Here is a 50481-nt window from a genome sequence, read left to right on the forward strand (position 1 = left end):
GCTCCAGGCTGCACAAGAAAAAAAGCCCCCCCATTAAAAAAGAAAAAAAGTTAAAAAAAAGAGCCTGCAGTTTTAAATATTTGCTATTTACTTGGAGGTTAGGGAACACTCGTTAGCCTTTTCAATTATTTCTGCCGGTTTGCTGCTAGGTTAACTGGCTTGAAATTCTCTGTGAAGATATATGATGCATTTAAAGAGTCTCTGAAAAGCTCGTCTCCACTCCCTGGGGCGCTGGGGCGAGCGCGCTCCTCATTCATCCCAGCTGGTGATAGCGCTGCTCATTGTGCTCTCGCTTTCTCCCTGATTTTATAGGTTCAAATAACAACCCTTTACCTGCTGCCAATTTCTTGCTCTTCTGTTTGCTGTCAGCCTGGATGAGTTAAACTGGCACTTTCTGCTCAGCCACGTCCCTGATACCGACAGAGCTTGCAGAGCTCGCAGCGGGGGCGAGCGGGGTGACCTGGGACGAGGGGCTCTCCTGCTCCTGGCACTGGCTCTGCAGGGGCACCCAAGGGGCTGGTCCCAAGGGGCTGCAGCAAGCTCAGTGCCCCCCTCAGCCCATGGGGTGGGAGCAGGTCCCACAGCCCCGGCTGTGTTCACTTGGACCAGCCCCTCGGTGCAGCTGCAGTCAATGCTGCCCCGATTATCCCTCTTGCCCTGATGCTGCAGTGCTAAGGCCTCCTTGGAGACCCCCTTGTGGTGTCAAGGGTGGTGGTGCAGGGATGGGGGGGGCACCCGTATGGTGACCTTAGGACAGGCTCCTGCTGTGCTTCGGCTGCTCGGACATCCGGTCCACAGGCTGTCCCAGGACTCTGGGAAACAGCCCTGTCCCACGGAGCGTGGCTGTGCTGTCAGTGTGGTGCAGGGCAAACACAGTCCTGCTCCCCACGTTGGTGGCAGCTTCCCACGTCCCCCACCCACAAGCAATGGGCCACCCTGCAGCCCTCCAGAGCAGCACCCTTGGGCCACCCTGACTCCTTATCCCGGCTGCTCCCTTGTCCCGGGAACAGGCTGCAAGGCTGGAAACTGCCCAGCAGCAATCAATGTGCATCTGCCCGGCTGCTCCCGGGGCCCAGACCTGCTGGGACAAGCATTTAGCGAGACACTCATTAGTATAACCTGCATCTGCCCAGCTACTGCCCTTCTCCCCAGCTGGAGTCAGGCATTTCCCCAGCACCGTCACATCCCAGTGCTGGCTGCCTGTCCCCAGGGTTCCCACAGGCTGCAGGATCGCTGCTCAACTCCCATTCAGCCGCAGAATTTATATGGGAGTGTCGGGATCTCCTGCCAAGTTTCATTACTACATATGCTCTTTTTTAAGGCTGGTAATAAAACACAGCGGTCATAGTTTCCATCGATATGCAGGGGACATCCCCATCACACAGAACTGGGCTCCTGGGGAGGCTCTTCTCAGCTGTTTTATCTGTTCCTCCGTGCTGTTAATGAATAACTGCAGCTGGAGGCGCTGAGCCGGCGGGATTGCTTCGTCCCTGCAGGCTGCCGACACGTGCGGAGGGACGTGCAGCGTTTACACACTCAGCAGTGCGGCACTGGCTCCCCGGGCAGCCACTGAAACACTGTGCTCCCTTAGGGGAACGGGCCACGGGCACTCACGCCCCCCCCTCCCCAAGCCTTGGCGAAGAGTAGATGGGGCTTTAAAGTCTCATTGGAGTATTTACTATTGTTTTTAATTGGTGAAAATGGATGAGCCTAAATAGAGCTGTGATGGCGTTTATTGCAAGCCTGCTAACTACGCAGGGATGGCTAGGAGTCACTGGGACAGAGCCAGTGATTAAAGGATAATGAACACTTTCATGTTTATAAATTATGCCCTTGATATGGAAGAGGAATATTTTTAGGTTGGAAATTGGTGCTGCAAGCTCCGGTGCAGGAAGGGCACTGCTCCTCTGGAGCATCCTGCAGCAATTACCCCTCTACCAACGCACCGGGGGGGCTTGGAGCAGGCAGCCCACCCAGCGGCTGCTCCACGAGGTGCTGGTGGCTCCTGCCACGGCATCAGATGCTCAGGCTGCTCTCGTTGGACATCCGGGTGGCTCTGGAGTCATATATCCTGACCCTCAGGACATTCGCACAGGGTGAACCCCCCCAGTGCCAGCCCTGGACGTCTCGTCTGTGAGATGATGCTCTGGCACGCACGGCCGGTTTCCACCGCAGCCAACTGATTGCTCTCGGCTGCCTCCGCTGCATCGCCCGCATTACACCAGCACGTGCTGCGCCTTCCCCGGGCAGAGCGCGCAGCCCGTTAGCGCAGCCGCCGGAGGGGTTTCGCCCTGCGCAGGTTCCCGGCAGGACATGGGGCACGGCTCTGCCCGTCAGAGCAGAGTTTGGGTCCGGCACGGCGTGCTCTGCCTGGGGTGCATGGCCAGCCCCTCTCCTCGCTCCAGCCACGCAGGTCCTTTACTGTTTTGCTTTAAACTCAACCTGCCCAGCCCCGCAGGCGCCGGGACCTCGGTAAGAAACCTACTGAACACTCGCAACTGCTCTGCTCAGAAGGTGGTGGCGGCGTGCTGCCTTTTTTTCCTTTGCTTTTTTTTTTTCCCCCCCTTCTCTCTTCAAATCTTCCTTTGAAACCAAAACTTCCTGTAGTTTGAAATGGACAATCAGGCCGCTCCGGCAGCTGCAGCCCGAGAGCTTCAGCTCTTGGCAGGAGGATCAGAACTACAAAACTATTTCTTTGAGGCAAATTATGCATTCATCTAGCTCATTTGAAACAAAATATGATTTGCAATTTAACTTTCCGTAATGAGCTCCTGCTATTATACCGTTTCCATAATGGCTGGTTTCATTGGAACAGATTGTTGGTGCACATGGTTTACAAAACATTTTCAATGCAAGCCCCGTTTTTTCTTATTTTAAATAGCAACAGCTGCTAAGCATGATAATTATTGTATTTCATCAAAATAAACTTACCAAGTTGCTTCTTAATGCTACTCATTGCAGTTTTCCAATAGACCTATGGGTTATTAAAGCAGCTGAAACTTTAGTTGTGCAAAGAGGGAGTGGCACCGCAGACATTAACTCGGCACCCGAAGGGCCAGGGTAGGCAGAAGGCAAGTCCTCCCCTGGGAATGGCAGGCTCCTGCTTCCCGCCCTGTCCCTGGCGTGCCTCTGGTGGTCCCCCTGTCCCAGGCCAGCAGGGCCTGTCCCTGCAGCATCACCTGCAGCTCCAGACTGCAAATTACACAGCTCTGTCCCTGCACACCCACGCAGGCTGCTCAGGTCCACATCCATCACCACGCAGCGGGGCGGCCGTGCAGGCAGAGGTTTTGCAAAGCAGCTGCTGGGGCAGCACTCCTAAAAACACCCGTGACAGGCCCTCCAGATCCCCAGGCTCTTTCTAGAGACCTTACATCCCCTGGGGAGTTTTGCAACGAGGCAGACAGGGACGTGCATGCTCGCCCCCTCAGCATCTTGGCAGGTCGGTCCCCAGGCGAGGGGACATGCCGGGCTGGCGGCGGCCACCCCTGCGGGGTCTGGCTCTCCTGCTCACGGCTGCTGGCACCGCCTGAGACGCTGATGGTGCAGGAGGCAGCCAATGCTGTGACAGTGGTGTGAATGCTAATGAGGCTGGAAGGAATGAGAGTAGCTAAGGAAACCAAAGAGGATGGAAAGAAAGTTGCTTAATAAGAGAGCTAAACCCCACTGCAAATGGATAAAAAGAGAGCAGAAAGGTGCAGCCAGTTGGCCTTAGGGAGGAGGTTCATGCGAGCAAGGACACGGAGTCTTCCACTCACTTCAGTTATTGGTAAATTTGATCCTCCATTCATTTAGATACAAACTTTGCAAATAAATCATCTGTACTATGTGTAATGCAAATTCCTGTCCTTCCTGGCACCTACAGCTCAGTCTGTGGTTGCTTCAGGCTGATGCCCCTGGAAGCCGCCGAGCCTGGGGCCAGGAGGCTGCTGAACTGACAGAGACCGTCCAAGAACTGTAATGACAAACTCCCAAAAAGATGGAAAGGGAGGACGGTTTGTGCAATCCCAGCACTATTTGTTGTCAGCCTTGTCCTGCACTGGGCAGGGTGAGAGCAAGCCTGGAATAATTTATATCCTTGGCAGGCTCCTTCTGACTAGTGACAGAAACCAGCTTATCAAGAAAAAGAAAAGACTCTGATTTAAAAAAAATCTCAGTGGCATCTACGCAAGGTGGCACCTCAGGCAAGTGGCACATATAAATGCTCCTGTAAATCTGCTCATTGATGCTGTCTCAGGACTTGTCACCAACACCAGTAGCTCCAGTGTGTTTGTCACTGCTTTGCAGCATCACCAGTGCTGGAATCCCAGCAGGGTGAGACGGGGTTTGGCAAGTCCCCACTCACAGACACCATCTGACACATGGCTGGACCGTTTTCCCTCCCTAGGAGTGCACAGCCACGCTCACAGGACCCTGAAGGGGTTCCTGCAGCAGCTCTGGTGCCCACAGGCTGCCCAGCAGCATGCAATAGCCACAGGAGTTGGTGGTTTATTTGGGGCTGCTTCCTGAAAGATTCGACCTCCTGGAAGCTCCCAAGACCACAAATAAACTGCTCAAGGGACACAGCAGAGCGCAGCGAGAGCTCCATCGCAAGCCCTCAGCCCCGTGTTAGGCTTTGCCATAGCTGAGGACTTGCAGGTCTACAACAAACATCCACTGCACTGCCCAAGCACAGGGGGCTGCCAGCTCCCCCAAGGGCTGCAGCCACCACCAGGAGCAGGCAATAAGAACCAGCAATAATTAATTGCTAATTGCACTTACCTGCATCACTGTTGCCCATGACTTTCCCAAGGTACCCATCAGGAAGCATTGTGGGGGCTTCCCCTGGCTCTGCGGAAGTTCCAGAGATGCAGCCACAGGTACACAGCAAAGGACGTGTCCCCCACCCTCCTAAAACATCTCCAGCTCCTAATGACCTTCTCTAACACAAAATCAGGTGGGCCAAGGATACTTTTTTTCCACTGGTGACTAGAGGGAGGTTAATGACAGAGGGACAACAGTTTATTAACAAAGAGACTTTACTGTGCAAGCAGGTGAAAGTCTTATTTGTTGGAAATTTTCTGGGGAACTTCTAAGAGCTGAGTTTAGTGGCCGTGGTCAGCTGAAGATTTATGGGTGTGCAGGCACTCATGGTGGATGATAACAATGCCGGAGAAGCTATTCCAGCCCCTGAAAGAAAGGCTGCCCTTTAAAGCATCTCAGCATTTGGATTTAGATGACATATAGTAATGGCACCACAGAAGCCATTACTGTCCATCAAGTAAATAATAAACATACGATATAAATTGCTTGGACTTACCTAGGCTTTCATGAGCTACTGCAAACAGTAAAAAAACCCCAGCAAATCAAAGCAAGAAAGGGCAAAGGACAATGTCGAGAAAGGAACAGCCAAAGAGGCGGCTGCTCTGCAGGAACACGGACCGAGGGAGCGTCCCTTGCAGCAAACTGTGGTGAAGTCCGTATGTTCATCCTGACGCAGATTTGGACTTGGGAAAAAAGGGTGAAAAGAAAAGCTATCTGCTGCAGACATGACCCAGCTGACATCTCCCCTTCGCGGCTCTTTGTGCGAGTGCCAGCTTCTGCAGGCTGACAGCAGGCGCTTCGCCGTTGGGTTTGTCTATTGCAGCACCAAGACAGCAATTAAAAACCTCCCTTGAGAGGTAAACAGGAACGGAAGCCCATGATGACTAGCAAACAAAAGCCCCAGCAATGACTGGAAAGCCATCTCCAGTTCCCCTCGCTATAGCTGGGTCCCTCTGAACCCAGCACCCATCAGGGCTGCACCCAGCACCCAGCCATGCGTGCGTCCCCCGCGATGCAGAGTCCCGTTGTACCCATGGTGACAGCCGCTGTTATATCTGACATTGAAACACCAGGCACTGACCTTAGCGGACACGTTTGCTGGAGTACCATAACTGGATAGATGGTCTTTGTTTTGTCTGTCCAGTGAGATCGTTCCAAGGGCAATGACTAAATTACCTGAAGTCTTTTGCTCCGGCCAGACGAGCCTACAAGCTTGTGCTCATTTTGCAGTATTTACAGTGATCACACGATGATCTAAAACTACATAAAGGCATTGTAGGATAAATATAGAGCCGTTCCCGAGCACTGCAGCACCTTTAAATCAGGCTGCTCAGAAGCAAGTGTAGGATTGGGTTCATTTCTGTGATGTGGGTCCGCTGAGACAAGGAGGAGGGGGAGCGGGTGCATCTGCACGTGGCATCCAGCCCCTTCACCACCACCCTGGGCTGTCCTGCCTGCGATGGAAGCGGCTATGGGCACTGGTGTAGGGATCCATGCCCCGGCTTGTCCTCGCTTGTGGGTCGGTGCGGGATGGCACGGCTGGTGTCGGGAACGGTGCTGGTCAAGGCGCCGGGAGCCATGCGATGACAATGGGCTATCATACTGTTCATCAAGGTCTGGCAGAAAGAAAACAAGGTAATGGGGCATTTGCTGATTCAATTCATTGAATTTGAACAAATCTTTTTAATCTTCCTCCCCAAAGGATTGGAAAGGTCAGGAAATAGGCAGAATGTGCACTTTTAGGTATTGAAATTAAACTTGTTAAGAAATCCATATTGATTTGCACTTCTCTGAAAAATATTGAAGCCTCCAGATTTAGCTTGGATATTGATTTTCTCTTCCAGGGGAAAGACACCGGCACGAAGGAAAGATATTACACGTGGCAGTAAACACCTTCAATCACCGGCCGCCAGCTCTCCCTTCATAAACAAACGGCCCCGCTTTGCCCGGGGAGGCTGCAGACGCACCCCGGCACTGCGACACGAGGGTGCTCAGGCAGCTCTGCAGCTGCAGCCACCCAGGGGCCACGGAGCTGCCAGCCCCCCACTAACGGTGACCCTGCCGCTGCTCCCTCCCCTCTGCCCAAGCCGGCGTTTGACACTTTGCCCGGTTTGGTCGTGTGCTGTCGTGGAACAATTTGATGACGAGCGCCACAGTCCCGGCTGTGTATTGTCCAGTCGTTCCGTTCCCTCTCTCCGTGATAATTTTGCTGCCTTTTACTCTGCAGCACTCCTGCTCCGTGTGCCACAGCCCACAAGCGATGAGGTCCTCGTGCCCGCTCCGAGCCCGGGGAAGGAAGAGTCCTGCTGATGCCCTGGGGTGGGTGGCACTGTGCCCTGGTCCCTGCAGGAGCTCCTGAGGCTGGGAGAGACCCGGCACAGGCGGTGCCTCGCTTCGCAGCTCCCCTTGCTCCAGCTGCTGCACTGGGATGGGGACGGCGTCCTGCAGTGACAACCACATCCTTCTTCCGCCCGTCAGCTCTCCCGCTGCGGAGACTCATTTTTGGTCAAGAAGGGTGGTGTGGCAGGGCACGGGTGTGGCAGGGCACGGTCGTGCCACTCTGCTTCCCAGCCAGGTCCCCATCCTGTCCCCTTTGCTCTGAACATCCCCAGCATGTCCTTCCCCCCTGTGCTCCTGGGTCCGTTAAGCCCTTTTCCTCCCCGCAGGGCACTGGGGATGCCCAGGTGAGAGCTGGCTGTCAGTCCCGCTCAGTGCTTGCGGCACGACCTGGCCGGTGGCTGCCTCTTGCCACGCAGCCAGCAAGGACATCTCCTGCCATCACCACCAACACCCCCTTCCCCATGCAGACAGCTGGCATGATTGAAGGGGACGATTTACAGCCCCCCACAGTCGAACAGTTCCGTTCAGGAGCTCCTCACGCGGGTGCTGTACAGGTAGCCCGACACCAAAGGCACCGCTGAAGCAGCAGCTCTAGGGCTCTTCTCCCCACTTGTCTCACCGGCTCCGGAGGTGCTTTACGCCGCCAGCACCGCAGCAAGCCAGCTGCGGGACCGAGACGAGTCACGGAGGTTTAAACCACAGAGCACGGGCACTAGAAGGACCAGTGGCCGCAGTTACGCTGCCTCAGAAGCAACACCTTCAGGTCATAAATTTAGCCTCAAGTTGGAGCAAACAAACAGTTCGCTGTCTGACTCTCGGGCACCCGCCTGCCTCATGCACCCGGCACGACACAGGGGAAGGTGCCAGCCAGCACACGTCCTGGGGCACCTCCTGCTTCTTTTCAATTACTTCGGGGATAACTTGGTTAACTTCAGAAAATCAATCCTCTCTTTGAAATGAAGCAAAATCCTTTCCCAACTGATCTCCTGCCTGCCTGGCCCTCAAGAAAAACACTGGCATGACAAATTGCCCTGAATGTGACTTTAACGACACCTGAAGGCACCGAGTCTCCTGCGTGCGCACAGGAGGCAGCACAGCAGCATCCTGGCCCCTGGCAAATGGTTGCTCTGATTTACCACTGCAACGGCAATAACTATATAGTGACGGCAGCATTGATAACGATAACACCACTTTCAGCTATATTATTAACACTTGCCATGCTGCAGAAGTTAATTCATCTGCAGCTGGTCAGGCACCTTCCTGGGAACTACCATACCCTGATGTCAGGAGCCAGCCCTGCCCCAGGGACAACCGCTCCTCCTGCCAAAAAGGGCTCAAACCGCGCTGGGCGCCACGCTGCTCCAGGGCAAAGCCCACCGCCCAGAAAGGGGCCTCCCGCACGGCCGGGGCTTTGCTGCTGTTGTTGTGGGGTTTGGTTTTAATTAAGAAATGACCCTGTTCACATGCTTTGCTTTGCCTGATCAAGACAGACAGGGTTCCTTACCTGCAGCAGACGGTGACTCAGCCAGAGCCTACTTTCTGGAGATTTAATTCTGAAAAAAACACCCTTCCTTTAAGCCACAAAGTGTGCATGTGTATAAAATCTAGAGGTTAATGATGGCTCTGCGGCCGGGCAGGACCATTACATGGCCATGGCAGCCGGGCTCTGGGCAGGGGCTGCTCAGCACAGTGTTGGAGCAGCTGGAGCAAGGCTCCTGCCCGTGGCACCGTAACCCCTCCCGGGGTCAGCACCACTGTGGCTAACGCTGCCAGCACGGGGGGACAGTAAATGGAGGTCTCAGCGTGGCTTTCAACCCTTGTTTCCATGATCAGAGTCTCTCATGACCTGCCTAAAAGCGCTGCTCTGGCTGCATCGATCCCGGCAGTCAGCCCATCAGAGTGTCCCCCCCGAGCATCCCTCCTTCCCCTTGCCTGGTTGGGAACCGACACTCCCAGGCCAGGTTCCCACCGCTCCCCTCCCGGGAAGCTGCACGGCAGAGGGGCTCTGCCTGGGCATGCAGACCTCCCTAGCAAGATTGCTGGATTAATTATTGGTAAGGATTTAATTTCAGATCTTCATCAAGGACAGTCAGAGCTCTGGGGTGTGTTAATACGTTAATAAAGCAAACGTGCGTTTGCTCAGATGCTGTTTTCCCAGGGAAAGCCCCTGGTGAAAGTGGCTGTGGGGAAGGAGCTGGGCAGGAGCCCTGGCCAGACCAGTAGCCACATGCCAGGTAAGTTAAAATGCAGCTTATTCCACGTTTTACACAGCCAGTCCTTTCACTACTTTGTTTTTAAATATTTCCCTAAGATCAGAATGCTACACTTCCTCAACTGTTTTTAATACATGCAATCAGCGACTATGGCAATTAAGAGGCCTAATTAGCATCTGAATTGGTCTTCTCATACAAACCCCTTCGCAATGGTAGCAAATAAATGGTAATGGAGATGAAGAACCTGCACCCAGCCTGCAGCCCCGTGCAGCCCGGACCCGCCGAGGGGCAGACGGCCCTTGCTGGGGCTGTTGGAGCTGCCTGGGAAGGATTTTGCTCCAGCACAGCGCCTGTGCCCGGCTTCCCGCAGCTACCTGCCTGTTATTCCCAGGAAGGATTAGGATGTGCCCTGCAACCGGCCACGCCGCAGCTTCGGGCAGGACACCCAGGGCAAGGCTGCTCAAAGAAACAGACCAGGCACCAGATGTTTCCCTTCTGCAGAGAGCATGAGTAAATGAGCGCTCCGCTGGCCCCAAATTACCTGCGGCTGCCTAATGAGCCCCCCCCCCCCCCCAAGGGCCTCCGTGGGAATCCATCACTTTTGTTCAGAAGGTTAAATAAGATTTCAATTAAGTGACACGTCAAATTGTAAGACCAGCTGCTCCGAAACCACCTCCGTTTAGATAAGCTCTGCTTTGGGGGCTCAGTGCTGAAAGCCAAACCTCGGGCTGCACACGCATGCCTGGGCACTGAAAGACCAACCTCCTCCCCGCCAGCCCACGCCGTGCCCCGGCCGTCACACCGCGCGGGCAGCTGGCACGGCCCCCCCGAGCAGCCCGGAGGGGACGGGCACATGCTGGCACCCAGCCGGCAAACGCCGCAGAGCAAGCGCAGCCCAGAGAGGTGCTCCCCAAGGAGGTTTTGCAATTCGCTCCAAACTCGGCATTTCCTCAGGAGGGGGGGTCTCGCCGCGACTGCCCCAGGATGCCTGGCTGCCCGCGGGGAGGGGACGTCACCCCACCGTGGCACCTTTTGCTTTCCGAGCTGCTCTCCTTGCAGCGCTCACCCAGTCGGTGCCCGGGCTCGGGGGGCTGCGCGCACACACGCGCACCTCGCCCGCAGTGCCCCGTGCACCCCGCACCCCACCAGCCACCCCGCACCCCACCAGCCACCCCACTACATGAACCAGGGCAGCACTGCAAAGGGCAGGAGAGCAGGGCAGGGGCTGTGGGGTGGGGGGCTGCTCCCCCAGACCCCCTGCAGCTGGGGACCCCTGACCCCAGACACCCCACGCAGCCGTGGGAGAGGTCGAGGCTGCCGTGAAACACCCGTGGGACACAGCGCACGGTTTTCCAGCTGCCTGCAGCAAGGTCAGTGTGACCTATTCAGCCAAGTAATTTGCTTGCCAAACTGGACGATTTTATTGTTATTTTTCTCATCGATCTCCCAGCCATTATAGAATCATACACCATCCGCACGCAGCCCGCGGCCAGCGGCCCAGCCATCAACCCAGCTTCTCCTTCAGTACCACCAGGTCAAGCGTTGCCTCCTTGGTTGTGCCCAGACAGTAATTTGTGACTGCGTGTGTATTAATTTTAGGGAAGTAATTCATTTTCTTGCAACATTAGGGGTTAATTAAATGCTGGCTAATTGCTACCAGTCATTGGAGGAATTCTGCTCCTGAGTCCTTTCATGGCCTGAATGCACCAAAGGAAGAAAAAAGGAAAGAAAGAAGCCCTTTCAAGACCACAGAAAATTGCAAAAAGATGTTTCTTCCAACCCGACATGACAAAATTGAATTCCAAGCTATTTAATGCATGCACGAAACGCCATAGAGAAACCCAGCCCGAGCACTCCATCCATCACGACAGGGAAAGGGGTTTCGTAACACAAGCACTCACTACGGCACCGACTCAGTGCTTCAAACTCCGGACTTCCAGGCAATTTCGCTTAAATGTAGCTACCAGATTAAGGATTCTCACAGACAAATCGCCAGCATTTCCATGGGACATACAGCTAAGGTAACACTGCGATTATGATCAACATTAACGATGGAGACCTTGGGAAGCCACTGTCCCGGGTGGTGATGGAAGCCCCCCTCAGTCTGCAGGGGCACCACGGCCAGGGTCACAGCGCAGCCCCTCTCCGCACCCCGCCGGGGAGGGAGGGGTGCGGGGGTCCCGGTCCCACCGTGGGCGCAGTGGCCCGGCCCGGCCAGTGGCATTTTGGGAGTGAAAAACCAGCCCCGCGGGTAGGGGCACGGGGAGCCATCTGGGTTTGTCCTTAAAAACAGGATTTCACGGGTTACACCGTCACGAGGATGATGTCATGCAGCCTGACAAAATGCCCCTGCCCGCCTCAGACCGGCGTGGTTCGTCTGTTGGCCGGGTTGTTGTGCAAAGACTCCTTGAACTCTTTGGGGATGGAGTTATGGACCTGTAAAAAACCGTGGTCCCGCTCCGAGTTAAGCAGTGTCCCCATGGTGACCTTGGAGGGATCCCTGGAGAGGGTGAACATGGAGATGTCGGTGGAGGGGATGGTGCTGAACCCCTTGCTGACGGGCGACATGTCCCGGGACCGGGGCTCGGTGGAGCGGGAGCTGGACCGCCGGCGGAAGCGGTACCTGTAGGGAGGGAGGCGGGTGAAGGCCGACTTCTTCAGCAGCTCTGAGTGGGACTTGGCACGGATCTGGCGGTGCTTCTCGATGTACATGTGCACGGCGATCACCCCCACCATCTCTGCGATGATGAAGGACAGCGCTCCGAAGTAGAAGGACCAGCCGTAGGAGTAGCTCTTCTTGGAGTCGCTCTGCCCTGGATCCCCCGCGTTGGCCGAGATGTAGACTATAATCCCGATGATGTTGCTGAGACCTTTACGGGAGAACAAGAGGGAGAGGCGCTCGCTTGAGCAGCAGGAGAGGGACGGGGGACAGCAGCACCCCAATCCCCTCCTGGCAGCAGAGGGACAAGGCTGGAGGGGCCCGGCCCTTCTCCTGCCCACCACAACCTGTGGCAGGCGGGGAGGGCGTCAGGGGCCACGGCCGCATCCCCATGGGGCACCAACCCACCTGCCAGCACACCGGGGCCGAAACCCCTCACAGACCTCCGCTGCTGTCCCCGGTATACATCTGTGCTCACGTGCACCCGGCATATTTGTACGTTCACGTATACTGAGGGAGCAGGAGGAGCAACCACTGTTCTGTTTAGAAAAAGGGACGTTTCAAGAGCTGGTTTTGCTTTGCAGAGCTGCTCACTAAGCGATGGACTGCAGGAGCCCAGCCGGTGCCGGGGCTGTGGCCGGAGCAGAGCCAACCCACGGGGCACGGAGGGGATCCCTCTGGCATGAACACTGGCTTGCCACAGCCCTGGGAGCGCAGGAAAGCGGGAATGGCTCCATCTCTTCATTTGTGGTGGAGCCTGGAGGCTTTATTTGGGATCCGGGCAGTTTTTGCACCGCCAGCAACGCCGCGGGGCTGTGCCGCAGGGCTGGGAGCGGCTGATGTATTCCTGGATTTACTTAATGAATCGATTATGTTCTTTCTGTTGTTTTCTCATCTGCATCAGCAGCTCCTGCCAGCCGAAGGAGGGAGAGTAATTTGTCTCTTTGTGGGGAGAAGAAAAACACAAAATAGAGCGGTTCCTTGAGACAAAGACATTGTCATACGATAATCAGCAGAAGCGTTGGGGAACAGTGCACAGAGAAATGAGTAATCCAGAAGGAACGGCCTCTCAAGAGAGAGTGATTTTCCTCATAGGGCTGCGGCAGCCCCTCTGCCTGCTGCCTGCTCCCTGGTCCTGCCAGCACCTGCCCTTGCCCAGCCCTGTGACCCCGCTGCTTGGTGGTGATGGAGGGCAGAGCCCCCCAGACCTGCCCTGGGGCCGGGTGCTCCTCCCGTGAGATGGCTGTGCTCCGGCAGCCCCTCCTGGGGTGCAGTGCCTGCATGGAGACTGGTCATGGCAGAGCAGGGCAGACGCTTAAAAGTGCTGTCTAGCATGGCGACCAGTTGCCAGAAACCTCTGCTGGTTTCTTCTCTGCCATGAAGATTTTTCCACCAGGACGGGACAGCTCACAAACCCCAGAATCCCACGACACCAACAGCCTGGGAGGACCCACAACCTGTCTCCGTCTCCCCCGTGTCTTCCCACACTTCCAGCACGCTGGGAGAGCCACCCCGCTCCCGACCCTGCCAGGCAGCTCCTACCTGCAGAGACAAAGAAGATGCCGGCGCTGAGGATGACGTTGTGTTTGCTCTTGTAGAACTCGCTGGCTGCCACGCACAGGCCCCCGAAGAACAGCAGACCCACACTGAGGATGGGGAAGATGCTGGACGCTCTCACTGCGCCTGTGGGACAGGGAGCGGGACAGGGTCAGCTCCCGGCATCGCTCCCACAGCGGGGGCTGCCGGCATCTCCGGTGCCAACGCCAGTGCCCGGAAAGAATTGTTGCAACATGACGCTTGGTCGCTGCCATGAGAGATGGGGGGAGACCCAGCACCACCACCCCCACCCGTGCATCCTCTGCTTGTCCCCAAGCTGCTCTGCTCTGAGATTTCTCTGGAGCCCAGCATCAGCCCTGCAAACCCTGTGATTCAGGCCTGCCGTCACAAAAACAGTTTAAACCCTGAATGGTTTTTTTTCTCCGAGGCTATTTCAAGGAATTATTTCTTCCAGCCTTGTCACACACTCAGCACTAGCAATTTACCTTCCCATTACCAAACACACCACCCACGGGTTTAGGCTACGGGCGTGACTCTGGAGCCTGGGGACTGCAGAAACCCCCCAGACCTCACCAGGCTGGCAAGGAGCAGCACCGCCAACCATGAGCATCAGGAACGTGTCCCTTGGGTCCCCAAACTATCGCAGCTGCTTCGAAAGTCAAGAATTTACAAACTAACACACCTGAAGTTCAACAAAAAGCTTTTTTCTGATATAAGGGAGAAACATTATGAAAATGAACAAAAAGCCCAAGACCCCGAGCCCACCACGTGTGATGCCGTGACCCCGGCGCTGGGCTCCATCCCCCAGGGGATTAGCTCCACAGGACCGGTCTCTGCGTGCTCAGGAGTCACTGACCAAGAGCTACGCAAAGAAGGGTCTTCTCTACATGGCCTAGCAGAAGTTCAGCTTCCAAAATGACTGTAGAGAGTAATTAATGCAGCAAATCACTACCTGCTGCACCGAAAATACACTGTGCCTTGGTTTGGGCTCTCATCCCTCTATCGGGGCCTTTATTAAAAGCACAGAAATACAGAGGAGCCCCATTAAAATGCCATTCTGGGGGCTTTAAAATAGACTTTTTATTTTTAATGTGGGAGGGGGTGGGAGAAGAATTTAAACGCTAATCTACTAAAATTGCAAACCAATTCCATTAAACACCTTCCCCTCTTAGACGGGTAAGCAGAGCTGATGGCTCCCTGCAGAATTAGAAAATGGGGAGTTCGGAGCAACACCTGGACGAGCAGCAGCTGCATCAGGCAGGGGATCGGGGCTGAGCACAGGGGCGATGGGTGCTGGGGGGGGTCACTTCGCCCCCAGGGATTCCTCCCAGCCCCAGCAGCTCTGACCCTAGAGATGCCAACACCTCCGAGGCTGCCATATGCCCATGCTGCCTTATGTTCTTACTTGTCTGGAAATTTAGGTGTTCGAATGAACCTTTTGCAGGCTTTACAGTCTGTCACAGACGCGCGTACTTGCTGACGTGCCGGGCGGTGCACGTCCACGTTGCTTTGCGCGTCAGGGCGTGCGTCGTTTGTGTCCAGCCTCTGTCACCCTGCGCCTCAGTGCCCCAGCGCTCGCTCGTGCACGTGTCTGCAAAGCGCTCAGGGGACGGTGCCTCTTCTCCGCAGGCTCAGCCTCACCCCAGCATCAGGTCCCCCCACGTAAAAACCCTGTGGGTCCTGCCCAGAGGCTCTGCTGGCCCCCGAGACAGGAGGACCCCGCTTTTCCCAGGAGAGCCGCCAGCTCTATTTTCACTGTCTCCCTGCGCTCGGCTGCTGCTGGCAGAGCGTGCGGCAGACGCTCGTCGTGCTTTCCCGGTGAGTGCCAGCAAACCCAGCCTGGCTGCAAAGACTCAGGGAACACGGAGACCGGCACGAACATGGCACCCCTGTGGTGCCGCGCCAGGGACCTGCGGGGCCCCGGTCCCCGGTGGCCCTCACGCTCCAACAAGCTCAGGCTGCGCAGCAGCGAGGGGACAGCGAGTGCCAGACAAATGCACCATTAACACCGCTACTGCGGCGTGACGTGGCCACGCTCGGGTAACCCAGAGGGTCACCACCACTGCACAGGGAGCCTGGGGGGGGCTGTGACCCATCTGCCAGCTGTAGGGGGACCTGCTGGGTGAAGCTCCAGGTGCTGGGAGACAGAGAGGGGGTGCCAGGGCACCCGGGGGGCCCCCGGGGAACGCGCACAGCCCTGACGCACACAGGAAAACAGACTCACGGAGCAGATACTCGGCCGTGTCTTGCTCATAATCCGCATCTTCGGGGAAGTGGTCGATTTTCTTGCACACTCCTCGGAAGGTTCCTGGGGAGACACAAGCCAGGAAACCTTCAAATCCCTCTGCACTGGCAGGAGCGCTGCTGGATGTGCCGCACAGCGCTGGCACAGCAGCAGCCCCCGCCGCTCAGCCTGGGGCTGGCAGCAACCCCAAACGCTGCCCTTGGCCCCCGGGGATGGTTTGCTCCCTGGTTGCTCCTGCATCCTTTGAGCTTCCCCCCCTCCTCGGGTGCACCCATGCACACAGCAAGGCTCACTTGGCGCCCATTTTCTCCAGGGAAGGGGAGGTGAAGCGAAGCAGGGCAGGCACTTGCTGGCTCCCAGCACCCACCCACCCAGGCAAACCCCTCATCGGTTTGGACAGAGAATCGATGCAGCTGTAAATAAACCCTCCCAGCCTTCATGTCCAAGCAACACCTTATTCAGATGCACTAGGGAAAGCGCTCCATGGCTACAGCCCAGGGCTCATTCTGGGATGTTGGGGTCATCTGCTTTCACATCTAATTTCTGCTGGGGAAGATGACAACAGCACCAGGGTCAGAGCGGCTGCTTGAGCAAAGCCCCTGCCCCAGGTCTGTGCAGCACCGACACACCAGCCTGGTCCTCCCAGTTTGGCTCCTCTGCCCCGGCCCCTCGGCCGTATGAGAGAGCAGCTTTGATTTACCACTACAAATGCAGGGCACAGGCTGCCACGCAGACCAGGATCCTCAGCACATTTGCAAAAGTAACATCTGGGCCACAGCTTAGCTTCCAAGATGTGATTTTTTTTTTTTTTTGGGAGGTGCAGATGAGTTCATTTAAATGACTACAAAAAGTTTTTAGCCTGCTTACCCTTTCCTGCCACTTCTCATGCCTGGGACACAGGCAGCTGGCACAGAGGAGACAGTCAGTCACCAAGACGACCTGTTCGTACCCCATTTCCAGCCTGCTTTCACACGTCCCCCACAGCACGCACACACGTGCGCACAACCATGCACAACTGTGGATAAGCACCCAGCACCATGGGTGGGCATCGCACGGGCAGGAATGCCACCCGCCCCACGGCACGGTCCCACCAGGAGCCCCAGCCGTTCTGCACGTGCCGCCTCTCCCCTCCTGCTCGTGGGTCCCCACGGCACAACCAAGGAGCGGGGGCGAGAGCAGCCCCTCCACACTGGGCATCAGCAATGCTGCCTAGAAGGCCTGGGGAAGGAGGCAGATGCTCTGGCATCTGCTGGCCTCCCACTTAGCATTTGGGAAAAAAAGACTATTTTTCTGTGGCTTTTTTTTTTTTCCTCCTGTCTCTGAAGCAAAACAAACGCATTTCACCTTTAAACGCCTGCCTGTTTGCTTTGGCTTTCTCCTCCATGTGCATTCAGGCTCAGCTCTCTCCTGTGCAATTGTGCCATGAGAGGAAAAAGCCAAGGACAAGTCAGGCTCAGGCAGGTGATGTACTGGGGACACAGTTACATGCTGCAAGATGTGGATGCAGGGCAAGAGCGGGACAGCACGGCCACGTCCACAGTGGGGGACGTTTATGGGACAGTGCGGGGAAGGGACTGGCTGTGAACGGGCTCTTGTCTCTTCTGCTCATCCATCTGCCAGCCCCAGCAGCCTGATCTATGTGCTACTGATGTACAGGCAGAGAGAAATTAAAGGCATTAAAAAATAATAAAAAAATCCTGGCTATGCCCAGTTGCACTTATGGATTTGTTGTGATGGATGCAGCCCGTCGCCTCCTGTGAATGCTGTGAGCTTGCTCCTCGTGGCAGCGCACCAAGTGCTGCACTCGATATCCGCTGGGGACGGCTCAGAGCTTGGCTTGTGCCACGGTGCTGGACGGGAACATGGCTCCTCAGGGCACGGGGCGGCAGCAGCCGCTTCTGTCTGCAAGATTCAGAGCCATCCTCTCCAAAGCAAGCAGAAAGCACTAATGCAAGAGTATGCACGATACTTCCTCTGTGATGATGACAAATGCTGTTCTTATAAATGGGGAAACTGAGGCACAGAGCGTGACTTCTCTGGAGCGGCAAGGGGCAGGGCGAGGTAGGAGGAATTCCTACAGCGTCTCCCTGGGGGAAGGGCAGCCCCCTCATGACACCAGTGCTGGAGCACGTGGTCAGGTCACGCTGGCTCCGTCCCCTCTCCCGTGGGACCAGAAAGGACATGCCGCCAGGGGACAGGGTTCCAGGCAAGAGAAACCAGCCCGCACAGAGTCCCACACGGCAGAACGCTGTCAGTCTGCGCTCTGGCTATGGGCTCGGGGGAGCTGAGCATCGTGACAGGCATCAATTAAAGCCTGGAGATGAAGCTCTGGAGGTGGCAAGCTGTCATCCAAGCGGGAGACACGGCATCCGAGGGAGAACCGCCTGCTCCTGTTGCTTTGGGAACTGCGGGCAAAGGGGAGGCTGAGAACGGGTGCCACGAACGGGGCTGGGGAAGCACTGGGCACGGCGAGGACAGCAGCTGCACGGCACAGCCCCCATCCTCCTCCTCCTCCTCCTCTCAGCTTTTGGGTTTCCACCCACCTTCTCCCTGTACCCGCCAGCAGAGCTCTGCCCCACACACCCACCCCTTTGCTCTCCAGCTATCGGGCACATGCTGCCAGAGTCAGACCACGCCAACACGCAGCACCCCAACAGCCTGATGGACCCAGAAGGACGTGCAGAGCTGGCGTGCGCCTGGACACACCTGGTCCCCCCGGACACGTCTCTGGTCTCACCCAGTGCGGGGCTGTCACTCCTGGGACAGTGCTGAGGTTTCTGTCTCCAGTTGGTCTCTAAACGCCTCGGTCCTTGTTCTGCCTCAGAGCTCTGGTGGGACAGATCTGCCCTCTCCGACTTTAAATGGCTGCAAAGCTGCTGTCAGCAAGGGATGCCCGTGCAGCGTGCAGGACTTTGCAACATTTTCTGCAGAGACACTGACTCCTGGGCAGCACAGGAACATCTCCCTTCACGGCAACCGCCCAAGTAGGGTCATGGGGCCAGCGTTCATCATCTGATTAGCAAGAGAAAACTTTCCCTTGGTGCCACATAGGAACGGCGTTTAGAGACTGAGTCAGCCCATCAGCACAGCGTGCAAATGAGAATACTAATTTCCTTTGGCTCAACCTCTTTGGAGTTCTGCTGACCCCCCACCGAAAACCAAGGCCAGCACCTCCCTGTCCTGAGCAGTGGCTGGACGAGCCAGGACCCCCGGGGGCCTTGCCTCTGGTGTACACAATGTCCAAGGTAAATCTGTGACATGAGGGACGAGGGCAAGCCTCGCAGCAGGAGACACCTGCAGGGGATGCAAACACCCACCCGCCCTGCTGGCTGTGGGCTGGGGCACGGGGCTCACCTGGGGTGCAACCTCATCCATCCATCCATCCATCCATCCATCCATCCATCCCACTGCAGCAGCCGGGACCGCACACGGCTGCTCTGCCCCACTGGGATTTGTAACCTCTCTGCTTCCCTCAGCCCTGCCTGTCCCACCCAAACACCTCCTTTGCAACAGAGATGGGATGAAAAAAATAAAACATAAAACCCAAGTGACTTTCTCAGGGCAGGGGCAGAGCTTTTGCTCAGCGTTGCTGCTGCAGGACCCAACGCCAACTCCCTCCCGCTGCCCACAGCAGAGGGAAGGGCTGAGCAGCCCTGGCAGGCGCAGCAGATCATGGCAGCATCACTAATATTTGCAGATTGCTCTGACACTGTGACAGGCACAGGGCATCGGGTCCCCGCAGACGGCAGCAAGGCAGGCAAGCAGCGGGGCTCCAGGTGCCCAGTGCCAAGGGGTGAGGACCACCCGCAGGTGCCCCAGCAGGGCTGGGGGCTGCACATTTAGAGGCGGCACAGCCAGGGCTTGCCACGCTCCTCGCTCGCTGGCCCTTTGCCCTGCACCTTGCAGGTGGTTTAGCAAAATCTGCCCCCCTCAAGGCAAAGGAAGCCCCAGCCAGACTGGGGACAGGCAGGGCAGCACCCCCGACCCCCTCATGCAAGGAGGGGGCAGGCAGGAGAGGGCAGCAGGAACTCCGCTGCCCACCCGGCTCCACTGCATCTATTTCACGCTCTGACATTTATTTTGGCTCCTTTACTCCCTCTGTTCATTAACCGATGCTCGTTGCCATGGTGACCGCTGAGTCACCTGACATACAACTTCCCAGCCTCCAAACAAATACCACAACAAGGCTTAAATCACAAAAAGCACCCCTGACCCCCAAAACTCTGCCTGAGGATGGAGCCCTGCCCTGGGGAGGTGCAGCTGGAAAGGGCTCCAGGGAAGGATGGGGCGGCCGCTCCTGGCCCTGGCTGGGGGCTCATCCCCCCAAGCAGCTGGGGTGCACACGCCACCACCCCCCCACGCGCTGCACAGCACATCCTGAGCCACCGGCCCCAGTCCCCCGGTGATGGCAGTTGCAACTCCAGGCTTTCCTCTCTCGCCTTTATAGCCGGGCCCTGCTAAAGGCAGCGTTAACATCATCGCAGGCATAAAGGAAGCTGGTTTTATCGGGGTCCTTAACCTCTGGAGCCTCCTTCCCCGGCCACGTTTTTGTAGCAGAGGCCATGCCAGATTTCCTGCTCTGTGCCATCTCTGACCCCCTGCCAGAACAGACCCCCCTGCAAGCTCAGGCACAAGATGCCCCCCACTGCCGGGGCTCGAGCCCTGCCTGGCGCTGGGGCCGGCTGCACGTAGAAATCCGCTGGGGAGGACTGGCCAGTGCGGGACTCACCAGGACGCTGTCCCGGCTCGGGTACAGGCTCAGCCACTCGCTCCGGGCACTCACAGCCTCAGCCCCCGCTAACACCTCGCCTGGGGACGCTGTGTCCTTTGCCAGCATCCACCTGCGAGCCCTTGGCCCGTGCACAGCTCCCAGAGCAGCTCGTGCTGTATGGACAGGCTGGTCAGGGGGCTGCTGCCTCCCCCTGCAATCACCGGTGCGTTTAGTGCTGGTGGTCGGGCTCCTCTCCCTTCGCGGGAGGAAGTGGGGAGCTCCTGCCTGCCGGGGGCACACCGGGCTGCTGGTTTCAGCACACTCCAGCCTGCTCCCGAGTAATTTCCCCAGCTGATGCCCATGCCCACAACACAACTCTGCGCTGCGTGCATGAGTCACACCACCTTGGGTTTAATTCATCTGCTGTCCGGGAGAGCACCAGCAAAGGCAGCGTGCTGCTGTGGTTATTCATTCCCTGCTCAGCTGTCTCTGTGGTAGATGTGGGTAATTTTCTCCTCCTCTTAGTGTGAATCCTGGTTAGCCAAGTCAGCTTATCGCTGCACTTCCCTGCCCAGAGCCCGGCACGGCAGCAGCCAGCTCTGCTTACAGCAGCTCATACGGCCCTGCTCCGGAGCCTTCCAGCTGGGAAGCGGGGCTGTGCCAGGCAGCCCCCGTCAGCCCGCGCTGCTTCCCCTCGCCTGCCCCGGCCGGCTTCTCCCTTTGCCTTTTTCTGTACCAAGGAACCAGACCTGCCCATCCCCTCCTCCGGCGGGGTCCTGCTCAGGAACGCGCGGGGCACATTCAGCACGCACGGCTGCCAGCGAGCTCAACCTCCCCACAGGAGCGCACACTCTGGGGTGCCCCAGAGGCACAAACGTGCCGGGACAGTGCCCGGCCAACAGGCACCAGCAAGGAGACATGGAAACAACGGTTTGAAGCAGCTGGACAAGTGCCAGCCACAAAGCCTGCAAGATAATCCTTTGTCACATTACATGGCCGTCCTGTTTTGCCTTACTCCTCTCATCCCTGGAGGAGCATCTGTGGCTGCACAACCCGGTGCCACCTCCATGCTCTCCCCCGGCTGACACTGCTGCCAGCCCCAGGGGCAGGGAGCTCCAGGGACAGCGGCAGGGCAGTGCAGACCCACCGGCAGTGGGAAACACCGCTGCTGTGCCCAGGGAGGGGAGGCACAGCCCCCCGAGGGCTGGTATCTTCAAGTCTGATAAGTCAGCCAACACAGCAGTAACATCAACCGCCGTAAGTGCCTGGGTGAGCCTGACCGAGCCGTGGGAAGCGGGAGCACCGGGGATGAGCCGTGCCCACCACGGATGGGGCACTCATGGTGGCACAGGGCTGGCCGGCCAGGACAAGCACGTCCTTCAAACGCTCGGCTGTGCAGCACAGCACCGTGCTCCCTGCCCAAGCTGGATTAAAACCTGAGCACTGAGCAGGTCCCAACCCTCCCGCAGCCCAGGCGCTTCCAAACCGTGTGGAGGAGCAGCCAGGGTGCTGGGAGAACAGCTGGAGGAACCCAGCCAGGAGGTGAGCTGGGGGACAAGCAGCCCCCATCTCAGTGCTTGGTCATGATGGACCCGCTGGAGCGGGCAGAGGTATGCAGATGTGTTGCTCCCCACGTCCCTCTCCCCCACTGCAGCGAGCCGTGAGAACGGCCCCCTGTACCAGACACCTGAACCTCAGGGCACCATCTGAGCCCCACAGGAAGCCTCCCCCTCGCCCTTGGGGGTGCTGGGGGCACCCTGCCATGGCAGGGCCAGCACGAGAGACCCCAGCCCTGCTGTCGGTTAGGTGTGACCTCTCCCGAGGTGCCTGCTCCACCCTCGTCCTTCGCAGCTGACAAAGCCCTTGGCTGGCAGCAGAGCAGCACCCATCCACGCTCTGCACCAGTTTCAGCCAGCTTTGGTTCAAGCTCTTGATTTAATGGTCCCGCTTTAATCCAGGGACCACCCTCTGGCAAGCGGCTGGCCTGGGGGCACCCCGAGCATCCCCAGGCATCGCAGGGAAGTCCTCTCCACTTGGCAAATCTTCCTGGGCATTTTCCACGCGTAAGCACTGTACGTGGCAACGGGATCATCAGCCATGCAGTGCCTGCAAGGTGCCCCTGCCCGATAGCTCCAGGCTCGCTGCAGCGAGCCCTGCCTTTTAGGTAGCATTGGATTTAATTTGGAAGAGATGAACTCATATAACACATTTTGTATTCACTGGTTTTGTAAATGCATCCCTTCCCCTCCCGCAGGGCTGTTTTTCATCCCGCGGTCTGCATGATTCTTCGATCCCTCTCATCCCCACCAGATCAGAGCATCCTCGAGCTGCACGTTAAATAACGTGACTAACGCCTGCCTCCCGCGTCACCCCTTCTCCCCCAGACAAGGGCTGCCTTACACAAGGTAACGTTTCATTTCAGCAGGGTTTTGTCGCTGCTGCTTTAGTTCATTTGTATTTCGATGTACATACTCTGCACTGCATTTACTGGAGAATGCAAAGGCAATTAATTGATTTGATCTCAGGTCTTTTTCCTCTCAAAGCCCTTTTCCCCAGGGAGGGCTGGGGGGGCAGGGAGGGAAGTACGATTCTCGTGATGGTGGAAACACAGCTAAGAATATCAATCCTAACCCGGACAGCCAGAAGACTAAAGAGCTCTAGTTATGGTTTTAAAATCTTGTTACTTTTCATCCCGTGGAACAGGGACTATTCTGGTTGTTACTGCTCAGTGTGCAAACAGACTCGGGCTGGGGAAGATGAGCTAACACTGTTCTTAAACGAATACAAAATTCCTCTCTCCCCTCGCGTTGGTCGGCTCAGCCAGGAGGAAGAGAAAGTCCTGGGGAAAGGTCACATTTTCAGCCCTCAGCTCTCCACACCTTCCAATAAATTTTGGTTATCTCCTGAGTTGTGGTTTACAGTAATGGCCTTCCTAAAGATACCTCGTCATGCCAAATCCATTTGGAGGAAGTGGTGGGGTCATTATGGTTTCAGTTCTCTGAAAATTAATATTCCTTGAAGAATCAGAGGTGCAAGCTTAGCTGGCAAGTGCTGGGGTACAAGCCTGCGGCACGTCCTCAGAGATGCTCAGGCTCTGCACTCCCTTGAGTAACAAGAGCAAGATACCTAAATATCTCCGAGGAATTAAAACTTCAGGGCTCATCTTTTTTTACCTCCCACCCACCTCCCAGATGCTTGGAGAGATGGAAAGAAATTCATCCTTATTCCTTCCCTTCCCCAGCTTCACACTCTGCGAGGGATCCTGCAGCTCTTTGCATAAGGTCCCTGGTGTGCGATTGCAAAGCTCCAGGGTTTCAGGTCTGCAGCCATCACCCGGAGACCAGCGGCCACCATGCAGGGCTCGGCTCAGCCAGCACGGGAGCGCTGGCACCAAGCAGCTCTGTCCTGTGTCCCCAGGAAGGGCTGCTGGGGTCCTCGCCACCCCCCAGCATCTTGATCGCCTCCGACATCACAAAGCCTTCAACACAGTCCAGTTTCAAAGACAACCCGAGCAGCTTAGAAAAGCACCAGGGAAGGCTACGGACACCCCAGACCCACGGCTCAGAGCGACCCAGCTGGAAGAGCTGCTCGAGCCAAGGACACTGCCCGATGCAGGCACCTTGGGAAGGGGTCTGCTCTCCTCCCAAAGCCAGGGAAACCTCGGGGAGTCAGGTGAGCGACCTGTCCTCTCCATCAAATCTGTTTTGCGACTCCTCAGACCGTCACCGCTTTACACACACATCTATTTGCTTAAACTCCACCGGAGAGCAGCTACGTTAAGCTAAACCTGTGTGTTGGTTTAAAAAGCCCGCTGCTCTGCGTTACTGCCTGTAGCCATCAGCTCCTTCCTTGCTGGGACGGACACCGGGGTCCCCACCACCAGCCAGCAGGACAAGTCCTCCTCCCTAGGACGAGTTCTCCCCCCGGCACATCCCCATCGCCCTGGCAGCACCACATCAGCTCCCCACCAGGGTACTGCCGTAATCTGGCTCAGTCTCTACTTCACACTCTCTCCCCCTCTCTGCGGTGGTGGCTTGTGTCTGAGCAGAGTCACCTACACAGATATGCCTTTTCTGAGGGATTTTTTTTCCTGTTGTAAAAAACCAGTGGAAAAAACCCAAGTCAAATGAAACGAGTGCAACAGCGAGGAGGCGGCAGAGGCGGGCTGTGCAGTGCCAGTGCCGGCTGGACGCTGAGGCCAGCACAAACACGTGCACAGCAGTGCAAGAACTGAGCCCCCCCTGCACATCCCCGACAACTCGGCGGGGTTGGGGGAGCGGCACCCAGCTCCACGCTGCCCGTGAGGGGCATCCCCACAGGGGACACATCGGGGCAGTTGTGGGTCCAACCTGGGCACTCACACCCATGGGTGGACTGGGAGCTTCTGCCAGTTTTAGCCTGTGAGGTTCCGGTGATCGGCATGTGTCACAGAGACTTTACTCCCTCAGCATTGCTAAAAGGAAAAAAAAAATTAAAAAAAAATAAATCTACATTTTTGACAGTGACTCATCATCTCCCATTCTGGAATCTGTGGGGTTGTTGCAACCTACACAAGGCAGTTCAGAAAAGCAAAACAATTCTGAATAATAGAGGAGGAAAAAAGTTTGAAAATGATGGGTAATTTCTAGCACTCTGCTTCAAGGGTTTAGCTTTGTTTTTCTCATTATAAAAGTAATCAGGTAATGCACTGGAGCTGCCTTCCGGGGTCTTCCCCCGCGCTCCCCTGGGTTTTCTTCCTCCCTCCATCCTTCCACATCAGTGGAGCTCATGGCAGGGAAACGCCTCGCCACAAATCCGGCTCCTAGGAAGACGCTGGGCTTTCCCAGCCAGCCAGGCTGGGGTAGGAAGACGCAAGGGGCTGCTGCCAGCGGGGGGGCCCAGGGGGGCCCCTTCCCTGCAGGGTGGCCAACATACTGCCATCCCCTCTGTGGCACGTCAACGGTGATGGGCAGCCAGCTGCCAGCACCAGGAGCCCTCGGATCAGGCTGGGAAAGGAGCATGTCTAAGGAAACCATTGCATGTTTTATCTTTAACAGTGAATAAACATTGATTTTTATTTTAAAAGGTAATTGACATTCCTATGATAGGGAAATGAGTGCTGGAGCAGCCAGAATCAGTGTAAATAAGCCATGTGCTAGAAATTAATGAGCTTCACTGATTGAGTTTATCTGTTTAAATTAATATAATTCTAGCAATTAAAAAAACCTAATAATCTTTTGTTTGTTTGCCTGCTTGGAGACATTGATGGTAAGAGATGGGGCAGGAGCAGGAGCCCTGGCTGAGCATCCCTGTGCCCGAGGCACCAGGACCTCCCTCTGCGCAGATGCAGTCAGGGCAGAATCCCGCTCTCCTTTGTTTAATGAACATTTTAGATTCAGTTGGGTTAACTGATGAGCTTCTGGGAAGGGTATGCCTTCCAGCCTCATCTTTGGCTGTCGGTAACAGGGGCTGCCAGCTTAGCCCCGGGAGATTCCTGGATCGCAAAGCTTTTTACTAACAGGACATGGGGAAAACGGGTACGTGTGGGAGCTCTGTGCTCATTTGGGGAAGGAGGGCTTGGGTTAATCCCTGTCCTCCCCTTTCCCATCACTGCTGAGAACTAGTGCATCCGAGAGCTCTCCGTAGGGATCTCTCTCTGTTTCCCCAGGTGAGCGCTTTCCTCCCCGCGTGCATCCTTTTTCCATCCTTGCCCACAGCAAGCGCCATCGGCCGCTTGACCCCACAGCCAGGCTGCCACGCGGGCCCTGCCGCAGACCTTCTGGGTAACCCTGTCCTCTGCCAGCCCTGCGCTCGCGGCTGCGCTCCTCCGTGGGGCTTGAGAGCATTTTGGGCAGCGCACTGGGGGGTCCCTGCTGGCACCCCCCCGCCAGAGCTGAGCAGGTAAGCCCAGCACCCAGCTTCACTCTCATCTGTCTGGAGGCACAGCAATGTCACCTCGAGAAGAGCAGCATGGACCCAACTCCATCCTGTCACCTTCCCAAACCTCACTTCTCCTGCCCACAGAGAGGTCCAGCGACCCGCACCACAGGAAGAATTCCCCCCCATTTTCCCACAGGGAGCCACTGCTCCCCAAGCCACAGCCGCCAGACACCCAGCCTACAGCAGCCAGGGACGTGCTTGAGTGTAAAGATTTTATCATTGCTTTTTATGCCTTCAGCAAGTTGTCCTTCATGATCATCTCTGCCTGCCTTTTAATAGCTCTTCATTTAACTTGTCGAAATTCATGCCCTTTTCTGTTTCTTTTGATTTGGACACAACTTCCATGCATCAAACATCTTTTTTTTTTTGTCTTCTTCACTGCTGGTGTACCTCTAGCCTGGCTCCATCATGTTTGCAGCCTTTGTACCCTACCAGCCCACTCTGGTCACTGAATAACCTGACAGACATGGGATGCAGGACTAAACCAAGACACGTGTCCCTTGCCAGGCTGCTGATCAGCTCCTCCAAAAAGCATCATTCACAGTGTCTATAACTTCCATTCCTGTGTCACATCTCGGGGCGCCGCTTCTGCAGTCTGTTGGAATAACCGAAGTTTCCCATTAACACGGTCCATCTTCAGCCTCCACAGCCTCTCCAGCACAGCACTGTGTTTTATGTTAGCAAACCTTCAGCGAGGACTCACGCACAGCTGTACTGCTGCTGGGGAGAACAGCAGCGCCCGAATCAGCCCCGAAGAGGCTGGAGGTCACCGCTCCCGCAGCGACAGCCTCCCCGGCAGCAGCCAGGCAACGCAGAGGCATTAAACCAGCAGAAGAAGAGGAGGGAGGAACCAGGGAACAATCAAGTCCTCCTCCGGCACGACGTCAAGATGGTGAGAACAAAACCCATCGAGAAAGCAAAAAGCAGCCCTTCAGTTGCCAGCACGTCCCAGCCGGGACAGCGAACAGAAGGATCTGGACTCGCTTGTTTGTTGGAGTGAGTTTGATCCACGTGGCATTTCTGAGCCCTACAGAGAGATCTGTATGGCCACAACACTGAAAATCAATGATAAAACCTGCCCAGAAGGGATCGGGTGGGAAAAACAAGAGTGTAAAAGCCTGGGATCCCCTGTCTGAATTACCGGCACCTTGTTTAACCAAAGATAATCTATAGATACGGGGTGCTCTGGTGTCTGCTTCAAACCCCGAGCTGTGCCAGAGGCCAGATCATACCAGAGGCTGCCTAAGCACCATACTTATAAGTAGGAGAGAAAGCTGCATTATGGTGGGAAGCTGGAGGTTTCACTTTGCCAGTATTAAAATGTCCTCTGAATTTCTAAAAACCTATAAATGACAATTTCATAGCTCTGAAGCGTGGCATCTAGCACAGGGGAGTGCTATTTTAGACTCTATGTTGACAGCTGAAGGGGAATGGATCACAGAATTAAAAACTAGTTGCTGCTCAAGCCCAAGCAATCATGACTTGATTATGCTTCTTATGGGCAAACAGATGCAAGTCTGAGGCACTAGCATATATTCTTAGTGCTTTGAAAGGTCAATTCACAGAGCAGAAAACAATTATAAGCCAAATCAGTTAGGAGAATGGATTTAAGTATAAAAGCATGACTGTGAATAGAGAATGATTTAAGAGTGTTTTACCCCAAAACTCATAACCGAGACAGGAGTTTGCATCAGTTTAAAAACTGCCTGGCTAATATGTAAACAGCTATAAAAATAAAAATATGCCCAACAAAAAGAAGAAAGGAGATATTCATAACTCTGAATATAAATCAGCAACTAGAAATTGTAGAGCACTGATAAAGGACACAAACAAACAGTAGAAAAACCATCAAAACATCTTTCCCCGATGCATTAGTATGAACAACAACAACAGAAAGGAGCAATGCTATCGCCCGTTACCAAACACAAATGGCAGAAGCGTTAGTCACAGGACTGAGAAATGTTAAATAACTGTTATTACAACTGCAACATTTCACATTCAGCATATTCACATCCCGGAGCTTAAAGAGACACGCTGGAGGAGCTGACTGAGCAATTAACAGCGATGCTTAATGCCTCACCAACAAGTTCCCGAGGACTGTGAGGATGGAGATGCTCTGCGGCAGGGCAGCAGTGGTGTGGCTGCCTGCGGCTGCCTGCAACTGCCTGCCCTCCCAGGGCTCCAGCGTGCTCTGGCACAGCGAGGAGCGGTGCCGCTGTGCTCCTTCGACAGCTCCAGGTGCTGGTATCTGACGGCACAAGTGGGGACTCAGAACAAGGGGACAGATCGCAGACACAGAGCGATGAGGTTGCTGGTCACCGAATTTGCTTTGGTGTGACCGAAGGCAGGCTGTGGGGGTGCTGGCAACGGGGGCTGCGTGCCAGCAAGTGCGGACCCCGAGCTCGGGCAACCTGACAAGCTACGATGAACGTGATGGCCAGAAATGCTAACCTGGTGCTTTGATGCACAGCGCTCTGGAATAACAGCTTCAAAGTTCTATTCCCTATTTCAAGCTGAAGCAGCTGCTCAAATTTGTGACTAATACCACGGTCCATTTTTCAAGGAGGATGTTAATAAAACCAGGGAGGGTTCAAAGAGGCAGAAAGCTTGGAAGGTGTGCTGTAAGGAGCCCGTCGGGCAAGCAAGCGAATCCCCCCCGCGCCCTCTGCACAGCCCGAGCTCAGCCCAGCGCTGCAGATGCCGAATTGCATTGAGGGCTGCGAAAAGCAAATCATTTTCCAAAGGAGCCCCACAGTGCAGAATATCAAGGCTAAAAATATGTAAATCGCCATGGAAAGCGCTGTCAGAGCTTCAGCAAGACTTGCAAGTTGCCAAAAGGCAATTTCAAATTTCCGAGCTCGCTGCACGAGGCATTAAAAAGGTCACTATTTCTGAAATAAGGATCTTTACAAATAAACACATTTGCTGAGGACTCGGTGAGTCATGCTGGAGCGGAGCACAGAGCATTTCCAACCTAATGCTTTTGACAGGCCACGAGCAGGGTGATCTTTTCATGTTTACAGTTCATCAATAGTTTTTACAGCTGCACAGTCAAACTTTAAAGCACATTTAGCCTGGGAGGAGGCTCGGCAGGTTGTTTTCCTTGCAAAAGTGGTATTAAATTTATTTTTTTCTTCCTCTTTTATAGCATTGATTTGAAGGTAAGTATTTGAACTTCAAATACAGGACTGCCACTCAAGCACCTGCCTTCATTTTTTTAATATATATATACTTCTGTCACATCTTCCTAACGATATAAATATTTGAAGTTTTCAGCTGATGCGCTAAAAGGGACTCGATCCATCAAAGAGTATTTATTTCAGGAAATTCAGTGGGCATCATGCTGCATGTTTGCCGGTGCGGGAGCGGGGGGGGTGGTGCTGGCAGCCTGCAGCCCCAGGCTCCCCACTTTCCCTTACCCGGCTGGCACCAGGCTCGCTCCGCTCAGCGTAACCCAGGGTCAGGGTCCGTCCCAGCCCCGCTCACTATCGCAGGTACCCTGAGCACATCCAGCACCAACGGATTTAGCTCGCTGCCTGCCGGGAGGCAGAGCCGCCTCCTCACCATCTGCGGGAGGGGAAGAGAGCCCCGGGAAGCCGGTTCCAATGCCCCAGATGGGGAAAAGCAATATTCAAGAGTAGCACCGTAGTTTCATTCTTGGCTTTTTCTGGTGAACAAGAAGGGATTATCCTACAGACTGAGCATTAGGAGAAAACTTTGCTGGCAAATGAGCGATGCCAACCTTGCCTTCCCCCTCCGAGAAATAAAAGATGCCTAACCATGCCCCGGTAAGCTTTCCAGAAATTCAGAGGAATTTCCATTGCACAGCACTCGCTCCGCCCGGCTGCCTTCGGAAGTGCTTTGCCATTGGAAACTCCTCGACCTGCCATACAGGACGGCTACAGGAGGATGGTGTGTCCTGTCCATCATCCATCACTTCGGGATTCCACAGCACCAAGAGAACCCAGCACATTGCAACCAGCACCCCTGGGCCCTCGAACCGCTCTCCTGCCCACAGGCAGCATGTGGGACCCCTCTATTTAAGGCTCTCACTTCCCCTGCCCGTGTCGCAGCCCCGGCACTGCAGGCTCTGCATTCGGATAACCTCGGGGCAGGGAACAGGACCGCACTGCCAGCTACAAACCTGCTCTCCTTTCACACGGGTCAGACCCGGGCAAACTGCCCCACGGGTCCTCAAGCCACTCACACCATCACCTTGGCCATAAACCGGCCTCACCTTCCCCCAGCTTCCCAAATCTGAGTCAAAGCATAAAACATTTTGCTAGAATAACTCCAGGGCTTCGAAACAACCCCAGCTCCCACACGGCTCTGCTCTACCAGGAGGCAGCAGCAGCCAAACAGAGATTTGAAGGGGGATAGCTGCGCAGCTTGTGCCAACGCTTTCCATCTCCTCCCTATTTCGCATTAAATCACACAGAAGAGCCCGTCCCGCTGCTGTTGAAGCCAGGTGATGTTTTGCCATCGGCTCCAAGGGCAGCAGGGCCGTGCTCCACGGACAGCCAGAAGGGTGGTGTCTGCCAGAGACACGAGCCCCCCCCAAGCACGCGGGAAGCCTCCCGGCACGCACACCGCTACACCCGCACGGCACAGGCTGCCTGCACTGCCCCGGCCCTGCCAACCCCCCGGCCCTGCCTCCCCCACGCTGCCTACCTGGGGCTGCTCCCGTGGGTGCGTTCCCCCATTTCCAGCTCAGGCTCATGCACAGGGTGCATCACTTCACCCTCAGCACCGCCCAGCCCACGCTGCACATCCCTGCAGGGAGACCAGTGCCCCATGGCAGCCCTTTTAATGGGTCTGTCCCAGCTGCAGCTCAGCAGCTCCAGCCTGGCTAACGCTCACGGCACACACCTGCCCTCACTCTTGATGATGCACCTACAGATTTGGCTAAAGGAGACGACGAACGCTGCACCGAGGGCAGGGCTGCGGGGATGGGGCAGTCTGCGCAGCTTGGGGCCAGCCCCCCGTACGTTGGGTTACCAGTATTTACTGCGTCATTGCTCCTCAGCCCTCGCCTGCTCCCACCTCTGCCAGCTCCCTCAGGGCACGGTGCTTTCTGTCGGATCTGTGTTTGTTATCAGCCCGGCCTCGTTCACTTCGCCTGCTGCCAGGAGGGAGCTATTCCCCCTCCGTGGGCTCCCCGCTCGGCTCCGGCAGCACGGGAGAGTCTCAGAGTCTCCTCCGGCTCCTGCGCTGAGATGGGGCAGGTGATGTTATCCCCAATTTACAGATGGGTGGTGGAGGACTAGAGAGATGGAGATCAGAAGCGTCTGCTCATTTTGGGTGCTCAGCTGGAGCTGCGCAGAGCCTGGGATCTCACAGCCCTGGAAACAGGCTCTGTGCGGGAGGTGACAGCGCTGCCACCCAGCCGGCCGAAAGCGCTGCCAGAGCCTGTGCTGCCAGCAGGGCTAATTACGATGAAACCCAGACCCTGAGGAGCACAACTCCTGGGTGCCAGTGGGACATTCTGCTTCTCCTATTTGCTGGAAGACTTCTCCTCATCCTGGGGGGGAGGGGGGAAGATCTGTCCAAATTGACAATGCAAATAATTTCTAAACGAGTGACTGAACTTGTGTATCCTGAAAAGCCCTTGCTGAAGACACAGGGCTGCTTCCGAGATCCTCTGGTGAGCGGCACAGGCACGATACCCGACATACGCACCGAGATGCTGCAGTTTTACATACGCTGTGCTCGTACTGATCCGCAGGTGATGGAGACCAGCTCACACATACCAAACGCCTGTGACAGACACAGCTGCTGCATGTTAGAATGGGCAGAGAGGGCCATTCTGTTGCAGCGGTCCCGCACCCCAGCGCACCGTACCGCACCGTACCGCACCGCTCTCACCCCGGGGCCGAGTGCTCGCTGCCTGCAGACGGGCTGCGCTGCGAGAGTGCGGCTCAGGGGCGGAGGCGCTGACACGTCTGTCTCTCGCTTCAGCCGCAAGCGAGCTAGGACAAACAGGAAAGCCGTACGGCACATGTCTATAGGGATGCACGGAAGCTCAGCCAGGAGGGTGCCTCTGCCCCGAGGCGACCAACCCTGGAGCGGGGAACCTGCCCTTCTCCTGCTGCCGGCTGAGGCTGGGCGCAGCAGCAGCTCTCGTGCTTCCCACAGCAGCAGTGGGAATCGGAGCAGGTTGCAGTAATATGCAGAGTAGATATTATTTAAAACTGTTTTTATTATTTAAAATTATTTTGGATATGCACGCCACCTCCCCCTGGTCTCACTGCCATCCCTGTGCCCGCACTGGAGCACGCTTCGACTGCTCGGTGATGGAAGCAGAAGACCGGCTCCTGCTTCCCCCCCAGCTAAGAGGTCTCACACCCTGGGCTGCAGCTTTCCTACTTCCTCTGAAAGGCGTGAACCCTCTTGTCCTTCTTCAGCTTTTCACATTGGAGCGAAGACTGAAGGCTAATGTACAGAAAACACTTTCATCCTTGGCTGAAGCATGCTAAGGAATGACAAGAGACTCTCCCGGCGCAGAGAGAAGGAGCCTCAGGGCTGCGAGAGGCTTCCAGACCTGCTGCCAGCTTGCTGCCGCACCGTGGGCTGGCAGGGGGGAGCGGCAGGTCCCTGCCCGGAGGGGACCCCGCTGCGCTGCCTCACGGGGTCCCCATTCCCCCAGCGCACTCTGCGGCAGTGTCGCCGGCTGCTCGGCGGTGAAGTCGTGCGGCACAGCTGCTGCGCTGCGATAAGGTTTGCTCAGCTGAGCGAGGCTGTTAAGGCAAATGGAGGATTTGGCAAAGGCTGCCGTGCAGCCTGGCAGAAACGACTGCCTCGGCTGGCTGGTGAGGCGAAGCCGGAGCTGCGGCAGGCTCGGGATGGCAGGGAAAGTCGACGTGAGAACACAGTCTGTCTCACGAAGTGACAGTGACCTTTCCCGGCTAGGCAAGCAGCCCCGAGGTTGGGGTCGGGTAGGAGCAGCCCAGAGGGAAAGCAGCTGCTGACTCTCACACCCTGTTGTAATTGTTCATGCGATGACATCATGTGATGCAATTGATGATGCTGATGCATCAAAGCACTCTGACAGTTGCAAAAAATAGTTGTAAGTTGGTCTTTAACATCCAGTCGAGCATCAGCCAGCCCGTCCCTAGGAGTTTGTCAGGAGGGAGCCCAGCCCCTCGGGGAGGAGGGGGCAGAGGTGCCACCCCTGGGGCCAGGGGTGGTTCTGCAGGACGAAGCATAAGCCAACACTGATTTTAAGAAGTTAAAACCAGGAACGCTTTAAAAGGGTAGTCACTTGTTGGTAGCCTCTTTGGGGATCGCTTTCCCCTCCCTTTGCGATTCCAGGCATGAACTGAGAGCAAAGGTACAATTAAGGGACAATTACCAAATCATCAATGAAACTGGAAATGTGACCGACCGTTTACGAGGCACGAACACAAACGTCGCCCTCAAATGCCACCTTTGTCGCTGCTTTCCACCGCCCGAGTCCCACGGGATGTACTGCCAATGCCAACACCCCCGTGGGCTCCCAGCAGCCCCCAGAAAGCCTGGGAGGGGGTCGCACGTCCCCCTCCGCTCCCTGCAGGGCTTCTGTCCCAGCCCAATTCTCCTCCTTCAATACAAACCGCCTGGCAGAAAGCAAACGCACTAAGCTCCCAGTGAGGGCGGTGGGATGGCAGGGAGGTGCTGCTCCTGCTCCCACGCCTGCCCTCTGCCTTCCCTCGCCTGCCTTATCATTTCTGTATGACTCTGGTCGTCTCTGTGTGATAAAACAACACAGTTCCTAATAACCTGACGTGGGAACGGCTAAGCCATCCTCTGCAGCCCGACAGCGCCAGGTTTGTCTATAGATGGTGGTGTCGGGAGATAAGAAACAGGCAATATCTGAGAAAATCATCATGCAACATCACCCGCCCAGCAGCCACAATCATTTCTCCTGCCTCTCCACATGATGACTATGAAAAACCCTGATATTTTCAAGCCTGTCAAACGCAGTCACTCACCCAGTGCGCAAGTGATCTTTTGCAAGGGTTAGGAAGACGAGCAAAACCCAGGCATCCTGCCACACAAGGGAGCAAAATCCTGTTGTGAGAAGTGCTTTCGACCCCTTCTCCTTTGGGCAAGCAAGCCACAGGGTGGCAGGAGCCCCGGCGCAGGGAGGGCAGCAGCAAGAGCACAGCCGAAGCAGCAAGGAACGGACCACGGCAGTTTCAGCATCCTTGTAAATCCTTGGAACTGAGCCGGTGGTTAAATGATGGCGAATCAGCCCTGCTGCTGAGGCTGCCTGCCACAGAGCTCAGTGAGGACGGGAAATCCCCTGGCATGACGGGAGCGGCAGCAGCGCTGCCCATCGCTGCCGGACACCGTCGCTGGGTCCCTGCGGGGCAGCCCGGGGCGATGGCTGCAGCCCTGACCATGCACTTACCTCGACCGCAGCGTGCACCCGCCTCTGGGAGCCTGATCACCAACGATGTGCAAACAAATGCAAAACATCAAGTTGCCATAAGAGCAAGTCAATTAAAATCTGGCCCTTTTGCCAGCACTGGCCCAGAGGCAGAGCTGCTAAGGGAGGCTGGCCGGGTTTCCTGGTCCTGCCAAAGGCAGCTGGCTCTCCTCTAGTTGTGGAGTGTGGGATTTCTGCCTTCGGGTTAGCTCACTTTGTCCTCATGTTTCTCTGGAGACCACAGAGCGAGCAGATCTTTGTTCGTGCCAGGTCTCCTCAAGCGACCTCTGCTCCGCATCCCTCCCCACCTCGGACAAGCGAGGGACCGGACTAGGCACGCGAAGCCATCGCTCAACGGCTTCAGCTAGGAAAGCCCGTGGCCAGGCAGAGGTGTGCTGCTCATCACACAGCGTGCCTCCGGTCCAGAGAGCGACCGTGAGAAGTCAACGGGTTTCTGTCTCTGAGAGAATCACTCCAAAGCACATCAGACATTTTAAAGCACAGAGCATACCCTGGCCTGAACTCTTCGTTTTGGAGATACTGTTAAATACCTGCTGTAAGTAGATGGTTAAAAGATAACACAAATGTAAAATAAGAAAACTTCAGAAAGCATCCCCAAATCCCCAGGGCTGACCCCCCGGCCCATGTCACACGATGTTTTACGCCGGGGGTTGTGTAACAGATCTGCTGTGCGGTGATGCAGCCCGCTACTCCTCCTCGGCACAGGCTGCAGAACCTCTCCTCCCGGAGCCGCCGCAGAGCTGTCAGCATGCACAAGCCGAGGGAGAAGACACCAGTTGTCACCCAGGCACTGTCATTCTTTATCACAGCAGGTGTCTTCTTAATCAAAGACATATCTCGAGATGCCCGTTGCCGCAGTGTCCCTGAGCGAGCCACGGCTCATTACAGCCTGAGCAGTGGGACGACGCAGAGCGAGCAGCAATGGATGCATTCCCGGGGTGCCTCACCCCAGAGAAAAGCTACAGAAAACCTCGGGTGCTGAGCCTGAAGTGCCAGCCAAAGTGAACCCACCCATGAAACCTTAGGAAGGGATGGGAAACCATCCTCTCCACACCAAGCACTAACCCAAAACGCAGTCAAACACCAGCCTCAAGGAACCTGCTTCCAAGTGTCATTTAAAAAAATTAAAGGGAGTTTTAGATGTAGCACAGATGCAGCCCTTACTGATGGGGAAGCAGGGCAGCGAGCGTGCAGGAGCCCTTCCAGGTTCTTTCAACGTCGCAGAAAACCCTCGCCGAGCGCACAGCCCTGCTCGCACCCCGCTGCGCTGCCCTGCTCGCTCCTCGTCTCCCCGCAGGCGCTTCGGAGTGACTCAGTAAATGAGGTGGGTACCTTTCCCCTCGGATGTCTTTGACTAACTCACCCTCAGCACCTATCAGCGCCGATGTGCATTAATGACAGTGGATGTATTGCATCTGTACCCTGCCAGCGCACGGCCGTGAGTCAGCCAGAGACGCTCATCGGCAAGGTGAGCCAGGGATTAACCCCCCCTGCCAAGCGGGACCCCTCGGGCAGTGGCTGAGAAACCCCCCTGTACTTATGGGTTAGTGCATTTATATAATTTGAAGAGCAATTTTGATTTCCCTGAAAAAGGATGTTAATGCCTATTTATGAAGTGCACGCTGTGTTCATTAAAAATCCATGGTGAAATCCATGTGAAAAGTAACCACCAAGATGCGAGAAGCACTAAGTTTAATACCATGGCTGTCTCACCTCATCTCATCCCAAATAGCACGGGCAACTGAAGAGCATCACAGGTCTCCACACTTGGACCGTTACCCTGAACCACTAAGAGGTGACCTGTGGTGCCAAAGAGCACCGTGTGGTCCAGGCGGGCTGTGCCGGTGGCCAGGGACGGGTCTATACCCTACGGACCAGCAATAACAGTGCTGTGGGCCTTGCCAGGAGCTGTATAAGAGACAAACACTAATGAATCCACCCAACCCCATGTTAGCAAAAAACTGCGTGCAGAGAGAAGGGAAGCGATTTACCAAAGGCCACGTAGCTCTCGGCGGCAGAGCCAAGCGTCTCTCCCCGCTCCCTGGCTCCTCTCAGCAAACATCCACTGGCACCTCCCGGCCAGCCCGCACCAGCACCCCACCTCCCTGGGTACCGGGAAGAGGAGGGTCCAGCACCAATCCGTGGGGCATCCTCTCTTAAACCACAGCTACGCTCCCAGCCACCAGCCCCAGCCCCCGGGCTTGCAGCCTTCATTTGCCATCCCTAATTATTTACAGCTGTAATGGAGATAGTGACCTTGCATGGGAAAAAAACCCACTTGAGCCTCATTCAAATTCAGACTTCCACCTCTATTAAACAGTAACAGCTCTTGAGATGACAGACTCTGCACCACGCCTATGCAGCAATGAAATGCCTGTTTCTGAGCTGTTCACAGCATACATTTCATTCATCACGTGCTGTTCACAGGCAATGTGGGAACCAGCTCTCTACATCACCTCAGAAGATGGGATTTTTGTCCAGATAAATGCTGCAGCATCCCAGGAGGGCAAATTCTGCACCCCCTATTCAAAGCGCTGGTTTCTCAAAGCAGAGCTGGTGGCAGTGAGCTGAAGGATGGTTCCTCTCCGGACACCTTCCAAACAGCAGTGAGGTTCCGGCTGCCTGGAGGCACAGCCCCGGCTGGCAGCGGCCAGGGCCCCCTCTCTGTCCAGAAGGATTTTTATGGCTCTTGGCATTTGGCCACATGCCACAAAAACATGGGTCTGGAGCAGACCGAGGGTCCAGCTAGCCTAATTTCTATCTCTATCAGAGGACAGTAATTAATACCTATTCAATACATCCTCCACCCAGTCAGGGTTCAGGGATTTTCCAAGTCAGAGGTTATGCCTGGGGCATTGCACGTGACACCTTGCAGAGCCCCGTGCTTGAGGCATTTGTTCGATCCTGGTTTGACCCCAGTGCCGGGCGCGTGGCCTGCCCCTCCTCAGTGCTGTCCTGGTGGAGAGGCTTGTTGGGGGTGGAGCGGAAGGGTTATTAAACCTGCAGCGTGGTAGTTACATCAGATATTCTCAAATGGGTAACTGGTCCCTCTTCACCTTCACCCATCGCTATCGTCTTAGATGCCTCCATCGTCTCCCTTCCATCACACAAGTTAACTTGATGCCTCCTAGCTCTCATATAATGAAGAGCAAATAACCCCTCCCTGCTCACCTCCCCAAACCTCCCACGCTGTTACAGACCTGTCCTGTCTCCCCCTCCATCACCTCCAGCCCATGCTGATGGTCCCTATCCGCGCAGTCCCTCTCCGCACAGCCATCACCCCAGGGCTCTCCTCGCCGGCGGTGCCGGAGCTGGTGGGCATCCCTGGGACAGAGCGGTGGCAGCGGTGCGGGCACCGTGCTGGGGCTGGAGCAGCAGTCTGCCAGCGAGGTCAGCGTGGCTGCGTACGGGGAGCTTGGCTGCGTACGGGGAGCTTGGCAGCCGCAGCAGAGACACCGTCACCAGTGGTGCTGGCAGCACCGCAGAGCTGGACCAAGAGCACCATGGAGAAGCGTTCAATTGCAAGGCGGGTTGTTGATGAGAATCTATTACAGACACCAACCAGACAGAGGAACAGGATGAGCAGCTCCTTAAATACCTACCTATAATGAGTAGCGAGAAAAAGTGCTCTATCATGGCTGATTGCAATCTCAGGGACATTTGCTTGGCGCTTTTAAAAATTAAAGATAATAACTTTCTAACAGAAACAATATTGCTGTCACCTTGGGGAAATTCTCTGCTTGGCCTCACTCGGAAGGACTGAGGAGCTGAAAGCAGGCGAAGAGCTGGTGGCTGTCCAGGGGCAGCTGCTTCCAGCCCAATTTAACGCCTTCGGTGCGAATCAGCTCAGCAGAGCCAAAAGCAACCACAGACAAAACCAATTGGGGGAAAAATGTGAGTGCAGAAGCACGGTTGCTACTCAGGAGCAAGGGCAGAGCCCTTCCCTGGCACCCCACGCTTCTGTTGGGCCTGCTGAAAGGGGAATTGAAAATTGCAGTAAAAAAATTAAAAATCAGTGGTTTTGATATTGAAAGTAGCAGTTAGGACACGCACGTGGCTGATAAGAGAAGCTAACGGGATCAGTTAAAATAAATCTGCAACCAAAGGGTTTACGCAAAACAGGGAGGCATCCTTTAGTTAGAAGAAAGGAGCTTTACCACCGACGTAAATCACTACCAGATCATGACAGTGCAACTGTCAGTCATGAAGCAGAAGTGACACACAATTATTTATTCATCAGATGCTTCTGTTCTGTACTTGGAGACAAATAGTCTCCTGTATTCCGCCAGGAATTAGGGAGGATGCTAAACAGCGACAATTAAATGTAAACATGAAACTGGTAGGACTAGAGAACTTCCTCCCAAGAGCGTTCAGAGAATAGGCTGAGAAGTTTTCTGAAGATCTAAAATGGATTTTAATAAACCTTGGCATTCTGTTGAATTTCTAGAAGACAGGAAAAGCTGGTTAAATGCCACAAGTGATGGTGATGGGCAATGGTAGGAGCTGCATCCCCCAGCATCGCCTGTGGGTTAGCTGGTGGGCAGCACCAGGGAGGAATCAGGGGAGGAGATAAATGTCAAACAGCCTTGCGGAAAATAGATATATCAAACTTCATGAGTTTTTCTTGATATGGTTACAAATTTGGTTGATAAAGGAAATCGGTAACATAATACATTTAGAGTTCCACAGGGTATTTGATTTAGTTCTCTTGACAAAGTAAAAGATGAGCATTATGCAGAATCAACAGCGCTTTATTAAAGGGACGGGGAGGCAGATTGCAGAGACTGTACATTGTCATCCGATGGGATATTTCTACATGGGATTGCCTGTTACCAGAATAGTGTTGAGCTATAACACTGTCTTCGTCAAAAGCATTAAAGAAAACATGAAATAATTGTGGGTAAAAGAGGCAAAGAGCAGAGATTATTTCTTATGCTCAAAGGAAGCTTAGGGGTTCATTTCTTTTCCCAGTGCAACAGCTGGCCTAGGGACACGGACAATCCACCCTCAGCTGAAGTTTCCAGGACTGACCATCTATCTAAAACGCACCAGGAGCCAAGCAGGAGTTGCAGGTCAGGTGTAGAAATGGCTCAGCAGGGTCCCGTGGGCTGTAGGGCTCAAGTGGCAATACTCACAATATTAGGTTTTAATTTAGAAAGGATTCCCCCCAAAAAGACCAAAACTGTAGCAAAGCTCTCCAAGTCTGGCAGGGAGGGATCACCAGCTTGGGAAAGGCTGCGCTGCTGCTGCTGCGGGGCACACTGGAGTAGGAGGACCGGGACAGGTCCAAGAGGGACAGCTCAGCTGAGGAATGGCTCTGAGTCCCACATCCTCGCGCAGCCGCAGGCAGATGTGTCCTCCTCTGCAAACCGCCCCGCGTCCCGCCCCAGCTGAGGACACCCCGGAGGGACAGCAGGATGCCGTGCATCCTCCGGGAGGGAGGCAGGCAGAGCAACGCTCATAGTCCTCCAGAAATGACAGAGCACTTCATTCTGATGAGGGAAACTAAGGAGGAAAGGAAAAGTACCACGTTGCCTGAAAATACGGTATTTCAAGCAGCCTTGGCCAATCCCCCTGCTACTTCTGCCTGTTTCAGATCCGCATGATGCCACGGAGCCAGTCCCAATCTACACCACACAGCAGGGAGGACAAGGAGGCTCCCAGCGTTTAATGATGCTGAATTCAATTAAGTTTGATTAAAACCAAAGTTATTTTACTTTCCTAAAACCAACAGAAGCCTAAGCAGCTATTTCTCAACTTCAGCTTTCTCCCCAAAGTGCCGTGCATTTCCCTACCATTTATATTAACAAGAAGTCACGGAGGAAAACAACTGATGATAAACAGCCACGGGGGACACGCACCGACAAACGCTGGTCACGTTTCAGCGGGAAGTACAAGAAGATACCTAATAAGTATTCGCATATTGTAAAAGTGATAATTAGAATTCAAACACTGCAATTTAAAAGAGAGGCTATCCTAGCACAGCAGTCTGGGAACGCCTGCCTGGGCTCCAGATATTGAGTCAACCACTAATTTGTGTTTTCCAGCGTGGGTGTCTCTACATAGGTCTGCGGCGGCTTCATTCAAGATTTATCCGCTCTCGTCTATGGGCTTTTGACGCTCACGTGGTGCGAGCGGCTCCCACGCAGGCGCTGCGCGTGTGTGACTGACATGGATTTAAAGAGCATCTGCGACGGAGCGTGCACCCAGCGCTCACGTCGGTCATTTTAATAATCTTCCACGCACACTCAGCCAGACGAGCAACCGGAGCTTAATTTCTCTGTCGTTACACACATTAAATCGCCATTAGCAGCGGAAAGTTCAAGGCCGAGGCGCTTCCCGCCGGGCAGAGAGCTCTGTTCAGTGCTAAAAGCATCTTCTGCACCATGGCAGAACTGGCCCTTTCGACTGACCATGTCCATTCCTAACGCTGGATGATAAAGTGCAACCTTTGTCTGTTTTTCAAGCCAGATACAACGAGTGCACAGAAATTAGAGACGCAGCAGGGCCCTGCCAGCAGGAATCAGACAGGACCTGCTGCATGTAGAAGTACTGGGTGCAGGGGCTCAAGACTCAGCGCTCCCCTGGCACAGGGTGCAATGGCGGAGAAAGCGGCCGAGCAGCTGCAGCAGCGATCCTTGGCTCTGGGGGGAACTCAGCCCCCACTGCAGCACTGTCCTTCCTCCGCTCGGGAACGTGCGTGAGCTCAGCACAGCTCGGCTGGGGGAAGTCTTCCTTTCCCAGCATCGCATCGGTTAACAGCCTGTGAAACACCAGTGCCTTTCTCCAGCAAAATTCAGGAGGGTGATGAGCAGCACCACTGCATCCCCCCAGCACCATTGCAGCCCCATGTACTCACCCTGAGCACTGGCTGGGACTCTCCCCAGCTGGCTGCTGACTCGGTGCTGCATGCTCCCCCCCCGCAGCCCCCACTGCCCACCCGCACTCTCACATACACGCAAGGGATGCCGGAGCCTGTGCCCAGTGCAAGGCCTGGATTGTGTCCACGGGCATGGCTGAGCAGCACCAGCATGGCACCGTGCAGAGCCACCCCACTCCCACTCCTGTCCCAGCAGCCGTGGGAGCACCAGCCCGGGGGAAAACATGCGTCGGGGAATGATGAGCCCTGCGGCAAGCACATGCCCCACTGGTCCCAGCCCCACGCCTGGGCTCAGGCCGATGGACTGTGATTCAGCTGTGAGCTCTGGCATGGCACTGTTAAGTCCTTCCCTGAGTGTGCTGTACCCAGGAGACCGGGGCCTCACCGGTTCCTTCCAAAGCAGTGATTTATCGCAGTGAGGGAAACATAAAATATTCGCTGAAAAAAAATACAGCCAGCAAACCCAAGAATTTTGGAAATTACTCATGCCTCCAGTGATCCCATCTTTCACAGCCCTGGCTGCTGCCTCCTCGGCTCCCTCAGCCCAAGAGGGGAGACAGATTATCTCAAATTATTTATTATGGAATTAGAGCATGATCCAAACCCTCCTTGAATCAATAAGAAAGCGCTGATTGACTTCACCGGGTTTAGGATCGAGCACCAGGAACAGATAGGGCATTTCTGCATCTGTGGCCGTGACTCACCGAGAACTTTCTGATGTGGAGGGAGCAGCTTGGCCGCCACGGCTCGCTTGCCCCCACCATCGGAGGCGTCGCTCCCGGGCTGGGGGGAGCCTGATGCCCTCGGGGCCATGCAGGACAGTGCAGGTCCCCCCGAGTACACAGGACACCAACTGCTGCCACTAATTATAAAAGTTACGGCCCAGTATGATTCCATCAGCTGTTTTTTGCTGCACAGCTACCAGTACCTGGCTCGGTTCAAGCTCGTGTTTAAGCACAGCCTGTTGTTGCTCGTATAAATCTCAACCAGTAGCTTTGGGTCAGAACTGCCCCCAAAGCGTGGCCTGTGCTGCAGGAGGGCAGCAGCTGCCGTGGCCTCTCAGCCGGGCACTGCTGCAGGAGTGAAGCAACGGGGCGAAGCGGTAAGGCCGGGTAGGTGGGACCCAGCCGTGGGGCAGCCGTGGCGAAGCAGCCCAGCTGTGGGCCAGCCGTGGGGTGCAGTCCCCGAGGGATGGGGGGGACACACACGCTGCAGGGGGGCAGTGGCAGCACACCTTGCCCTGCTCTGCTGTTCAGAGGGGAAGGGCTGGCACTGGTGGTGGGGAATCGGCTATAAAAATGCTGGGTGCAAAAAGGTTCCCTGTGACAGGGACATGGAGCCTGCGGAGCCTCGGAGGGGGGGAGAGACGGAGGGGCTTTGCTCGCTGAGAAATTCGCATTAAAACAGCTCCTGCGGCCGGGAGATGGACCTGTGGCCTCTCAGCCTGAAGCTCCCCATCTCCCCGATAGCAGGCACACGCAACTCGCTGCCGGGAGGATGCACGGCGCGGCTGCCCACGGAGAGCGCCGGTCCCCGGGCACCGGGGGACCCCAGCACCCCGCGGCCGCACCCGGGGCCTCGCTCCACTCGGACCCCGCGTCCTGCGTGCAGGAGCCACCCGCGAAGTTTCACCCTCGCCCGCGGCGGTGCCACAGCAAGCGCCGTCTCCGTGCCTGGGCAGGGGAGGGCGGCAGTCGGGGGGGGCGGCGGGTCCGCCGGGCAGCCCGGCCGGGAGGGATGCTCCGCTCGCCGGCCGCGGGTGCCGGGGCTCGCCGGGGGCCCGGCTCTGGGGTGAGGGGGGGGTCCCGGGATGCCCCTGCCCTCCCCCGAACTTTTGGACACGGTCCCCCCCGCGGGGCCGGGGGCAGAGGGGGTGGCGGTGGGGCGCCCCGGCGGGGCGGTCGGTACCTTCCAGGCAGCACGTCCTCCAGAGCCCCGAGTGGGTCATCACCTCCTCGTTCTTGCGGCTCGTGTCGTTGTCGCTCGTGGACTTAGTCCTGCACACGCCGCGCGAGTAGAGCCAGTAGTCGGTGCCCACGGCGATGGTCATCAGGCTGAAGGCTGCGAAGGCTCCCACCGTGGTGATGAGCATCTGGACGCCTCTGTCACACATCCTCATGCTGCTTCATCCTACGGCGGCGGCTCGCAGGGGAAGGGCCGGCGCCGCCGCCCGCCGCCGCGCTCCGCGCTCGGTGCCTCATGCCCCCGCGGCCCGCGGCGAGCCGGGCCCCCGCGGCGGCGCTGCGCGGGGCCGCCGAGCCCCCGGGCGCCCGGCCGGCATGGCCCGAGCAGGCGGAGCGGCTCCGCCGTGCGCCCGTGGCGGGAGCGCGGCGCCTCTCCCGGCGCCTCCCCCGCGCCGCCCGGCCAAGGCATCCGCGGGGGGCGGCGGGGGCGGGGGGCAGCGGAGGGCGGGCCGCGGGGGGTGGGGGGGGGCCGCGCCGCCTGGAAACCGCCCCCCGCCCGGCCGGCGGCGGGGGCACCGCCCGGGGATGGGGACTGTTCCGGCGGGGGGCCGGGGACCGAGAGGGGGACCCCACCCCGGAATGCCGGGGACCGGGGCGGGGGGGGGGGGGAGGCCGGGACCGCGCGGGGGACCCCACTCCGGGGTGCTAGGACCGGGACTTCCCCGGGGAACCGAGACTGGGCGAGGGAGCCCACCCTAGGGAGCACCCGGGCAGACACCCGGCCCCAACCCCCCCGGTACGGGGCGGCTCGGCTCCCCGACCCCCGCCCGGCCTCGGCCGGGAGCCCCGGAGCGCGGTCCGCCCCGGCGCTGGAGCTGCTGCCCCGGCACCGGGCTCCGAGCACCGGCGGAGCTGCGAGGGGTCGCGCACCGACACCGCGCCGTGCACCCGCAGACCCCGGGGCGGGGCGGGGGTCACAGCAAAGCGGTTCTGGGGGATGCCCCAGCGCCTGCCCACGCTGACACGGAGACCAGTTTTTATCACCTGCCCAAGCGCCGTGGCAGACCAAAGCCATCGCAGGTGTCTGTACCTTGGGGTGTTTTCCACATCACGCTCCTTAATTGTTCGTCACCAGTTAAAACCCTCACTCTCTCTCTCTGTGCCTCTCTGCTGTCTCCTCATCTCTCAAACATTTTTGCAGCCAGTTGGATGAGCTTATGACTCATGCGACCTTTCAAATAAGCTCTATAATATACCCACCTCTTAAATTAATAGTCTTTTAAGGGCTACGGGTGAGACAGGAAAGTGTATGATTTACCTGATAGTGTGTACTTCCACAGTTCTCATTTGTATGCACTCACATGTAAATACTAGTTATTTACTCCCAAAGTCCAAACAGAAAATTATGAAGGGTACCAAAAACTCAGGCACTGAGAAATTAAGAAGTGTGGAAATTAAGTAGCCTCCTCAACCTTAAATCACCTTCTTTGTGCATACTCATTAGGCAGGGCGTGCTGATTGCAACGCCGCATTATTTCTTCCCCAGCACCCTTCCACACGCAGTGTGCCCGCTGTACTGGCTGCCCAGCTCTGGATCACTCCAGTTTATTCCCTGCTTCGTTACGGGCCCTTTGCCTCGTTTACCACCTCTGTTCAGAGCTCAGGCTGGAGCTGGAGGCAGGTCTGCCCGGGCTCCCCCGGGTGCACAGCACCAGTTCCTGCTTTTCCAGTGTTTCCATCCAGAGAGCTGCAGTCCTCAGTGGGCTGGGGGCCAACAGCGCTCGCTGATGAGGGTGAGGATGGGGACTCAGGGGCTGTGGTCAGAAGCATCCATCCAAGCTGAATCATGGGGCTTTTTTCTGTGTAATTTTTTGAGGAAAGGGTTATAGCTGCCCAGTTTCTGTGACTGGCGTTGGCACCAGCACATGATGGTCACAGGTCACACCGTGGTGTCACAGGCTGGACACCAAGATGAGCCCCGCGCATGGCTGCACCTGGGTGCTTTTCCCGAGTGATCTGATGCGACCGTGAAGGTAGCTTGGGACAAGGGGCAGGGAGACCCGGGTGCTGCTCCAGGACAGCAGCCTCAGCTGTGGCATTACGCTCCCTCATCCTGCCACCTCCACTGCTCCCACGCCTGTCACCCAGCTCCTGCAGCGCGTGGGGCAGCGCCTGACACCAGCACCCTGCCTGGCCCCCATCCTGCACAGAGGCAGGCGTCCCGGGGAGGAGGCAGCAAAGATATCTCACACCTACAGCGAAGGGGCTGCAAATTGCATTCCGAGTGGGGGATTTTGCAGCCTTAATTGTGTTATTTTAACATAGTGTGTGTAGGTGTGTGCAGAGTGCACATGTACCGTTTCCTAGGCTTGAAACAAAGCAAGCTCAAACAGAATCAAAGTCCGTGTCAGATCATGTTGGCCCTTGTATGGGTTGGTGGCAGGGGCATACCTCACTAAGCCCTGCACCGCTCTTACTTCTCGTTGCAGGGAGGACCCAGTCCCTGGAGTGAGCCCAGAGCTCTGGCCAGAACAGCCACCCCAGGGGATGCGCAGGGGGTTCACTAAGATTTGCAGCCAACAAAAATTTGGGGACCTTGCCATCCCGTTTTGCAGCTCAGACTTTGGAGGGCAGTGTGCCCTGGCAGTCACAGCCTGGTACCTTGCCCTGTGCAGCCTGAGTTCCTCCAGCTCTAGCTCCTGTCACCCCTTGCTGTTCACTGTCTTATCCATCATCATCCACCTGCTCACGGACTTGGACCCTTCTGAGCTGGGCAAAGTAGAAACCAATAACAAAATCCAGCCTATGCTGCAAAGATTGCACAAGTTGTGTAAAAAAAAAAAAAAAAAGCTGTCCTTGCAGGCAAAAATGTCCTAAACCAAGATCTGTTAGGCTTTGTCCTTCCAAATCCAGCGATGAAAGCTCTGCTGCATTTAAATTGGCAAAGTGACAGAAAGTAAGTAGTCAGAAATAATCCCTAGCTGGATTAGGTTTTTTCCTTGAAGGAAGAGAGGCTCTGATACAAGGCGAGTTTAGGTCATTAGCAATGCAGTGAGGCACTGAGCTCCAGCCTTGCCTAGTCTTCACTTCATTTCCCTGCTCCCAGGGGCTGCAAGGGGATAAGGACTCCAGAGCCTTTGGCACATGTGTTCATCCTTCCCCACTCCTACGAGGGGATTATTTATATCTGCACATGCTTTGGAAATGCTGGTTGCAATCTACTGGCTCTAACAGGACTCCAGTGGTGAGGCTGGTGTGTCCTTACGTGATGTGCTACCGAGTTTAGGGAGGTTCTCCTACACGTGACACGAGTGAGCAATGCCATATGTGCCATCAGCCCAAGTGTGTGTGGCATGAGCTGGCGCTCTCGGTGCGAGCTTGTGCAGTTGCCTACCAGCTCTGCAGCTCCCTGCTGGACTTCCGACAGTTTAGTAGCAATAAAAATAGCAGGGGAGAGAAACAGAAATCCATTCTTATTAAGCCTCTTTACTCTGGGAAGATGCACAGGGAGCGCAGGAGTGGCCATGCATGGGCTAGCAAGCAGCGCGCAGCCTCTCGGGAGACCCAGGCGAATGCGCTTGGAGCAGCTGCCCGCTAAAGTCCGCTTCGCTTTGCCCACGCTTCTGCTTTCGTGTGCACCAGCTGCACACGCTGGTGTGCCCCACCATTGCATCTGCTTTTTTTTTTTTCTCCTCTGTACCGATACCCTGGGTAGACAAAACAAGTCCAGGAGAGGGAAGGGGATGATGGGGATGGCAAACGTCACACCAGTGTCACAGGGTTCCCCCAGCTACTCTGTGCCAGCTCTGAGGGTACAGGGTGCTGTGTGCAGTTCAGCAGCTCCCCCATCTCAGCAGCCCTGCCAGGGACATCCCGAACCCGATCCCGGGCTGCAGGAAGGATGCTGAGGGAATCCCTTCCCCAAGGTCATACAAAGACCAGCCTCTACATGGAGCACATCTGCATGGGATGGATGGGAAAGGAGGAAGATTATCAAAGGGATTCTGTGAGGCAGTGGTACCACAGAAGTAATAAAAGAACAAATAGCAGGAGATTAAAAGATATTTTGTAGTCTGAGTCCAGCTGGACCTTTCTGAGCCACCATAAAAGGTTTGCTGCTGCTCTGACCCACCACAATTTAATTGATTTGATTTAAATTCTTTGAAGAAGAAGTGGATAACGGATAATGAGGCAAACAGGATTGTAATGCAAATGAAAGAGATGAAAGATGGCTTCGGGGAGACGGCTCTTGAAGGTCAGAGTCTAACGCAAAGCTGCTTCTGGTCACTCATTCAAACATTAATGAGGCTGTGTTCCTCCCGATGCCTTTGATGGATGGAGGGACGGCTCAGGAGGCAAACGCTGTGCTGATGTCTGGCCTTTATTCTCCTCGCTCCAAGCGGATTGTCCCCTCGCAGCGGTGGGAAGGATTTTACCTGGCATCTTGTAGGGACTTGGGGTTTTGCTGCCCGTGTTACACTGGGTAAGCAGACTTCTTAATCAGGTTTTTCCAGATACTCCGATGGAGGATCTAACTTCAGAATTAATTAACTTCACTATCAAAAGCTGACTCATTTGTCACAATGGTTTTGTCATTAGCTACCATAATTAAGGGAAGTGTCACAAAACCAAATGTTTCACTTACACAAGCCAGGATAACTGAAGCTCAGAAGCATTTCTGACATGCTGGGAATGGGCACACCAGCGAAGCTGGGGAAGGGGCTCGACCAGCAACCCCAAAACCCTGCGCCAGGGCCACGGGAGACCTTCCTGGCACAGCTCTGCAGGCCGCCCTGTCCTGCAGCTCGCCCTGCTCCGTGTCGAGGGGCTGTGGGGGAGCAGCAAAGGGGCAGCAGTGCCGGCAGCAGGGGCTGCTGCTTGGGGAGTGGGGGGACAGACGACTGTCCAGCCTGGAGGAAAGATGCTGGGGATCCATGGCCAGTGCCAGGGTCGGTCAAGCCCTGCAGTTTTCCCACCCCCATGCGAATTGGGGTGGTCCCCAGCGACCACCAGCAATACCGGGTGGGAGATACGAGGACACCTTTTTGCTGAAGGCTTAGCTGGAGTCCCCAAAGGGCGAAGGAAATGCCCTTCCTAACGCAGTCACCAGCTTTCACAAGGGCATTTCCTAAAAAAGCAAGTTTCCTCAACGGAGCAAAGCAGGTATGTGCCATGCAGCTCCCTGTGCAAGCGAGCAGAAAGCTGCTTAACGGTGCGCTCAGCCAGGAAACCCTTTGCACCCTCAGGAGCATGTGCAGATGCCGGGGGATTCACAGAGCCCCAACCCTCCGAGCCTGCTGCTCCCCTGCCCTTGCTGCCGCAGCAGGGCGAGACCGTGCAGAGCACCTGCAGAGGGTCTGCCTGGACCCAACCTCTCCGGCACCAGCCAGCTCACCCCCAGCAGCCCTGCGTGAGTTATAGGGACTGGGAACCAGTGTTCATAGAGTGGTGGGAAGAGCATCTGCAATAGTGTTAATTAACTCATCTTAATTAGCAATTAATTGAAGATACAAACAACCTCCACCTTCTCTCCCCACTGGTCTATACGTACCTTTAAGCGCAGCCACAGCTGCAGGTCTCCAGTTTGGGCCCTGCATTCAGGCAGGCTCCATTTGCTAGTATTCTCTGGCTGTACAGATATGCATCTTTTTTACAGAAAAGCTGCAACATCTCAGTGTTTGCTGCTGTAACAGGGCTCAGCGGGGTCCACCACGCAGGTGGCCAACAGCCAGAACCAGCTGCCGATTGCTGGCGATCCCATGGCATGCCCGGCCCGCCACCGGAGTCTCGCGGGCAAAGGAAGTCAAGCTCTCAGGGTTTCTTTAAAATTATATATTTTATTTTTTTCATACATGCAGCAAATAGAATAAAGAGTATATGCCCATCTAAAAGGAGGTCTTTATGAGAATCTTTTGACAACACACAGCAGGTAGTCTAGGATGTAGAAAAGTCATCAAATACTTGCAGGTGAAATCAAATTCACAAACACAAACTGTTCAACGATAAACATTTTCTTTTTTTTTTTTTCCTTGTTTTAATTGCCACTTTGAATGTGATCAGAAATAAACAGCTTGGATGACACTTCCATGCATGGAGCAAGATGCTTGTTGCTTCTTTTGCTGTTGCAGGCTCAGTGGCTCACCTGCTTCTGCAAAAGCAGAGAAGCTGCAGCACTTGTTAGTGTGAGTTAGTTCCACCCTCCAGATGTAAGCCCTACCTTTTGAACAGCTAGATCCTTGCACTCTGCGCTAGAAACCACCCTACTTCTTCACTGGTATTAGAGCTCCTGGGATTCACAATCATCCGAGCATATCTACCGCCCAGAGCATCTTCCTGTCTTTAAGACTACCTATGTGGGTTGGCCACTATGCAAACTTGCATTTATTTGTTAAATGGATCAATAACTCCTCTGGTGATGGCTCTCTTATCAAGAGAAGGCTACTCAGATGTCCAGCCAGGGGACATGAGCAGCAGCAGCAGGGCCCCCTTGCCATGTGCTATTGGCATGGCACTGGGGCAGTCCCCCACCACGCGCTGGCTGGAGAGCAGCTACGTTTGGGCCGCGCAGCAGCGCTGACAGCCCTGGCACAGGCTCCTCCTGACCTGCTGTGTACCGGCTGGGCCAGGACCGGCTGTGTCCCAAACAGCCTCGTGCAGCTGCAGGACAGCAGACTCGGAGAGGCTCAGGGTTTCCAATCCCCCCTCGCCTGCCTACAGCCTCACAGCCCTCCGCAGCGCCCGGCAGGCTGCCAGGACCAGGCAGCTCCTCAGGCTGAGCCCAAGCAGCCCTGCCTCTGCCCCCGACCGCAGGCAAGTCCCTGC

The 50481-nt window shown here is 55.8% G+C and overlaps 1 protein-coding gene across 1 annotated transcript; it reads right to left on the bottom strand.

Annotated features, from left to right (window-relative positions):
- Positions 1–11147: 11147 nt before the first annotated feature.
- CACNG3 (calcium voltage-gated channel auxiliary subunit gamma 3) lies at positions 11148–44136 on the bottom strand. Its single transcript, XM_054843691.1, has 4 exons — positions 43664–44136; positions 15794–15877; positions 13555–13695; positions 11148–12223 (listed from the first exon to the last, which is right to left on the bottom strand). Exons 1-4 carry the CDS (start codon positions 43872–43874, stop codon positions 11712–11714), a joined length of 948 nt encoding a protein of 315 aa, XP_054699666.1. The 5' UTR covers positions 43875–44136; the 3' UTR covers positions 11148–11711.
- Positions 44137–50481: the final 6345 nt, after the last annotated feature.

The sequence above is a fragment of the Grus americana genome, chromosome 15, assembly GCF_028858705.1.
Source record: "Grus americana isolate bGruAme1 chromosome 15, bGruAme1.mat, whole genome shotgun sequence".
Taxonomy (NCBI): domain Eukaryota; kingdom Metazoa; phylum Chordata; class Aves; order Gruiformes; family Gruidae; genus Grus; species Grus americana.

Bases quoted from the DNA above. Each gene is read 5' to 3' on its own strand.
- CACNG3 (XM_054843691.1), bottom strand. From the start codon at position 43,874: ATGAGGATGTGTGACAGAGGCGTCCAGATGCTCATCACCACGGTGGGA. The intron at 15,878-43,663 runs GTACCGACCGCC...GTGTCTCCCCAG, and splicing joins GAGGACGTGCTGCCTGGAAG to GAACCTTCCGAGGAGTGTGC. The intron at 13,696-15,793 runs GTGAGTCTGTTT...CCTGTCCCACAG, and splicing joins CACGGCCGAGTATCTGCTCC to GCGCAGTGAGAGCGTCCAGC.